The 57470-nt window shown below is 33.7% G+C and overlaps 7 protein-coding genes across 9 annotated transcripts; 4 read left to right on the top strand and 3 right to left on the bottom strand.

The window, feature by feature from the left end:
- Nucleotides 1–1365: 1365 nt before the first annotated feature.
- Nucleotides 1366–5915, top strand: LOC140047406 (protein LSM12 homolog A-like). Its single transcript, XM_072092426.1, has 5 exons — nt 1366–1502; nt 2177–2307; nt 2761–2870; nt 3529–3661; nt 4478–5915. Exons 1-5 carry the CDS (start codon nt 1367–1369, stop codon nt 4520–4522), a joined length of 555 nt encoding a protein of 184 aa, XP_071948527.1. The 5' UTR covers nt 1366; the 3' UTR covers nt 4523–5915.
- A 2976-nt stretch (nt 5916–8891) lies between these two features.
- On the bottom strand, nt 8892–12254 carry LOC140047415 (fibrinogen C domain-containing protein 1-like). The gene is made up of 4 exons (XM_072092436.1): nt 12068–12254; nt 10649–10797; nt 9612–9873; nt 8892–9511 (listed from the first exon to the last, which is right to left on the bottom strand). Exons 1-4 carry the CDS (start codon nt 12198–12200, stop codon nt 9264–9266), a joined length of 792 nt encoding a protein of 263 aa, XP_071948537.1. The 5' UTR covers nt 12201–12254; the 3' UTR covers nt 8892–9263.
- A 1342-nt stretch (nt 12255–13596) lies between these two features.
- LOC140047423 (microfibril-associated glycoprotein 4-like) lies at nt 13597–15827 on the bottom strand. The gene is made up of 4 exons (XM_072092449.1): nt 15607–15827; nt 15022–15170; nt 14483–14747; nt 13597–14220 (listed from the first exon to the last, which is right to left on the bottom strand). The coding sequence occupies exons 1-4, from the start codon at nt 15722–15724 to the stop codon at nt 13973–13975; spliced, it is 780 nt and encodes a 259-aa protein (XP_071948550.1). The 5' UTR covers nt 15725–15827; the 3' UTR covers nt 13597–13972.
- A 999-nt stretch (nt 15828–16826) lies between these two features.
- Nucleotides 16827–20036, top strand: LOC140047430 (microfibril-associated glycoprotein 4-like). Its single transcript, XM_072092461.1, has 5 exons — nt 16827–17026; nt 17855–18003; nt 18573–18706; nt 19071–19201; nt 19387–20036. The coding sequence occupies exons 1-5, from the start codon at nt 16930–16932 to the stop codon at nt 19635–19637; spliced, it is 762 nt and encodes a 253-aa protein (XP_071948562.1). The 5' UTR covers nt 16827–16929; the 3' UTR covers nt 19638–20036.
- A 1976-nt stretch (nt 20037–22012) lies between these two features.
- LOC140059989 (uncharacterized) lies at nt 22013–25698 on the bottom strand. Its single transcript, XM_072106007.1, has 3 exons — nt 25599–25698; nt 24793–25165; nt 22013–24427 (listed from the first exon to the last, which is right to left on the bottom strand). Exons 2-3 carry the CDS (start codon nt 25159–25161, stop codon nt 24107–24109), a joined length of 690 nt encoding a protein of 229 aa, XP_071962108.1. The 5' UTR covers nt 25162–25165; nt 25599–25698; the 3' UTR covers nt 22013–24106.
- Nucleotides 25699–26796: 1098 nt separating this feature from the next.
- LOC140059997 (putative calcium-activated potassium channel subunit beta) lies at nt 26797–43843 on the top strand. The gene is made up of 2 exons (XM_072106018.1): nt 26797–27398; nt 42428–43843. Exons 1-2 carry the CDS (start codon nt 27012–27014, stop codon nt 42707–42709), a joined length of 669 nt encoding a protein of 222 aa, XP_071962119.1. The 5' UTR covers nt 26797–27011; the 3' UTR covers nt 42710–43843.
- Nucleotides 43844–53337: 9494 nt separating this feature from the next.
- LOC140047437 (uncharacterized) lies at nt 53338–56626 on the top strand. Of its 3 annotated transcripts, none has more exons than XM_072092474.1 (4): nt 53338–53402; nt 54205–54480; nt 54816–55121; nt 56027–56626. In XM_072092474.1, exons 1-4 carry the CDS (start codon nt 53345–53347, stop codon nt 56155–56157), a joined length of 771 nt encoding a protein of 256 aa, XP_071948575.1. In that variant the 5' UTR covers nt 53338–53344; the 3' UTR covers nt 56158–56626. The 3 variants fall into 3 exon arrangements, 2 of the variants coding, with proteins under 2 accessions (XP_071948575.1, XP_071948582.1); XR_011844954.1 differs by lacking the exon at nt 53338–53402 and adding an exon at nt 53513–53739; XM_072092481.1 differs by lacking the exon at nt 53338–53402 and adding an exon at nt 53514–53735.
- Nucleotides 56627–57470: the final 844 nt, after the last annotated feature.

Here is a 57470-nt window from a genome sequence, read left to right on the forward strand (position 1 = left end):
AGTTTTAATTACAATTGTCGAAACCTAGCATTCTCAGCATGAGAACACGGTAATTGCTACAGTAAATAGGCACGGGTAGCAGTAGGCATTGGTCTGACCGGCTCACTTTCATGTCGGCTTGCGGCGACCGGTTACTCCCGTCACTCGATAGGCATCAATAACTAGCCCCGCTGATTGTGTCAATATAGAGGTGAGTGGCACAAGGCCTTGGTTTGCAGGTGTATAACAATTACGGTTTCATGTTTAGGCCTCGGTTACTCCAGCTGGAAATTGGCACAATCATGACCTGGCGAGTTTCTTCCAGCACAGGCAAAACTAATCTCTCATCAGATACAAGAATCCCCTGTTGTTACAATCGCAGGGGAAAATTAAGAAACCGTAGCAATACTAATTCTAAAAATAAATTTTTAGTGAGCCGTAATGAAGTCGACAAACTTACACGGCAACAAGGGACTGCCCCGATAGAGGTCGCATCTTGCAAGTCATTCGACTCAAAAATATATTTTGCTTGTCGCTTGGCAGTTTCCTACATTCATTTCGACAGCAGTTGATTCACGGAGGTATCCTCAGTGGTTTAGTGGCAAAGAAACACACATCTTTAATTAGAATCTTGTTTTTCCTTCAAGTTTGCGTCAGAATGGTGTGACTGATGCGTTCAGAATCGCAGACTAGACAAGTGGATAAAATAATACAAGATTAGAATGGTTTACACCAAACCGTAGTTTTAGTAGAGATATATTTTATATATGAGCAATGTTAGTTCTTTGATACATTAGTTTCAGTCTAATATACGTATTTATAGTAATCATAATTTTACCTTCCATAAATTGTAAGCGTTTCCAACAAATGCGCACTATCATAATTATTATTAAAGTTTGTACAAAATAGAACTATAGATGGCGCAGTTTATGTTGCTACAAACTGCGCCCCGTAGCAGCTTAACTAATACTTCTAGAGTTATAATTTGGTTCAATTTTATCAAGAACCAGTAAGCTAAAGATTCTAATTTTAACAATTTAAATATAAATAAAAAGATACCATTAATTTAAGTGTCAAATTAAGAGAGGCGAGGCGTATGATGTTGGCTGGTACCGTGCAGGTGCGACACATAAAATAAAATAAAGCAGAACAGTTTAATGTATCGATCATTTAAAAACAAAAGTAATTGACAGTGTGGCTGTATGAAATACTGTACCTATATAACCATAATATTTGAGAGGAGTTACAGAACACGGACCTCATACCCATATCATCATTGGTGGTGCTCTCAGCAGAAGGATGGAATTATGTCACTTCTGTTTTAAAAGCCATTTTCATGTACTAACGTAACCTGTACGCGCATGCGCTCTTTGTCCTCAATGAAAAGATGGCGGTGTCAGGCGGAGACGCTGGTGAATCAAGGTACAAAATAGGCTCAATTGTCGGTTGTGTAACTTCCTTTGGGGACCATTTTGACGGAGAAGTGATGGCATACGATTCACAAAGTAACCTGATTGTTTTGAGTATCCTTTTGTGTATAGATTTTTAGTTAAGTCTGATTGAAATCTACCGTGTTTAATGTTTTAGCCGGTTGCGTATTTCGTTCATCAACAGCCGACTCGAGTGCGTTTGATCCCTTTTGACAAGGCAGTCGAGGGAGGTCTAATTAACATACTTTTTACTTTAGAATGGCTATGTATTATAAGTATTGTGTATTTTAATGTGCCTTATACATTCTGACTTTATTCACCATTTATTTGTGTTGATATTTATTAAATAAAATGGTAAAATCAAACGGACCGATTTCTGACTGAATTCGTTTTTAATCACACAACAAATTAAAATAAAAACAAAGAGAAGGGCAGTGAGAATAATTAATAATAATCGTAAATTAAATTACCAATTGTTCCTAAAACTACACATATTTTTACCTCCATCCCCTTGCTGACTATGAATATATTGATTGATGTTTTTGTTTTGTAACTTAAAATATTTCTGTTCTGACTGTACTTGAACTTGATAATAAGACTATTACCCTACTTTATTTCTCACTACGAAGTCTAGACTGCTGTATGCTTTGAGTTAATATTGGCACAGAGTGGCACACTGCTGGTATAGTTCTATTATTAACCTATTATTTTGTTGCTTAATTAAAATAAATATTGTGTGGCTTCTTCTTTAATTCTTCTTCCCCAAGAAACCAAATCAAACATGGATAAACCAACTTTCAATATTCAATTTTTAAATGTAAAAAACCTAAAATCCATTGAGGTTCTTAAAGAAGCAACGGAGGTGCCGCCAGCCTTACCAGCTCTCAATCAAAATAAGGTGAGTAATTTATTCATTGATACTTTCATAAATAATACATGAATATTCATCTAATACATGAACTGACTAACGCATTAATATTTAATGTATTCAGTATTAATTCCTCCAAGGTACCTTCGCACTAGGTCTGTTTTGGGAAATGATATACTGTACCTTGTAAAGAATTAAATGGTGTATATTCAAGAAGTGTAAATATAACTTCAAATTGTATGCCTCGTCTATAAAAAAACATTTTCTAAGCTCATTTTAATATTGTATTTAATCATGGCTAGAGACGTAACAAAACATGTCTACAGAAACGATTTTTTTATTTTGATCTGATGTCTGGTCTGTGAGTGGGAGAAAACGAACAGGAAACATAAGAAAGTTGAACTAGACCTACATAATTTTGCAAAATTGTAAAATATTGGGAGTTTATCCAAAAAACAAATTAAAATTTTCTTTATTTCACAGTTGATAAAAAGAGCAGAAGAAAGTATATTTGAGAAGCAAGAAGCAATTAAATGTCAAGAATTAGGTGTTCCTTCACATGCAATAAAGCTTTATCATACAATTAAAAAAACGTAAGTAATTCGCATATATAACTGGAGTATAATTGTGTCATACAGAAGGTAATTTACTTTATTATCATCAGTTGTCTTTCATTAAATCACTTATTTCACATTTGGTTGTGAACAATGTGTGTATGGTTGTAATAACTAGGTTAATAAACCTAGTAATCCATGTTTACTGTGTAAATAACCCTACTAAACCATGTTTATTAATATTAACCAGTGGCATAACGGCTATGAATGCTCACTGACTAAACAAAGGGGCCTCCAAGCTTGTAGGGCGGGGAGGGAAAATGGGCTTTAAAATATGTCCAAAAAAAGCTAAAAACACCAGAGGCCTTTGGAGGGCCACTTAGTGTTCCTAAACCAGGGGTTACACCACTGTTTTTTACCCTAGTAATATACATGGTTTACTGCGGATACAGTGATATACTGCTGTATTTTTGCTTTACCGCCTTGTCCTTCGGTTGGAATACGTTTACCATATTATAAATTTATACTGTACAGTGGTTAATGGGTTGCTTAAATCTTTCCTTAAGTTATTTACATTGCATTTAACACCTTGCCTGTGAATAATATGCAACATTGTAGGTTTTGAGTTACCCTGTAAAATTCCAAGCAACAGGCTCATATAAATCAACCTACTATTAACCATTGTTCTTTGCACCAGGTTACATTGTCGTTGGCAACACAGAGATATGATTGTACTTGATTCAGTTATTGTAGCGCCACCGTACACATTAGAAAGCTGTAGCAGTCAGGACGGGAAAGAGGGCAAAGATTTAGCACAAGTTAAAAAAATTGTAAGTATAGTTAGTGACAGTTTTTAATTTTTATCATTAGGCATCTTACATTATGTTATATCGTATTAGAATTACATCATTACTGTATACCGTATTTATTCGAATAAATGAGGAGGCATTTATTTTTTGGCTGTAATATGGTAACATGTATAATCAAATAAATACCCCCTAGATATGAACAAATACAACACAATTGATAGTGATAAAATACAGTCAAAATGCTTGATAAATTGTAGATCATGTCAACCAATGTATTGTACTACAAATAGAAGAGTGTTGTATTAGAATATTGTGTATACAGTATATGCATGTGACAGGGGCGTTATTCTAGGAAATAAATAAAGGCACTTGGCATTTATTGGAGTGGAGGGTGTTTATTCAAATTGAAGTTCTATTGTGGGGGTGCGTTTATTCAAAGCGGGGCGTTTATTATAATGAATACGGTATTATGTTTTATTTAAAGTATTAAAAGGCAATATGAGTACAGTACTGTATATTGCAACTATTGCTTATACACAATATTTCATTTTGTATCTATTTTGCTTTGGAATAATTTAATCCTTTTCAGTGAGTCCGTGAAAAACAAATATACTAATTGGAAAGTAAATTCTGATTCATGATTCTCACAAGTAACAGGAACAGAAATGTGTTCAGATCCACCCACATTCAAAGTCTTCCATCTTGCTTTCAGTAATACTAGTTGTTTTAAAGCCTTTTACCCAAACTAATTTCAACATAGCATCTGCCCTCTGACCCACCCAGGCACAGTTTGCTTCACTTCCTGAAAACAAAAACTGTTACTTGCTTTCTTTACAGATTGAAAAACACATGCGAGATCAACAGACTAAGAGTGGTACTTAAACAAACCAGTAAACTCAGGTGAATAAGAAAACAAACAAAAAACAACAAAAAAAGGTATCTTCCAAAGACAATGGCACGATTACTGTGCCATATCTGGATTGTATTGCTAAATATCAGAATCTGTTGAAGCTGGTGTTTTGAGGGAAGTGTTTGCATGGTGCTATAATCGGGCCTATTTCACGATTGTTTAACTGAATGGTGTGCAATAGGCCTGGCCAGTTTACGCTTCACCCCTGAAATGCGTTCTATCCTCGGATATGCAAGACGGACCAAGAGGCTTTTGGTAATACAATGGTCGGAACTTGCTGATGTTATCGGCCTATGAAAACCATTGCTGTAGGAGATCCTATGTACATCTAAAATCTTTTCAATAGATAAGGGTTGCTCTACTTTGTTCTTACGCCTTCAAACAAAAATTTGGTCAACCTGTACAGCTTGAAACGACGTTGTTTCAGAGCTAGCTTTGTGTTTTTGTTCCGCAATGGTTGATCCGTACTTGAAAAATCAATGAATGAACATAAAGCTACATTGTGGAGAAAGATGGTTCTAAAAATCATTAATTAAAAATTGATAAACTTATGAATATTCATGAATGCTATTACAATAATTATGAATATTTATAAATGGAATGTCATATGTCATTGATAAAAAAATTAGCTATCTTACTGACACATGGATATTCATAGTACAAAATATTGAAATAAACTCATGAATATTTACAACTTTGAATAATTAATTTATGAATATTCATGAGTTACTACTAGTGGCATGTACCTGTACAATGTGTAAAGCTGATTTTCCACTAGGCGAATTAATTCACGCAAATCAAAAGCATCGGCTTATATGCATGCATATTCATGTTTCCATCTTCCAAATCCTGCGACGAATTCTAAATTTTTTAGTTCAAATTGTTTCTACTTTTTGCGAAGCGATAATTTGCGCAAACAATCAAAGCTCGAGAAATCGATCAAGACCAATCATGCGAATCGAAAAGCTCAGCAGACGAATATCTTCGTCTAGTAGAAAACCGGCTTAATGCATGTATATTGATATGTACAAGCAAGGTGTGTAAGGTATAGCCTCACTATTTATTGAGGTATGGAGCGCAAAGAAGGTCACAATATGGAAGATACAACCTGGTAAAGGATTAAACTCAATGATTCCAGCTGCTGTCAGCGCTGTGGCCGAGTTTTCCAGGTTATTATTTATTAAGTTTCATTTTTTTTTCATTCCCGGTTTAAATGGATTGGTTTGTTAATTTACCAACATCTTTAAAATAGTCTTTGAAGGAAACATTCAAATGAAATGAATTTGAAAATAAAAACATTAAAATATACAAAAGGGTTATGAGATAAAACATCTCAGATCAAAATAAAAGTGACATTTATATAGACACATTTGTCAAACATGTTTTATTGGTATCATGTTCCATTTCGATATTTCTGATGCATTACCGTCGTTTTTCATGTGAACCTGCTTTTGTTGTTTTCCATATACTTTTTCCCCTGTGTGCGTTATTTTATTGTTTACTTGTGCGTTCTTTATTGTTTTCATAGTGTGCTTTTGTTGTTTCCCAAATACGTTATTTTTTCCTATTGCGTTATTTTATTGTTCTCGATGCGTTCTTTTATTGTTATACCTGTTATTGTTATTACTGTATTTCCTTTTTGGAAACGCATCGTGAACCGCAAGCCTTACGCTCTGTTATTGTTATAAACAAGAGACAAACACAGTTTCGGATGCCATGGTGTAGATGTGTATTTCACAGAAACAAGCGATACTTGTATCAAGTTAGTATGACGTCATCACATCTACGTAAATGTGAGGTCATTATTTGTTTGTTTGTTTTATCTTTATACTGGGTGACTTCTTCAGTCAAAGACTGATCTCCCAGAGGGCCCAGTTGGTGATCAGTGGCTGTGATGTACTAATACACCAGGGTAACCCCCTACTCGTCTCGAAAGATGTACTAGGTTCTTTAAAGTGCACACGAGCAAGTTGTGTACACTGGACCTACGGTTTATAGTCTTTATCCGAGAAGACTCGTTCTACCACCAGAACCATGGAGTGAGTGAGCCTCGAACCCCTGCCGATGTTATGGCTACGTGATTACGGTTCCACTGTCTTAACCGCTCGGCCACTCACTCAGATATCAGATATTGATGACATAATAATAATAAGATTTTTATAGCGCACATACCACTCCAGAGTGCTCAAGCCATGTTGATGTGATGTCATTATATCTTTGTAGTTGTAAAACCATTTTATGATTTTAATGCATCATTTATGTTCCATATGAATCCGGTTCGCTGGTCGTAGGAACTCCGTAATGATTTTATATACTTGCACGATTTTCTATCCGGAATCCGGGCCCATTGTGAAGACGTAGATTTAATGGTTACAGGCCTAACGTAATAATCGTTCCTTTCGATAGGTAACCACGACATAACTATATTTTGGTTTTTAATTGAAAATTGTGACCATCTGATGTAATATTATGTCGCGACTTGTAATAATTAAGCGAAGTACATCCGTGGTCACACTAAGCCCGTCGCAGACGCGGCCTAATTACTTATCCGCGGGGCAGCCGCATTAATTGACGTTTCTGAGCTGGATATGGCGAATTATAATTACTGTAGTCTGTATAGGCCTTTTTGTCTTTATTCGTATTGCTGTACAGTATTATACAACAGCAATGATCAGTATTGTAGTGGGGAAGTTTGAAACTTGAAAACAGGACGCTGAGCTCCAGAGACCAAAGAGGGGTGTATCTGCGCTGCGGCTGCTGCGATACGATCACGCCCCCGCGCAGAATATGTACATATTAAAGTACTGTTGACATAAGATCAAAGGAATACGAGTCCCTATATTGGCAAGGCGAGTTCAGTGGTTTGTATAACGCCACTACGTATTCGCGTGAGTGGTCAAATTACCTGCGTTGCACGCGTAGGTCGTCCTCTAGCATTGCTTCCTAGTGGGAGTGACCATATAAATGACCACGTTTAGTCCGTGTGTTTCAATAATAAATTTGCCGTCTTGTCAGTCATTGCAATATTATTATGCTGAAAAAAGCTTACTCCTTTTACAGCGCAATCTTTTCCTGGTATTATATGTAGTTTTCCGAATCGGTAATCTTCGTTCATGTACAATCTTGAATAAGGCACGTCGGTATAATCTTTTAAGATTTCGTACTGACCATTCTGTTTTAGTCGATCGTAAACACAGACATATTCAATGCAGGGAGATGTAAAATACATCTCCTTGATCAATGGAGTCCGATTTAGTCATTATACAATAGATTGTTATTTAAGCTAGATTTAATCGTAAGGAACCGACTACATGTGTGGCCGCCCTTCCTAACCCTTCGTAGAATTTTATATTTATAGCACTAACTTTTAAAATAGCGTTGTTAAATGGTGATACTAGGGCGTTTGAGCGAAGTCTAATCTTATTGGACCAATAATTTATTGTACGATAATTCGGTCAAACCTTGCATACGGATTAAAATCAATAAAATAGTCATCAATAGAATAAAAGTATGACCATGGGGGATTATTAGAAACCTCCATGGTAGGGCACGATTCCCAAAGACCTATAACTGGTCAGTATGGTTTATCCTGTCAGATTAAGTAGGTTTTTAACGAACTATAACGTCTCTATGGTCAAGATTACAGGTGGATTATTTATTAATTTTAGTTCAACGGATTTAATTAGGTGAAGTTAGAGGAACACTATTTTTAGAAAACTATAGTAATAGTCCTGAACAGGGAGATGAGCGACCCTGCCCACCGATGAGTTTCGGGATCCCTTTGACCCGGAGGGAGAGTACCCGTCAGTGTCCCTACCAAGGGTTACAGGTCGCAGGTTTTTAGTTGTTTTAAAATTAATTAGTGTTCTTCTCATCAAAATTAATGTCTCATTGTTGTTAGCTATGCAAACAAGTAACAAGTAAGTAAGTAGGCCTAATTGGCGTTTTAGTTTCAAGTTGGATATTGAATGTGTTAGTTATAAGAATACAATTCGATATTTGATAATGATTAGATTAATTTTCGATTGTATAGGTCGAATAACTTGATTTCAGTATTTATTGATCATCTGTGTTTATGGAAGTTTCCAATATTTAATCATTACTTTTTACTACACAGTATAGATCATTTTAATGTGTATTTTGTATTTATTTCTACCGAATTAACCTATTTCTGATCAATGTCGCCCCCTATCACCTTAAAATATATTTTTCAACAGGGGGCGCTATATATTTATCACGTTTGTATTTGATCATAGTCTGATTTGATTAACATGTCAAATCCTTGCGTCGTACAGTCTCAGTAACTAAATTCTGTTCAAAATAAATCATCCGAAACTAGGCTAAAATAGGCAGAGTTTAATTTATTGTAAACAACTTAAAATAACCCTAGAATAAAACAGTTGAACGTTGTGTAACGCCCTCTGTAGTTTGATCTTCTCAGAACTTTTCTTTGAAATTGTTCAGTATTTTTTAAGTGTGAACTAAAAAATCAATATTTATACAAGTGAATATGCATTTCCTTTAACTGTCTTATGAAGTAATAACACCTGGTAATATTCTTTTTTTTCACGTCGAGTTACTCTAGCTTATTTCTACAATACGATTGAGAGTAATGCTTGATGCAAACTCGTCACGTGTGATGTTCTTATCCTCAATATATCATTGAAGTATTTCAATTCTTTATATTAAATTATTGGTCTACTAAAACTTAAATTATATTTTCTTTATCATCATTGATGCTTCTTTTAACGAGTAATTATATCCCATGAATTGTTGCCAGACTATGCCTTTTGCGTACTGCGTTGTTCTCCCGCGTAAATATTGACCGTTCAAGTTACTGTTATGACAACTTGTATACCACCATGCACCTGTGTAGTCACGGGCACAGTTTCCGGTCCATCTATCATTGTCCCGGTCAAAGGTTGAAAACTGCATCCCGCTGTGCGTACTCAATCCATCACCTGTAATTAAAAGTACTGTAATTTGCATCATTCGTTTTAACATTTTAATTATTATATGTAATATATGCAAATATTTGTAGTGCATATAATTAAAAAGTACCTGCATCTCCATGATAACGGCCAACAGTGAGAGTGTAGTTTGTCGCCTCAGACCCAACAAAAACTACGTCATAGAAAGCATAGGCATGGGTACCTGCCCAGTTCATCAATTCCACCCTAAGCCTGTAACGCTCCTGTTGTATGATGTTGTGAAGGTTTTCTAGGCCTAACCAATGTTCTGCTCCGGTGATACCAAATCCCTCTTTGTATGACTGCCAGTCGCGGACGAAGTTGATACCTCCATCAATTCGTCGCTGAAACACCTTATTTGGAAATAAAAGAGTGGAGATATAAAATACGTGTTTATTATGATAATCATATGATGACGAATAGTGAGAGAAAATATTTAATTGTCAGATGGGCTAAGTCCTCTTCCGCCCCTTTTAAAGGTGAGAATGAGGAGAAAGGAATTTGTAGGAAATGTTTCCAAAACTTGTTTAAAAAATGAGATTAAGATGTTTTACAAAATGTTGATGGCGTTGGAGCTGCATTAAATAAAAATACACCGGTAAATAATGCTTTCCGAGTTGTGTTACTCACTCATGTACAAGGTCATTGTCATTTATTTAATCCCTGTATACATATTACAAAAAAACCTTGTCATATGAGTTAATGTTGAGATTGGGCATGTATCTGAAATGGTCTAGGCCTATAAGTTGAGTCGATGTAATAGGATGTCTGCACTGAATGTCTGTATCGGTTAACCTCTAGCCAACTAGCTCCATAAAGCCTGGTTGCGAATTCCCATAAACCAATACTTTTTATTTGTACAAATAAAATCTTCCGGTGGAAGGGTTTAAGCAAGTTGATCATAATTCTAGTGAGTTGAGATTGTGGCAGTAGCTTGGTTCACACACAAGGACGTAAACGCAACGCAAGTAATTTGACCAATCACACAAGCAATGGATTATTCGCTATCGCTTGTCATTTGGTCAACTCGGCTAATTTGCGATTACGTGGTTGTTGTGTTACGTTCTAGTGGGAACCAAGCTTTAGTGGAAGAATTATTAAATAGGTTGAGTAATAATTGATACTAACAGTCCATCCACCACCGTCTTGCTGCTGTTCGCAGTACACTCTCGTTGGTTTGCACTCATTTACTGAACATGGATATACTGTGTAAACTCCGTTTACTCCTCCACCTGTATCCCGGATGTCTTCACAGTCACGTGGTAGTGGAAACATTGCTATGGAAAAGTAGAATGTGCAGTTATGAATTAATTTGTTTACATATTCAATATGGATTCTAGAACTTGTTAGGAAAACGTTTTATATTGAAAACAGAATTATTATACTATAAGTAATAGGTGACATTGCAAATAGCTAGTTCCTTCACATGAAAAACGATTCCAGAAATATAACAACGAAACTATAACAAGAAAGTTTCGTTCTTGTCTATTGACGTCAGTGTTGAATATTATTACAACTGTTGTTTCATTTGTGGAGATTATGAATTTAGACTTGGATAAACTAGAAAGGTCAAACGCTACTGTGGACGTCTGCCGGCATTATATGGCAGTCATGCGCAGTAGTTATATACGATTATACGATTTTTTAAGTTTTTGCAGAATTGATATGCAAATTTGACAAAATGAGCAAGTACTGTGCTTACTGAAGCTTGGTTTCCCACTAGGACGCAACGCAAGAACAAAAGCGCAACGCAAGAACAAAAGCGCAACGCAAGTAAATTGACTAATCAAGTGGTGGATTATTCTAATTACGTCTTAGTTACGTTACGTCCTAATGGGAACCAATGCATATTACGTACTAGTTCTAGTTCTACATTAATGTGTTGTGTTTATTTTCGGTATTTGTTCTGTTACGGTCGGTTCTTTCCACTTTTCTTATTATTTTATTGAAAGGATGGTTCAATATGTAGGTCATGTCCTTCTTTATGTGATTCTAATTACAGACCAAATTATAACAAACAATATTTAAACAATCTCTTGATTGGAGACTAAACAGTGCTGCAAACATCGCAGATTGATTTCACACAGACAGTTCTTCTTACATACATTATGACAATACTGTAACGTACAGTGAAAGTCAATGAATGAATGATTCAGATACGGTTGTTTATCACTGTTTAATACCAACGTCATTGGGTGTGGTGTGCCATTGCAATTAAATTATAATAATTGATAATATATTATAATAATTAAATTCATTAACTACAAATCCGTGGGTCAACGAATTAGTGTCGTTACGTAAGCGGTATGTGTCCACAAGCATAATAGTCTGAGAAATACGTAAATTAATTCAGATTTGTTCAAAGTGTTGAGTTAACTACTTTGATTCCTTATTTTAATTTAAAGTAGTTTTAGTGATTGTATTTATATTTTTACTGTTATCACTGTACGTTTAAATCGAAGATGACCTACCGTAACTGCAGCTGACATGACACGAAATGTCAAATATGATATAAAAATGATATATTGAATCTTGCAAGTTACTTACCACCTAAAGGACCCCATACTCTTGGGCAGCACTCCCATGTCCTCCAATATGGCGTCGTTGTATTTTGGTGACATGCTACCAGGTTAAAGACAGCAAACAAGAGGAGAACAGCTACCATCACGTTCGCGGCCATGATTGCTAGTTGAAATCGTTTTACGTACAAGCCGGCTCTTCAAGACACCGCTTCAATTGGACGCCACCCAAACTCGCGTAGGAAGACCGTAACATACATTTCCGCTGTGACAAATACTCTATCCAATCAAGGCAATTTCTTTTTCCTGTCCGCGCTTAGTCACTTTTGTGACTTTTGTTAAAGTAGTCCCTTGAATTTACAATCTTCATCCGACTTTTCCACAAGATTTAATTTAGAGTGGTAATTTGATTATAAAACACTACCGCAACGTTTATATTTTTGGATAATGTTTTCCATTGTGTTAACAAAGAAAGTAACCATTCTAACTGTCTTTAATAAATTCCTGCCGACGTAAATGTGACTTCAATCTCATATTTACAAACGATAATTTTAGTGAAAATGTAGAATATAATGGTTATGATAAATTTAATTAATGAAAATATTTAAATCCTTGTAAATATCATACTGTTTCAATTTTGTCATTTATAGAAAATCAAGAATATTTGTTATTCTAAAAACGTAATTCAAGTCATACACTTTCAATTATAAACTTGGATTACTTTCACTTTTTACTTAATTATTAAATTGATAAAATTATTTTCTTTTTATGACAAAATCATTCATATAAATGTTTATTTATTTCCATTTATTATATCATTTGTATATAATACATAGAAAAGGTGTTTTTCTTTTAGATAATTTGTAGGTCTACAAAAACATTCTTTCTCATTCTGACCAACTTTACTCGACAAAAACTTAACCACACTTTTTTATAAGGATATTAGCACTTTACTTTTAATTGACGTCAAAATATACTCCTTGTACTTCCTTAAAAAGCTAAATTTAACTTGGTGTTGTAGGTTACTCACTTACGTTTAGTCATTTTTAAACTACTGAATTCTATTTAATTACAATAATGTATCTTCATCTGTAGTGAGTGTATGAAGATATTTGATCATGTTTTTATGTCAATTTAAATGCCAATTATATGAGTATTCCCATACTTACGTCATTTGTTGATGAAACAATGTGTGATGATGTTCCATTTTAGATTATTATAACTTGTTGCTAAAATTGTACAATCCTTGAAATCATAATTTAGCAATTTAAATTGCCATTTTTTCCATCGTTATCGAATAGTGTTGTCGTGTTCTTATTGTGCCGCCACGTTTCATCATCACGTTGTGTCCTTTTTTAGTACAATTGTCAATGTCATCAATAATCATCAGATTTATCATTGTCTCTTTTAGTGTTATTATTAGTATTCATCATCATCATGATCATCATCAGATTCATCAACATCATCATCATCATTTTCATCACCATCATATCATTATCAATATCATCATCATCATCATCATTAACTACCAAAGAAAGCTAGAAGTCAGAACAAATATAGTTTAACACAATGGTTTACATTTATTTCTTGGAAATAAAATTTACAAAACGTTTCTTCTGACCTCCATCCGGGTGACTTGAAACACACTAAACTTTGTTTCACCCCGTCCATCACCATAGATACGTATTTATATAATTTCTAACTGGCTTTATTTCAACTCGGAACTTTTTTAGTCAATGAAAATTAAAAATTGAAGTAAGTCCAGGAATTTCTCCTCTATATTCATTGACGGTCGAACTTTATTTGACGTGCTATATATTTAGATTGTGGGATATCCCGTCTCCTCAATTGTCAATAATGGTCCAATTCTGTTACTCAATAGTTGTGTTAATGTATACTGTAAATACTAGTAAAGTTATTATTGGTAAATAGATTACATTGGTCTTATTTTCATTTGTGCAAATTTCAGAGAGTAGTTGAACCCTCTCCATTGTACCCAGATGATTCCCTTTCCATACTGGTTGTTTCTTCCTCTCAGATAAAGGCCATTGAGATTGGCGTGGTGACATGTTCGGTACCACCAAGCTCCAGAATACTGCTCTGCGCAATTTCCGGTCCATGCGTCGTTATCACGGTCAAAGGTCGAGAAAGGTTGACCTCTGTGTAAAGCCATAGCATCCCCTAAAAATATGAAAAAAAATAATAATATATTTCTTAAAAAGATGGTGACCTTTTGCAGATACATTATAATATTTCCATTTCTTTATCTATCTTTCTTTAATGTGATGTTGGCCTGCACTGGTATCACATGTGGAAACAAGTAAAAAGTTCAAACAAAACTACCAAGTTTCGAGCAGAATTTTGTTTAAGAAACTGATTGATATTGTGATTTAGAAAAAAGAATTGATAATTTTTTCCTTTCTATTTTAAAATAAAAAGTTACCTGCATTTCCGCCGTGGTAACGCCCTAGACTCATAGTATAATTGGTTTCTTCACTTCCAACTCTGAAGAAAGTATACATAGCCTCTCGTCGCTCGCCCCTAAAATCTTCCAACTCGACCCAGAGCTCATATCGCCCTTGATGTGTAATCTTGTGGATATTTTCAAGGCCTAACCAGAAGTCTCCGCGTAGTGTTCCAAATCCGTACTTGTACTCTTCCCAGCCTCGGATGAAATTTACGTTCCCGAACCTACGACTTTGGATAACCTACGGACACAATGTATCGTACAGTATTGTAATTGTGTCATTCAATTATTATATAAAGTACAATGCTAAGATGAAAGCAAGATGAAAGATAACACGTACATTTGTCAATTTCATTTGTTTATCGTAAGAACAATTTAGTTTATTTAGTTTGAGTTCATACGAACATTTTTGTAAATAATTCTAGTCTAAAAAGTCTATAAAGCATACTAGATTTAATTTACTTTGTGACTTAGATTCTAAAATGTTAATAGTACTGTATAGTTATAAAGCTTACCGTCCAACCGCCGCCATTATTGTCATGCTGGCAGTATACTTGAACCGGGTCACATGAATTGACGTCCTGGGTATAGATGGTAAATGGTCCATTGATACCCCCTCCCTGTAAACGAATGTCATCACAGTCCCTTGGTAATGGAAATAGAGCTGAAAAATGTAAATATAGAACATTACTTGTACATTGTTAGTACGTTAGAAAAATTGCAAAATATACCTACGTTCTCGGTTTCTCTCCACGCCACAAGATACTTTCTTCGCTTTGTATACGCGCGCATGTATTTACTTACTATGATGAGTTATCTTTAAAACATAATAAAAGTTATGGCCACCTCGTAAAATCAATTATGACAAATTCGTTTCACTACTAGATAATTTGAAAGGGGAAATAGAGAATTTCACCCTTCTGCGCTATATTCGAGGACTGCGCAACTAAGACATTTCGCCAGTTACGAGAGATACTAGCACTTTACGTAATTTAAAAAAACCCGTACATCTTCATCCATGTGGACGCGTGCGTCTCTTTGTGTGCGCTTCCGATACCGATTGTAAAGTTATAAATAATACAAAACAAACTTATACGCACATCCTAATCTGGTCCAAGATTGCGGACAGCAATGTAACGTATCCACATTTGGATTCGTAATTTGACCCGCACATAATCCAAAGAGAAGGACCGAAATCAGAGCTACAACCGGCGCCATGTTCTTTCACAAGGAGTAGTCCTTCTTTGCTGCAAGTTTTACCAACCGGCGTTTCTAGGCGAGTAAAATTTCATTCAGTACGGTCGTGCTGACGGTGAACATTTAATTGGTAAATTGGCAGAATCCGAAAGAGTACAGTCACATCCTGCCGGTGACCTATGCGTCTCATGAAGCGAGTAAGAATACAGAAGTACTTTGCTGGATTGTAATCGTATAATAAATAGGTCTGTAGCCTTATTAGCAATGAAACACATGCGTATACAATATTATAAGTAATTGATTATTATCAACACTTTATATAATATAGGTTAATTTACCGCGATTATATAGTAAGCCAAATTAACCTATTTGGTTTTTAAAACATGATTAAGAAGTTATACAATACAACTACTTATAATATCTTATGAACTAACTTACTGTACTGCCATTTTTGTGTTTAAAAAAGCAATTTTCGATTTGTGTTTAGAATTGAAATGTAAAAAAACTAAATAAACTTTATACTGAATTGTACAGCCCATTATGTGTAGGATATATATTTGAAACTTTTTAAGGACATTCCATTTTCTTTGAGGTTAAAACGCTTTTGGTCTAAGAGGATGTGTACACTGCTCAACAATTGTGAAATAGGATTTTTTTAAACTGTTTTTTTATTCTATGTGCTTAAATGATTCTCCCATTTTCTGTCTAGTCCAGTTTTCCATTGTGAAAGCTTAGCGACATAGGCCTACTCCAAGGCTAATCCTAGGAAACAGGTGCAACTATCTTCGTCATGTATAAATAAGGGGAAAGATTGTGGATATGGATGTGAATATATGGATCAGCAATGTGTGGCATTAAGCTTCGTTCCCACTTAGACACAACGCAATGACGTAAGCGCATCGCAAGAAATGTTACCAATCACGACGCGATGGATCGTCTGAACTGTTGCTTGTGATTGGTCAACTAATCCTACGTCCTAGTGGGAACCAAACTTTACATCACATCTCTGAAAGTAAACATTACTTTAGATGATAATATTTTAAATAGTTCTATAAAACTGTGTCTACAGGCTCTTTTAAATTTTTTACTTTCGCTCTTTTTTTTTCGGACGGCCGTTGGTGCAAATTAGAGATTTAAATCCCTTTTTGTAAAATGGACTAGTCTCTAACTTTTCCAAAATAAACTCTGTATGTTAGAGCTCCCCACTTGGTACAGCTGATGAAGTGATGAGGATGAAGTGTTTACTTGCTGTATTTTTGCTAGGCCTTGTTGGTGCATACACCCCACCCGAATGTTGTCCGGCAAGGTGGGGTGATATCGGTGGTAAGTAAACTATATTAAAACATATATAAAATAATGTAGCTTTATTCTTAACCTTAATTTTCAGTTGAATTTAAACCCTTTTTAATAAACATATCTTAATTATTAATTAAAGATCAAGTGTAAATATTTTTAAAGTTTAAAGTTTATGATATTATGTAAAGTTGTAAAGTAAATTATACAGTAGGTTTTGGGCATGTGACTTACTGATGCTTGCTCATTACAAACTGTAGACCATTATAATTTATCAACAGGTTAGGAAGTTAGGCCATTTATAAATAAATTCGTTTTTATTAGGCTTAATTTGTGGCGTATCGTAATTAATTGCCCTTTGTTAGGTTAAAGTAGTGTAGGCCTAAACAAACTATTTTGAGAGTTTTCTTATGTTGTAACGTGTACTGTATCTTGTAGAAAAGATAAGAATTTGTAACTTGTCATTTGTCATCAATGTAATTAGTTGGATGAGTCATTGGGCTCAAGATTATCGTCATACCATATTTGGAATATAAGTCCAAAATTCTATGAATAATATTTGAGATTAGTAAAAATTTACAAAACAACGACTTTTATATACATAAATATTAAATATGATCTTATGATGATGATGATGCTATAATATTTGACAAAAAAAAATTGACATGATGATAAAGGTCAAATGAAAAGGTCAAACAAACGGGGAAAAAGTCCATCTTAACCGCAATTGGCTAAAAACTTTGTAAAACGTCATTAAATTTTTCAGTAATAATTAATATCGCACCCACTTCTTTCCTGGATATATACTGTCGTCCCTGATTCACTAATTACTTAATGTTTTTTCTTAATTACATTTAGCATTGTTTCCTCTGCCGAGAGATTGTCTCGATATCCGCGACTGGGGAGGACAACGAACAGGGGTGTACGTGATTTACCCCCAGTCCATTGAAAACTGTCGACCCGTCCGTGTATGGTGTGACCAGTCACAGAACAACGGGGGTTGGACGGTAAGTTTAAAAAGTATTTACGGGGCGCCGTTAGAAACATTGTTTATTATTTTGACAAACAAACTCGCTCAGTGGATAAGAGTTTATGTCATTGTAATATTAATCAAAATCATAGTATCTTTATTTGTCCATTAAAAAGAAATTAGTTTTGAAAAACTGGCATGTCGTCATAATAATAGCACAGTAAAAATACACAGAGAATTGCATCAAGACAGAAAAGCACTATAACAACACAAAAACAACACAATTCAAATAATAATGTCGTTAAAAGATTAAAAATTACTTATTATAATTAAATTATAATTATTCAATATTGCACATTATGGTAATTGAAATAATAATAATTATATTTTTACAAGGGTACACTCAACTTAAAACATCAAACATATACTCTCCTATTTATCTTTTAACTCTAGAGTTATAAATGTCGTGTGATATTTTATTTGATTGAAGACTCTTATACCTTTCGCATAAATCGTTTTTTAAAAGAATTGATGCGCAAAAAAATATTTTAAAACTTTTTATGCTAATGAGTATAAACTCTTATTCGTTTTATTTCAAATTTTCAGGTTATTCAAAGACGTGTTGATGGTTCAGTAGATTTCCTTCGAAATTGGGATTCCTACCGAACAGGCTTTGGTAGCGTTGCTGGAGAACATTGGATAGGTCTTGAAAATATGCATCATCTTACCATCCAGGGCAGGTACACAACCGCCGATAATAATAATTATTATTTACGGGTTGTATGGGTGGGTTGAAATTGGGGAGGAGAAGATGATGAGGGCGGGAGGGGGGAAGAGGAAGGAGTGGGTCTGTTATTATTTGGGGCTCGAGAGGGAACAATGATCCCATCAAGATGCGCAAGAAGCAAGAAAGTTATGCCTTAATTATAAGTGTTTAGGTTTGAAAAGTGATATATGGTTCTTTAGTTATGGTTACATATTTCCCAATTGAACCTTGGCGGTAAACCATAAAAGGGGAAGAAAGAAAATGAACCTCCTCGTAACTCTCCAATTTCTAGGTTTATGAAGATGAGCAATTCTTGAGCATTTCTATTTTTTCCTCAGATATGAAATACGTATAGAAATTGAAGATTTCAATGGCCAAGGCAGGACGGCAGACTACAGACTTTTCCGTGTTGGAAATGAATTGAGCAACTATACCCTGCAGGTAACCGGCTTTCAGGGTGGGGGAGCAGGTAAGTTTACCCATTTTCCCGCATTCTACCGTTTATTACCGGCCTACGGTGATTGTGTCATTATTCCTGTATAATAACTCGTTATCTAGTCGTTTTCACACAGCTAATGGACTGAGTATTCTGCCGTTTATTGTAGGCCTAGTGATTTTGTCATATCTGTATAATAACCTGTCGTTTTCACACAGGTAATGGACTTAGTATTCACAATGGTATGCCATTTTCGACGATCGATCGAGACAACGATCCTTGGGCCAGAAATTGTGCTCAGGAGTACACCGGGGCCTGGTGGTATAAGGCGTGCTTCACCGCCAACCTGAATGGTCAGTATCTGAGAGGAAGTACCACGATGTATGGGAAGGGGATCGTGTGGAGCCCGTGGAGGGGGTATAACTACTCGTTCAGGAGGGTGGAGATGAAGATTCGTAGAAATAATTAAATTTAAATTAGTTTTATTTTTAAAACATAGGAGTAATATTTAATATTGATTATTATAATATTAACTGTATCAATGTATTTAATTCCGTTATTTCGTCACCGTCATGATGTCATAATCATTGTCATCATCGTGTTTGTTACATCATCATCAATCTATTTTTAGCAAAGGTTATATCCCAGATTATAATAATATACTATACGTGTGTCAAATATGAACTTTTCCCAAATAATAATTTGAGAATCGAACGTTTTTTGTTTTGTTACAACGTAACGTTAACGTTATTGTATTTGCATCATAACTAAAAAAACAGATATTCAGTACTGCAGATAGGCTATTGTGTGATGTATCTGCTAATTATCAATGTATTTGCTGCACTGTTATTAAACAATAGATGTGTAAAAGGAAAAAAGTTGTAGTGATCTCATTTATTCTTTGATCTAAAATCTTGTTTTGTTTCAGAAAAGTTTGTAAATGCAAACGTTTTTCGAATGTGACGAAGTTTCGCGTTAGGTCTACCGAAACACGTTGGCATTTCGCCGCGAAACGCGTTCGTGACAAATTTGTTATTATTTCGGATTCCATGATGATTCCTTGTTTTATTGTATGATTAAACAAATTAAAATAAAGCATATTTTGAAACAATATTGAAATACGTCACAAAGCAGTATATAGTTTTTAGTTAACTTTGTGTCACGTGAAGGTGGAATGTAACGCGTACAAGTGTCTCGCTGTATTATGATGCAAATTATTACTGTAGCATTATTATGCAAATCGTGGAGTTGTGGTTTGGTTTAGAAAGGACAATGAGAGGGAGTAGGGAGCTGGACGTAAAACTAAAGCCCCTTTCTCACAGAGCTGAAATATGGAATATACCATTACCATGCCGGTATGGTTTTCTGTGAGAACGGGTCGTCTTGGCATCATGCCGGCCGGCACCATGCCGGCATCGACATGACCTGCTTTAGACCTAGTAATTTTCTAGGGATATTCCCCGCATAATGCCAGACGGGCATTCTGTGAGAACGTAACGCCGTTATATTCCGGGGTTCCCTGTCGAGGCTTCAGACACCTTGCGCGGTCAAGTGTATCACTTTGGCGCCGATTCAATTCAATTGACAATAATAATGTCGAACTGGAGGGATAATGAGATAAGAGAGCTGCTTAAAATAAGGGGACAAGAAGAAATTTGTAGCATAATCTATAGCAGGCCTAGCCTAGCCTACTAGGCCATATAGCTCTTTGTTGGTGCCTAACTAGCCTGACCCTTCGTCGCCTTGTAAATTGTACAGCCTTCTAAGGTGTTTTACAGATTGCCGATTGACGGCTAATTAATTGCTGTACCTGTATAATATATGCACAATACTGTACATAGCATGTATTGCATAAATATGCTATAAAGGAAGATAATAATCTGTAACCTAACATTCGCCGCCATATATCCCTAGACAAAAATAATAACAATAAAGGACGCCCTCAATAATTATTTTGTCAGAGACTTTTTATTGGCCGAATATGCCCGACTCCTTTCTCACAGAAAGCCGGTATACCGGTTATATTTCCGGCACGATAGTCCGATGAGAATGGGTATATGCCGGTAACGATACCGGCACGACGCCAGCACTGTACCGGTATATTGCAGACACATCTGTGAGAAAGGGGCTTTAAGAGATAGCAGCCCAATGTTTTTCTCAGAGGAGGAAACAGATGAGGCTTAGGCGCAGGCAAATACTTTATACATATGCCAGGAGAGAAGGCAAGCTACTCTCAATGTGATTTTAGTAATTAAACGGCCAAGAACTCATTGTGATTGTGGCTGTAACTGAGTGGACATTGATAAACTAATTATAAACACATGGGAGAACGTTCCGTAATTATGAATCTTTATAAGCTTTGACTATATGTTGAATTAAAAACCACGAATGGCAATTATGCTTTGTGATATGTTTTAGAGTAGTCCTATATTATTATATTATAATTTAGTGTGACAGTTTGCAATTTTACACTAGAGTGCTGGCAGTGTGACAATTTTGGGCAACGATGAAGTTTTTGTAAACGTGTATGTCGCCCTCTATAGTCCCATATTGTAAACCATTGTTCTTTATAATATCCTTCAGTGGATTTCAAAAGGTTACATACAAATGTATTATGTAACGCTAGACCTGCTCCCAGTCTTTTGACAATAATATTTAGTGTCATCGTTTTTGTGGCATTTCCAGCTCAAAAAGTGTACATATGAAATGCCATGTTTGCAAAAATATTTATCTATTTACCAATAATAAGTCGAAATGGTGTCCAGAACCTAGACTAATGCAAAACCTCCCGTTTCATATTATTCTAACAGTCAACATGAGGCAATTAAAACAGGAACTTGGAGATATTAATTATTTACCTTTATTATATTGAGTCCAAAACCACACACTATTTTACGCTTGCAGAAAAATATTACATAACCAAAAACATTACAAAATCTATTCAATAATTTTTACCAATTAAAAAAATGTTTTAACCAAATATTTGAGGGCAAAAATCCTTTTGATTTTTAAGAAAAAAAAAGAAGAGATTAAAAAGTATGTTATCTGAAATATTAGTAGTATGAATCTGTATTCACTGATTAAAAATACCATCATTTTTATTTCAATTTTGGATTCTTAGGTTTGACAATGTTAGGCAGTTTTTTTTTATTGTGTATTCTGAATATGATACTGAACTGAAGCTGTACATGTTATTACATGTAACTTTCATCACAAATAGAATAGAAATAGTAATGTCCTTTAGATTAGATTTAAATTATAATTGATAATTTAAAAAGTTCTGAACCTTTTAATTGATGAATAGAACATACATTGTACATATCATATTAATTTGAAAAATAAGCACCCAAGAAAAATTAGCAATACTGTACCAGAAAAGAGATACAGGTACATTGATATTAAGCAATTAAAACTTGGTTCCCACTAAAACGCAACGTGTAACCGCAAGTAATTTGCCCAATCACAAGTGATGGATTATCCAAATTGTCACATTGTCATTGGTCAACTTGCTTGCGTTGTCGCTTACGTCAAAGTAGGACTAAGCTTAAGCAAGCAATCTAAGCAAAGCTCATTATATATTACTATAAATAATTATTAGAATAAAAATACTGTATATGTATATTGCTAGTCTACGACTAAATAGCATGACTTCTGCTAGTTGAGGTAATAAGAATTTACTGTTAACATGAACGGTAGTGATGATAGATTATATAACTTTTTGACAATTTAATTATCATATTATTATTATACAATATAACATTAACCACACACACTATCTTTTACCAATAATGTATAGAGAATCTGTAACCACAAGTATAAATTGATATCATATTCTACCACCTTATTAAATTATACACGTTGATATAAAGTTTACGGTACACCACGCATGTAGGAAAAGAATTGTTGAGTTTCTTGACATTCTAATCAATATATACAGTACTTGCATCATCCTCAGGAGTGAGGAGCGTGTATAATACTCTACACTCTCAATCCTGAGGACAAACAAAGCATATTGCAGGGCTATAGCCACCAGTACAGTTGGTAAGCTTTCAACCTGACCACAACCAGTTCCCTTTTATGGTGGCTACATCACTGAATTGATTGAAAGTCTGAGAAATTCAACTTTCCAGAACTACATACATGGTGTACCGCAAATATATATAATCAAACATATTGATTTTCAGCAAGCAAAACCTTTAAAAAATTATTTCTACATATTGTATGAGTTGTTTTATCATTTTTATAACATCAATAACGCAACATCAAGGTACTACACTTTTTAAGTATTCTGAGGTTTTCAAAGCACGAGACACTTTCAATCCAATATACCAATATGCATCAGTAGGCTGGCCCTTAGGGGCGATATATCCACCTTTTTATACTTTTATATTATCATAATTATCAAACGCAACATTAGACGAAACATAGTGGATAATGTACAGTATATTCCATTATACACAGTGCTTGTTTCTTTTATGATACTGTATTATATTATAAGAATTGTTTGGTGTTGTAACTTAACCCAATCTATCCAGATTTCAATTTCAACCCCATTCGAAGTCCACAATAACACCATCCAAGATGTTTCCCATCTCTTAATTCCCCATTCAGGTTTTCAAAATCTGTGGCAAGTTATAATACATTTATAACGTGTTTAAAGAACTTCATTTTGATACAAACAACATATTATTGTGACAGACTGGATCACATAAATCAACATGCAAATATTAATACAGTATATATAATATTTTATTACATAAACACTAACCTTAACCAAGAAGCATGAGCTTAAAATAGAATGACTTCAGTTTACCTTGTGGCCCTTATACCTACCCTATGGTTGGGTTATTATTTCAAGACCTGTATTAATTAACTTATGTGTGTAATTATGCAAATGAGGGATTTTATATCACCATAAGCCAATTTGCGAATACTATTTTAATAGAATCGGTTGAACTCAACACCGTTCCCCTTGTTGCTCATTTGACATTTTCGGAGAACGAAGACGGTGAGAACAATCGTAACGATCATGACAAGCAGAGGCCAGAACAGGATGTTGAATGCGTCCAACGTACTGTACTCTTTCTCGGTGATCGTCTTGTCGACGTGAGATGGGTCATAGTAGCATGTGTAAACCGAGCCAACATCGTGACTGCTGGCAAAACTCTGGACTTCTCCGTTTTTTTTTATTATTATGGTTGCTCCTGGGATGTCATATTCATTTGAGCGATCGTACGAATCGCATGCTGGGTAGGAACACTGGGGAAAAAAAAAATCAATACTGTAGAAATTACATGTCCGTGTCAAATCCAATTTAGTAGGTTAGAGAAGACACCTTATAGTTTAAAGTCTGTTATTATTCCTTACTATTCAATTCAGATCAACTTTTAGAAAATCGGTACTTAATATATTCAAATTATAATATTGTCATTGATCATCTAATTATTAATATTATGTAATTATAATATTGCTTATATAACTAGATTGTTACTAACTGAGCATACTGTTGTAAATTAACTTTTTTGTTTATATATTGATTGACTCAAGCACACATTCATTGTTGCTTACAAAAATTACTTAATTGATTTAATTATTCAGGTCAAGGATCAAAGGTCAGTACCCACCTTTGGGTCACTGTCCAAGCCAGAATAGGTGCGATAGACTTGAGCAGTATGCTTCATGTCTTTTTCATCAGTGTAAACTGCCTGTATGTTGAGACAGGGGAAATTCCCTTCTGTGCAAATCTCTTTGTCATCATACTCGGTATGACAGTTGCATTTTAGGTTCTCCAGGCCCCATGAGACGGATGTGGTGTTACATTTCGCTTCGTTGTATTGCTTCTCGTGGTTGTACGGGGCTACGATGGCAAATACACCAAAGATGAACACCACCATGGCAATGGTGAACACCATTGTTGATGTGAAGATACAGCAGACCTTTTTGCATGATGACCGTCTGGTCTGGTGCACTACTATTACTTGTTGTGTTCCCATCTTGCTGAAGGAATATGAATAAATTTATAAACAAATATCATTTTGACAATAAATTAATATCATTAGCGTATCATTAAGATTAAGTATGCTATGCATCCCCTATAATAAATATACCTCCATGCCATCATAGAGCCTGTAATGTACATCATTCAAAACATCACATACGGTGTTACCAGCGGCCTTCATCTCTCGGCAAAACACCGGTCGTCCGTGTCAGCTAGAAAACCTCTACACAACATACATAACACGCCTACCCTATGCCGCCTAGACGGATAGCCTAGCTAGCTACTCAACAACAACACTGGGACTGACAACTGCATTCGTACAACGCCACCCACAACTAGCCCTACACAGATTGTATATTTACTACATAGGCTATGCTAATAACTAATTAAGCCATAAATCATTAAAATGTTTCCAATTATGCAACTAAATACCCTTTATTTATGTATTTTTCTTCAATGCCAAACTCAATTTCTTCCGTGTTATTTCGTTGCGTTTTCGTCACACACAAATTTGCTAAGTTCGGTGTGAAGAAGATTGGTTGGTTGGCTCCATCATATGACCAACTACGTCATAATTTTAACTTCCGCTCTGTCTCTGCCTGATGTTGTATGTTGTGCAAGTTGTTGGTGAAGGTGGTGGCACATGGTACCACGGAGCTAATTTTAGCTCGCGGATTTCAATTTTGTGCTTTTTTTTCAATTGTACAAACATAAACAAGTGTTCGTCCCCAAAAATAAAAAATTCGACAAGATCTTTGGGTTCTTAAATTATAAGTATTTAGACTTTAGGGGATATAAATCATATTAATTGAGCATTTAAAGCAGTGTTGACGACTATACAGCGCAAATAACCCTTAAAAAAAAATTGCTAACAACTTTTCTATATAAAATTATAACGCGTCTATTCAGAGAGATGTGAGACCATCACTGACGCCTGTGGGGGAAGCAATTTCATATTTTGCACCAGAAACCTTTTCTCTCCAGAAACTATCAGCATGCAAACTATGAGACTACGTCACAGTACTTGACTTAGTTTGAGCATGGACTATTTATATTTAGTCTATGGTTTGAGAGTAAATGTCTCACTCACTCTCGCGTCCGTATCTGGTTCCCACAAAAGACGACATCTCTAGTGGGAACTTCTTTAAAAGTAGTCAAACATGTGTAAATTGTGTATTGAAGAAATACGATCATGCCGATCGCCACCGGCTTATATGTGCTGATGTACTAGGAGAATAATTAATAAAATGGATAGGATATGGGCGTCAGAATTAACCCGTTGCGGCTCTGGAACAGCATTTAAAACACTTTCACCTACATTTTCTTTATATGTAGAAAGCGAGAAGACGTACGTGCTGGTAGTTTAGGTAGGTGTTCTTTCTTTTGGGTGACTGCCACTCTACATGTGTGACTACCCAGTACCCGCACTTTTTTCCATGATTCAATTGCCTAATGTTCCTCATGTGGCGGACACACAGTCAGACTGCTGCCTAACGTCTGTACTTGACTGACAACGTTTCTCATTTTTGTAATATCGCCCTCTATTGGTGAAACTTTTTGTCGAAAAACAATATTGAACTCCAACGATAACGGAAGAACTTGTGTGATCATATTTCATCTGAACATTAAAAACATCAGACCAGGACAGGTTGGATAAGTAGTCAAGTCTACTGTTCTTTTGAAGCACAAATTTCTAGTTTATTTTATACTTTATGTACATCGAAACTGTTTATAATTGGAGTTAAGTACGATACTTAAGGAAATATTCTGTAATTTATCACAAGAAGTAGAAACTTACTTAGCCGACTAGCGGAAGCGGACCACCAGGACTAGTGGTGGGGCACAATGACTGGAGTACAGGCCGAAGTGAGGGTGGTTAGTGTGAGACTCCACAAGCCTGCCATTCGAAGGTACTTCCGTATGTTAATATGCTGTCAAACGTTATTGTTTATGTTAGCTATAGGCTGCATAATGTCTCTGTGCTTCTGTGGACTTTTCATTGTGAAGCCTTACATAAAAACACACGTTTTTGAGGAGACGACTTGTACTACAAAAAGTCTTCACTGGGTAGATAAATATGATAAATGCTGCACCAATAATGTCTGTGAAGAACCAGGTGATGGAGTAGATGGATTTCCTTGTCTTTTGCTCCGGGCAAGAGTTGTGGAACACGGTGCCAACCATTCGGCTATGGTTTTCAAAGATGATGATACTTGGAATATGACACCAAAAGTAAGTTACATTTCATACTTTGTAACTTTATTAATCTTTATTTAACCTTGGTTCCCAGTTGAAAGCAATATATTAATGATAAATTGACGAGACGATATCGATCATCTGGAAGGTAACGGGATGATTCGGCCCTGAGACAATTCGGCCCGGTACGTTTCGGCCCTGGGACGATTCAGCCCGAGACTATTCGGCCCTGAGACGATTCGGCACACTTAATGTCGTTTTTGACTTATACAACTCACTTGCGTTGTGCTGAGTCCAAGTTGGATTCCAACCTTAAGTTTAATGTATTTTTGATAAAGAAACAAAAATTAGATCAAAAAAATATAACTTGTATAACAGTTGATTTTTTTTATTACAGTATGCAATATATTATGTAACATCACCAATTTTTTTTTTTGTATTTAAATGATGCTACAGTATGTTTACAATTAGCTTACCTTCAGATCGCATTTTACTAACTCACTGCGCTATGCTATCTGTATCAACAAGATTTAAACATTTTTTTATAAACTATTACATAAAAAAAAAAAAAATCAGTGACTGACGCATCATTTGAGATTGGCCTAATTTAGAATGCTTTTTATCAAAATGCATCTTCCTGACTGGGCGTTGATAAAGAAGTCGGGAGGCACTAAAAGATCATTAATTAAAGAAGTTATCATGTTTTCTTCCACATCTTGAATCCATGGGGAATTGCTAACTCACTCAGAATATGTTTACCCAGGATGTATACTGACATATCCCGGAAGAAATTTACGGATATGGAAGTTGATAAAATCAGTTTGATTTGATAACAACATTTCTGTTAAATTACTTTTTCCTTATTTTACAATGAGAAGTTAAGATGAGCGAATGGTATTTACAATAAAACTTCAGCGAGCCTATTAGCCGGTTAGTGTAGGTCATCATTCCAACATGTAATTCATTTAATAAGAAATAGCCATCTTAAATCTTCAAACTGTTGTGTTTTAAATTTTGTCAACAAGTTTAATCACTCCAATTCTGTGCACCTTCCATTTACTTTCAACTACCCCCAGAGGCAGATCCAGGATTTAAACCGGGTAGCACCATATTAGTCTTTCAAAAATAGATATCTAAAAGTCCCTCTTACTAATTTTTAGCACTTTAACTGTCAAAAGAAGGAGTGAGCATACATAGCCCTACTCCCCCTGTCAATAAATTTTATATAGGGTTTTTAAGGAAATTAAATAAGTTTTATAAAATAAATTCAAAACTGTAGACTTCTCTGCAGTTAACAGAAGCTTCCTTTAAAAAAAAATCCCTATTGTGGTTTTGAAAGAAATTGTTTAAAATTTTATTTTTTTACTGGTAGGCTTATTGAGGCCATTGTATCCTGTTCAACTCTCACATAAAATGAAAATTTTTAAAATATAAAAATAAATAAAACTAGAATTTAATTCGTCACTTTGACGAATTATAGGTGATCATTTTTATCATTTTAATCAAATTAACATTTTTTAAACATGCATGTACGTTAACATACGATCGTTAAAAGTTGATGTACGCCATTCTATGACATGATGCATATACACTTATAGTGCTGAGTTCTACCTATTATGTGTCATACAATATGTACAGTATATACTGTATATCTATATACAATTCAATTCAATTCAATAATACATTTATTTAAGATGGTCACAATATATAACAAACAATATTACAATAAACAATCATAAACAATTAATATAAGACCATCTTAGGGATCAAAATTAGAAGTAGAACTTGTCTCACATTGACCCCTAAAATAATAATAATAATTCAAACAAAAATAAGAACGGTACCGTATAAATATACAAATACAACGCATACAATTAAATAAATTATACAGTGCGCAACATATTTAGTAGGTTTGGTAACAAGATAAATAAAGGATTTTTATATGCTTTCTAAATGAATTTACAGTATATAAATGATTGATGGCAGTTGAATCTAGATTATTCCAATACGTTGGTCCTAAATAAGTAATAAAAAACTGGCTTTTTCTAAGTTTAACAAATGGAACATACAATTTATGTGGATTTCTTATGTTATAGGTATGATCTAATAAACGATTTGAAAATAACATTGAAACAGACTTTGGTAGTAAACCAGTAACATATTCAAACATAAAAGAAGTAACTTGAAGTTTATGAAGGTCATATATTTTTAAAATTTTAAGTTTTTTAAACAAAGGTTCTGATGCAGATGTAGATTGTTCAAAGTTTAATAATCGAACAACACGTTTTTGTAAAATGAAAATTCTTTGTAAATTTGATGGATAATCAGCTGCCCATATAATATTGCAATAAAGTAAATGTGGTAATATAAGCGAATTATACAAAGAAAGTAAAATGTGTTGAGGAAAAAAATATTTTATCTGGTTTATAACACCAATGCATTTAGTCATTTTGATTGAAATATTTTTCTGATGACCGGTCCAATTTAAGTTTTCATTAATTAAAATTCCAAGAAATAAAGTTTCGCTTTTTCGGTCCAGATTTTTACCATTTAGAACAACCTGAATGTTTTTGTTACTTAATTTATGCCTGTTTCGATGGGAGTGAAATATAATGAAATTTGTTTTTGAAGTATTAATCAATAATTTATTAGAAGAGAACCAATTTTCAATCTTATTTAATTCTAAATTAAAGGTATTTACTAATAAATCAATATTTTTGTTTGAATAAAATAAAGTTGTATCATCGGCAAAGGAAACAATATTCAGTGTATCACTAACAAAGGTTATGTCATTTACGTAAATAAGAAATAATAAGGGTCCAAGGACCGACCCCTGTGGTACACCACATGGAACGTTCTTTGCCGATGATTTACAGTTACCAATCTGATACAGTGTAGCATAGGTGAAATTACGGGACTCATATCGTGTTCTAATTTTTTGGTATGATGGAATTTTCAAAATAAACTCGAAGATGACAATTTCGAAAGATAATGAATTGAGCAAATAAATATAAGGATTGGAAGAAAATTTGACACGTAGAAGCGCAATGCGCGGTCTTTGAAATTTGTATAACTTTGAATAAAGAAATTTAAAAACTACTTTTTAACTTCAACTGGCCATATGATAACATCACAACATCCGATAGGCTTAATTTTAATATGAATTCATATCTAAATTTCATCAGATTTCATAATAAGTTATAATCTTCAAGGTCACCTTTAATTCTGAAGAGCTATAAGATATTCAAATGTATGGTGTAGCTGAAATTACACGACCTAGGTTATTCAAGTTTTTACGCGTGATGACGTCATCAAAATAAAAATGTTGACAACTCATTAGAAGAATAATTAATTGAGCAAGCACATACTAAAAGTTGTGCGAAAATCGGGCTCAAATAACGGAGATGCGCTCTATTGAATGTGATAACCCACACAAAAAGATAAAAATTCCTAATTTTTTAATTCAAGTGGCCATTTGATGACGTCATACCATTTTGTACGTCTAATGTGTATATGCATTTGTATCTACAACTTATTGGCTTCCATAATAAGTTAAAAAAATTGGGGGTCATCTGCCATTCTGAAGAGTTATATTCATTTTAAAAAGTCCTTATTTTTTACCATTTTTAGCACTTTTGTACAATTAGTGTGCGCATTTTGTCATTTTTAACGTGCTCGTATAGCGTTATTTTAAGTCGGAATGGACTCAAAATTGGTGAATGTATTAAGGATTGTGAGTAGAATGTGATTTATACATCAAATTTTATTTTTTACGCATTTTAAGAATCGTGCGCACAAAAACGCATTTTTGCGCAGTAATTTTTTGAAACGCGCAAATGGCCTAATTCATGCTCTAAATTGATCAAAACCTAATTTTGCGCGTTTTAAATTTTTAACGCGCGATTTCACGTGCATGACCTTGAAACGCGCAACTTTTTATTTGCTAATATTTTTACCCTTGACCTGAAGTTTACCTGTAGTGAATTTCATTAATATGTTATAATGAATTATGGAGATATGATTGATAATGTGATTTCACAAAATGGCGTATAAATGACGTCACGGATGAGTGATCACGCTGGAAAGCTCATTAGGATTAAGTTATATTATTTGAAAGATATTCTGAAATTTTGGTAATCATTGACATTAAACTTTTTGAGATAATTGTTACACAAAATAGTGTACAGAAACAATAAAAAGAAAAATAAAGATTTGATACAATAACAATAGGTGATCATTTTATTCTAAATGATCACCTAATAAAATTACTCTAATCCTATTACCATGTTTGGAAATTGAAAATAAACTTAAGCTAAGCTAGACAAACAAAGTAAATATTATACACATAACCACATAGTTTCTCATTAAAATAAAAAAGTTTCATTATTTTTTGTTTTTGATTTAAAGAAATATATACTATTATGATAAAATGTATACAGTATGTTTAAAATAATAAGAAAGAATTATACCTAGTGATTCATAAACAGTTAAATTATTATTATTATTATTATTAAATATAAATTAATCTGCATAAAAACAACAAATTCACGTTTTATTATTTTAAATGGTTATAATATTTTCCATAATTAAAGTAAATTCACAAACTTCTTTAATATAATTATGTGACAAGTAATAATTAATTAATATTGATAACTAAGTATCTGTGAAAAGGAAATACTCAATTATTAAGTTGTACTTGTTGTTTCTATATTAAACAAAATTGATGATGAAAATATAAAGTCATTAGCCAATCACATACTGTATTAAATAACTGTCGGTTATTTTTAGCCTGATTATTGTTATATATTGTATTCTGTGCACCAATAAATATAAAGCAATTATGTTATTATTGTTTTAAATATATTGTATTCTGTTCATTTTGTATTCTATAAAGCAATATTATATTGAATTTTTATGGCGCATTTTAAATGTTTTATTATTAAAAATATAGACCCTAACAGACTGTAGGGTAATAAATATGTATAACAATCTTTTTCAAAGCAACTAAACAACAATAATGTACTGTATCCGTTTAAGGGGTTTTTTACAAACGTGTTTTGCAAGCCAAGCGCATTGATGATTCTTATGACTCATAAGTCTGATGTTGTGTTTTCTTTGTTCAATTCCTGTAATTGTGTAACAGATATCAAATCTTTGATTTTGTACGACGTATTGTATGTCCTTTGTGATAGTTAACAAGACAGGTTTAGCTAGATCTTTCAATTCAGGTATAACTTTAACTGACATAAACAAATGGTTGAGAACTTTGAGTTACCTTGTGAAATGTGAGTGTCATATAATTTGCGCCTTTTCAAAGAATTTGAAAGGATACTCCATGCTAATACATACAAGCAATAGAGAAAATATACAATAAATCTGCTTAAAAAGTTTGATAGGAAGATAGGATTGTATTGTATTGATTGTCTGTGCAATAAATAAAACAATACAGTTACAACAGGCCTGTGTCAATAGGAGGAAGTACAGTGAGTACAACTGTATTCTATTATTTTGTCCCAAAGTAAAGAATATATTACCTAAATGGGGAGACATTATCGATCGGTATCAGGCCAGTTTTGCTGAAACCCAGTTTGCCTAATCCCAGTTTGCCGAATCGCTATGTAAATCAGATTTGCCTCTAATTAGAGTAAATTGCACAACAATTTTCTTATCTTCAGTGTACTGTATATTCAGATAATATCAATTTGAAAGTGGTTTTAAATTGGAGGAATCTTAATTTTAGAATAGAAACGCTGATCCACAACAAAAAATGGAGATACATTGTACAGGCCTATAGTGTACTGTACAGTTAGCCAATTAGCAGTTAAATTAAGCGATTAATTACCAGCATACCACATAGCTCAGTCTATTAATGCATCGCTAGGTATGTTTAAAGTCTTAAGTTGGAGACCCAGTGGCGCCAATTCAGATTAATTAGTTAATTTTTGTTAGAATTGATTTTAAAAACTGACAGTTTAAATAGTTATTATCCATAATAACTAAATTAATATCACAAACGATTTCATAACATATATAAAATATGGTGCAAATTTAGAAATTATAAAGCAAGGGGTGCAAAGATACAGTAAAAATAATGATGTAATCAATGTTTTTAATTTGGCCTCCACTTGACTCTGATTCATAATATCCTCTCTTTGAAAATACCTGGTTCCACGTCAAAACATACGTATATTGCGTATTAATAGCAAATACAGGGCTTGGCGGATACTACCAATAACAGGCTGGCTCTCAACAAACCAGAAACTACTGTATTCAAAATCAAGACATTTTTGGAATGCTAAAAAAAGTCTCAAATAAATTCTTTCAATTAATTCAATCCTTTCTTCATTAAAAACACATTTAGAATAACAGAATTTTTGGAAAATAATATAAGGTACTGTGAGAGATATATATTTTAATACCTATAAAATACTGTACATTTATTACTAATGATTTGCGACTAATGCCAATGACTTGTAATGGCAAGGACCTTTCACATTAACTCATTTAATAGGTGAATAATCTTATAGGCTAGAGACCGAGAAAAATGTTTTCGTTGTATAAAAGTTATTACATGGTCAGTATTAAGTTACTTTCTTAATTATTATTTTAATTGATATTCATAAACTTGATCCTCTCTGAATGAAAGCTGATAGTTTGCTGGATTTCTAGGCATCCATTGTTCTTCCATCTCTCGTTCAGCTGGCAACATCTCTATTGTGCTTTATTTCAACCTCATTGCTTTCTATTAACACTAGTTGCGGCCTACCCATTGTTTAAGATGTTTACTTTATGCTAGACGTGCGTTTGTTTTCAATGAGCGCTTGAAGTTAAGCTTTCGGAATCTTGCCGTTTTGGCCGCAAGATAAGTTATTGTTTTGTCATTTGTTAGGCTTAACCTCATTAATTTAATAAATTACTGGAATATACAATTGAAATATGTTTCTTTCATTCTTTTTTTTATGAAATTATTTCTAAATATAGTAGTATAAATTGATAGGTTAAATCCGTCTTCCACAGTTTGTTCAAATGTATTAAACGTTGAAATTTATACAATCCCAGTAATAATAATAGAATAACAATAAAAGGAGAGAGCTACACATAAAGAATACACTCATTAACAGTTTAAGAGTGCTTGTCACCAAAAATCAGACATATTCGTAATTTAGTGGCAAGGGTCAAAATTTCGAATTGGCTCATATTTTGCACATTGGTAGACCTTGATGTAAGGAAACCTGATGTGTAGTTTGTTTGGTAAAATATCGCTTAGTTTTCGAGAAAATCGAAAAATAACAATTTTCGGCCAATTTTGTTAATTTTTGGTGTATAATTTACATTAAGTTTAACAGCCTCTGGAAGCCAAACGTAGCTACCTAACGTTTTAATATTTTACACTTAGGTTAACTAGCATCTTGAAAATATTTTAGTGAAGTTTCAAAAAATTTGATGAAATTCTAAGATTTTTAATAATTAATTACAAATTAGCATATATAAAACTCATAAAAACTAGGGTAAAAACAAACGCATTTTTTTTCATGTGCGACGAATTTTTTTTTAATAAAAAAATCATCAATCTAAAGTTTAGATACTAATATTTATGAATCAAGTAAAAAAAATTTGGGGAAACTATTTTGCGCTCCGCGCCAGAGCCACAAAGTTGTAAGAAATTCAAAGATTTTATCTGTCGGCAAGATCAATCAGATGTACCTATTGTTTTCTATTTACAGATTTAAGGTAAATTTTACTAAGAGAAACAAACTTTAAAGGTAAACTGAAAGGTCCTGAATAATTTGGAATCACGTTTTCATATAAACACAAACTAAAAATATATTTCTAGTAAAATTTAAACGACTAACCCATGATGAAATTAAGCATTTACTATCTGAGCTCAACATTATAACTCGCTTAGCTTCATCAAGCCTGTTATGTTTTCCACAAGGTGAATTTATTCGCGCGAATTGAACATTTTTTGCACTATACGCGCGCATGCGCAGTTTATTTTATCAACAAAGTGTTCCATTGGGCGTGCGCGTATACGCGAAAATGTTTGATTTGCGCGAATAATTTTGCCTAGTGGAAAACAGGCTTTACAACATAATGTTCTTATCTTCTCATATAGGGAGTTTTCGCACGAGCACGTTAACGCTATTTTCCAAGCTCCGCCCACTTTGTAAACAACTTGATCTGTGCGTGCGCAAGCATTACGAAAAACTTTAGTTACGTGCGTCGATAACCTTATTTCTGAAAAATAGCGTCAATGAAAAACGTTAACCAAAACATGATTAAACATGCCTGGCTAGGCTTAGTCTCTAAACCCAAGGTATTCCATGATTTATTTTAATACCTGTTGCGTATGTTGCATGCGCTACACATGTGTTGCGTTCTACACTTCCCGTCGAAGCGCAAAATCAAAACGAGCACGTACGTTAACGCAAATGTTCGCTGAACTCTGTTGTTATGCAAATGAGTAGAATGGTGACAACCGTTAACGTTCATGTGCTCGTGCGAAATTTTCTAATAATTTGTAGCCTAAACAATAAATTATTGTTTTACCATTGTTACACCCCTTCGCTTTATTACAAATTTACAGAACGCGACTTAAAATACTAACAATTTAGATAACAGAATCGTCCCACATATTAAATTGTTATTTTAAAGAATTCTCACAGACACAGTTCTACCTTCGTTGCTACCTTAATCAATCGAGCAACTGCACGTGGAAACCAGCTTTCCCAACAAATCATCAATGTATGGCTTCTTGCGCTTTATGGTTATATCTGTGGTATCAAGTTCAAGAGAAGTACACATTTCTTGCAACATTGACAAAGAGAATCTGGAGAGTTTTTCTTGAGCTTTCAGTTCACTTATATTATGCCTTTCAAACATTATTGGATGCTGCAAGCCTATTGTGTCCAGTACGGTTTGCGACAAAAGTTGAATTTCTCTTTCTTTTTCCGTTTTTGAATCGTCTCCATTTTCTTCGACTTCGTCACCATCTTCATTACTATCGTAATCATCATCTTCGTCATCATCATCATGAACGGCTGCATCTGTCCTCCTTTTTTTAGCTAAGCGTGAGAAAAAACTTGCAATCTGCTGTGCTGTTAAAAATTCACTCTTGCTAAATAGATGTGAACCATCGCTGTGCCTGGCCGATCTCATCTCTCGTGAGACATCACATGGATCAGCTTTCTGTCCTGTCTGCTCTCCAGCGTCAAAAACATCAATAAGGTAGGTTTTCTGTGGAACAGAAAATCGGGTTTTTTTTGCAGAGGACTTTAGCGCCCAGCCCATTTGCAGGTCGGGGCCAATGTCAAACCGTGGCAAATCGTTGGTTCTGGATTTTTAGAAGTACCCTCTTCTAGTTGTGTTGCGTATCATTTCATTGCCCTGTCATATAGTGTTTCAAGTTCTAGTGCGTTCTTGTGATTTTCATAATCTAAGTGTTTCTCTAGGGAAGAGTACATCGAAGGCTTTTCCACCATTGGCAGAGATATAATCAAGGCCCTGTAAGGATTTGCGTACAGAAGCAGAACAAACGCTGAGAACTCTACGCAATGTACTGCGGCTCATAGGTTGAAAATTCTTCTCTTGACAGTAACTCTCGTATTGAAGAATACATTGTTCTGGGATAAGATTACGCACAACATTTGGGATTTTTATAACTCTGTCTGTAGAAAGTTTCTCCAAATGGCAAGTCTTGTATAACTTGAGAACTTGTTATAAAGGTAACAAAGTGGTCAATTTTCCCTGGCTGTACGCATACTCTAGTGTTCTTTAGAGGTTGAATTACAGAACCTCTACCATGTAACAATAAATGGTGTTTGGCCACGTTAAAACGGTATCTAGTCAAGTTAGGTATCCATTTCTGCAGTTCCTTGAAGGTAACCTTAACAACCATGATCGATAAAATCTGACGTCTTGTACTCCAGTGGTTAGTATGAAGATAGCATTCTGATAGAGCATCTAATAGAGAAGAATCGGTTCTTTCGTCAGCTTCTGTGGTTTTATCACTTGATAAGCCTTCAAGTAGAGTAGTCGACTGACCAGGTGCGATTTCTTCCAGGCACATAGAGACAACTTGACGAGCCTTGCGCATGTGGAAACGTTTAGTACGGTCTGAAACTTGCTCCAGCGGTGCAGATAAAGGATATCTAATTGGACTGACGTCCCTTGAATTGAGAAATGCATTTAATTTTTCTCTTGGTGTAGATTGAATAGATTCATCTTCTGAGGTAGTTGAAGCAAAAGTTGGATCACAAAATTGATATAGGAAGGCTCATTTGAGTATCCATAACATCACACGCCGGTGCTTGACAAGTTGGAGTGGCTAATGGCATGTAGAACTCATCCTTATTACTTTCCTGAAAATAAGAATAATATTAATATTGGTAAAAAATTACTACTGACTTTGATTCAATTATTGACGCACTGATTCGTGATATATATAAAATGATGATGACAATGGCAGGGAATGCAGAAAATATTCCTCCTACCACCAACATACGAAATAAAATAAACAAAGTAACATGAAACACATTATTTACTTAATCTTTCCGCCAATAAATGCGTATTCATAAATGTCATACTGTACGGTATTTTTTAACTTACAGTTGTTAGTGCGCTCATCTGATCGACGAGACTAGGGTTATTTGTTTCAGTGTTCGAGGTTACAGGTAACAATGACTTCAGCATCTTACGGCAAGTTGAACCTGATAAAAAGCGTAAAAACATTTACTTACAGGTTTTTTGTTTTTTAACAGTTTAAATTACATTAAATATATAAAAATATAAAAATTAAATTATATTTACCTGAACCAACTTGCAGGAAAGTTCCTGTTTTCTTTAATATTAGTTGCGAATCTTCTTTGCTAATACCCCTATCGCACTTGGGTCCCTTTCCCTTGCTTTGGATGTGATTAGAGAGATCAGGCGGCACTCTACATCTGTTGTTATTTCCTCGAGACCAACCTAAGCCAAGTTCCGATCGATGCAAGGGACAAACAGTCCAACTATGTATATCAGCGGGCAAGATAAACATTGCTGCTCGACTAAGAATTAGGTCTACCTCACTATCGATGCCCGTAAACCTAAACATGGATCTGTGTGCAGCGATTTCCTTCTGGCATGCTTGTAAAGGTAGAACTTCAGTGCTCTGTTTGCGGTCTTTTCTATCGAATCCACAAGCTCCGCCAACAACCGATTTAAAAGAACATGAAATCTCCATCTTGTTTGAACTTAAAGCCATCAGACAATAATTATATATAAATATTATTTTCAACACGTCTTTACATTGTAAGACATAAACTAAAATGGATAACAAATCAGTTCCGTTGTCAACGCCAATGAAGATATAGTTGTATATCGAATATATGCAGTGTTTTGTCTACTGTGGTTAATGTTTTGAAACATTCTCGTTGAATAAGTTCGACCAGGTTCGACAAACAGGAAAACGATAACAAGTTAAAACAAATGTGTTTTTCACTTTTATCCTATATAAACTATGAGAGGATGGAATAATTTATAATAATATGGTTTGACAAAGCATAAGCGAGTGATTTTTAGTTAATTGCTTAATTTCGTATATTGGTTAGTAATTGAAATTTTACCAGAAACGTATATTTAGTTTGTGATTAAATTGCAACTTAACTCAAAATTATTCCAGGAACTTTCAGTTTATCTTTCAAGTTTGTTTCGCGTAATAAAAGTTTTGCTCAAAGCGACTTAGATTGCTAAATAGATAACAATAGGTACATCTGATTGATCATGCCGACAGATAAAATCTTTGAATTTCTTACAACTTTGCTGCTCTGGCGTGGAGCGCAAAATAGTTTCCCCAAATTTTTTTTACTTGATTCATAAATATTAATATCTAAACTTTAGATTGATGATTTTTTTATTTAAAAAAAATTCGTCGCACATGAAAAAAAACGCGTTTGTTTTTAACCTACTTTTTAAGAGTTTTATATATGCTAATTACTAATTAATTAGTAACAATCTTGAAATTTCATCAAATTTTTGGAAACTTTACTAAATTATTGTCAAGATGCTAGTTAACATAAGTGTAAAATATTAAAACGCTAGGTAGCTACGTTTGGCTTCCAGAGGCTGTTAAACTTAATGTAAATTATACACCAAAAATTAACAAAATTGGCCGAAAATTGTTATTTTTCGATTTTCACGAAAACTAAGCGATATTTTACCAAACAAACTACACATCAGGTTTACTTACATCAAGGTCTACCAATGTGCAAAATATGAGCCAATTCGAAATTTTGACCCTTGCCACCTAATGTTTGATTTTTAGTGACTGGCTCTCTTAACTATTTGATATAAATTTACATACAGTATTTAAATAGTATAGTATTTATTAGGATGGTTCAATATTTAATTCAAAATATTTGTTATATACTGTACAGGGCCTTTAAAAGAATATAATGGTGATCTTAAAAATAAAGAGTACATCAACATTTTATACCAATATCTAATACAATTTATACTTAATAATAATTCTAATTATTACTAACAAAATACTGTATAATACTGTAGGAAGTAATTATACCTAAGTATATAAATATTCCTGTACTTTATATTAATTAAGTAGCTTCCTAACTTATGATATTAATATTTTAAATATGTTCAATATTCAAAGTTCAAAGTCTAATAACTGAAATTAAATAATACAAATAAATTAATAAACTGATGAAGGGTCAACATTATTACTGCAGTAACTACTGTACATTTATTTTACTGGATTTTAGTTTGTAATGTATACAGCTAGTCACTGCAATAAACAGTATGTATGATTACTCATCAAAAAGCTTGCTAAATAATTGTATAAAGCAGGTTTTAGAAAGTAAACACAATTATGTACTGCAGTAAACTGCAGTAGAATAGGATCCCTTTAGTAGGACTGTTGATATAAACATTTTAGAATCTCCATGGTATGGGAATTAAACAAAGTAGTAAAACGTACTTGCTACTTAGATTCACCTTCTACGGTTTACTGAGATAGATTGCAAATTGTAGTTGATGCAATAATCGTGTGTTTGTGCACAACGCAAATTTCCAAAATGAGAATCTATAAAATTTATTGATTTAAGTTCCGACAATAGTTAGTACCATTTCATTTGAACGTTTGATAAACATGCAATTGTTTATTTAAGTGAACACGGAGAGTATTCAAACACTGTATGTACTTTAATTGCTGGTAGTAGCTTATTTTAAAATATACAACTGCGCAATAATCCTGGGGGATTAGAGGGGGAACACTTTTGTTTGTTTAATGATAGTTTTACACAAATCTAGATCCCCACAGTACTGTATATAAATAAATGTATTATTGCAAGTTTTAATAATAACAGTCATCTTCCAAAAATATTCTGACCGGATACATAATACCATGCTATATATAATTCCCACCCATATTAAATCCTTGTAAATTTAAACAAAAGACTTCTTAATCCGAATATAATTCCATCCCTGGTGGGCCTACTATACTTGATCTTAAACTTAGTATCAGTAATAAAAATTTAAAGGCAGCAAAATTTGAAGAGATATTGAAAGAGTGTTATAAAGACAATTATATTATTAGGATCAAATTTAATGATATGACTATAATATTTTCATAATAAAGACAATCTGTAGGATTCAATTTATCTTTTTAGGCTCTAGAAAAATTATTATAAAGTAGTTGCAAAGAAAATATTATAAAGAGGTAGTAGTACATGGGTCACATCATAACACCCTGTCCCCTTAAAAATGTTTTGTCCCCGAAAAACATGAAAAATGAAGATTAATTAAATCAGACTTTGAATAGGTTATTTTGTAGTTTTGATTTAAGTCAATCACATCTGTAGAAAAAACAAAACAAAATGTTTGACTTATAAATAAAAAAATGAATAGTTAAATTCAACAAAAGTTTTTTTTTAAATTACAGGTTACAAGTAAATCCTTTTTTTTTCAATCCAGTTTTTGGTCAAATTTGGATAACTATTATGTGACATTATAATGGCGTACCAAGAAAAAAAATTGTAACAAATATTTTTTTGAGGGTGAACAATACATCTTTAATAACAAATGTTAAAAATACAAAGTGTATTAGTTTGTGTATTGTTACCATGGGGACACTTTGTGCCTTCCCTGGAACCTGTTTATGCTAATTTATGCAACAAATTGTTTTCATGATAGTCTTTGTTGTCGACACCCACCACTAGCTAATTAACTGTAAACGTTGAAGTCTGTTATTAGTACACAAGATATTATTATCTAGAGCTCCATAACAATTAACCATTCCATTAGGTGATGCCAAATTGATCGGTTGAGTGAGCTCTAGCCTAGATGCTTAGCAATACTAGTATTTGTAGGTACTCAAGTATTAAACATTGATTGCGCAAATGATCAATGGGATAACGTTTTGGTCTACGTGCTTAGCAATACCAGCATTTTTAGATAGGCCTACTCAGCTATTAGACAAACATTGCCAACTTAAAAGTTGGCAATGTTTGTCGATTTAAAAATTGAAGTGCATGTAATATGGTAAACTATTAGCCGTTTTGCAACACATTAAGTAACACTTTAATTAACTTCATTTTAATTTTAAATTTCAAATTTTATTTAAAATAATTAAGCCTATGTTAAAATGTTTTTATGATAATACTATAAGGAATTGAAATAACAATACAGAAAAAAAAACATTTAAATGTTAATACCTGTATATTACTACAGTAAGTGGGCCATGAGAGAGCTCACTTTTTGTTCACCTTTTGGGCATGGCATTCACGGATATAATTGTGCTGGGTGGAGCAAGGTGGGAACATGTACTTATAAAATCTTCTGCCCAGCAAAAAGCTTATTTTAAGGTCTCCTGCCCAACCTAATTTCAATATAGCCAACCCACACAAGAAAAATGTGGGTACCTGAAATTACTGTATTATTTTAAACCTCTGGACATTTACAACATGTAAGGTACTATTGCACAGATATTATAACATTAGCATCTTAAAAATAATAAATTCAGTTCATAATTGAATACAATTACTAATTTATTATCTTTTTTCTCATTGCAGTGTTCCTATCCACTATGTTCGTCATACAAATACTACGGTGATGAGCCTAATCACGAGGCCTCCGCATTTGCAGATAAGTACGAAGTTGGAGCAACATACAGCTGCTATCACAGCCCAAGTTCAAATGAGGTCATTTTAGACCTTACTGCAAATCGTCAGCAGGTTATCCACAGTATGCTGTGGCCATCGTTAGGACTTATACTCACCGTCATTGCCATCTATGCCTTAAGAAGACATGCCATTGCACATGAAAAAACAGAAGTACCTTTTACAAGGTTTTAGCTTACAAAATGTGATTTAATATTATTTAAAAATTCAAATTTGTTAATAACTAATTTAGTGCCTAGCCTACTTTTATAACTACTAATTAGTCTCCAATCAAAATAATTTGTTGATAAAAAACTAAAACATATTCTTATTGGAGTACTAATTTTCTGTTTGGGTTGTTCCATTTTAGCAGCAGGGACTTTTTCTCTATCCAGCTGAGGGTGAGAGCTGTTATCAGTTTATCCAGATAAGTAGTCAACCAAACTAACTTTTTTATAAATTGACTAAAAAACAAATTATTTTTTTAATGGTTATTGATAACTTTTTAAACTCAAGTAGGCATATCAATTAAAGTAGGCTATAGAATATTCCAACAAGATGGTTTTCAAGACTAACAGAGCGAAACTTGTAATCCTTACAAGTGGTAGATTACTCTAAAAGTCTGCATTAATCCTGATAGGTCATTGGACAACCATGGAGTACACATGGTATTGTTGTTTAGTACATTAGCAAAAGATCCATATTCACTGAAAACATCAGATCGAAAACTCAAATCCCTGAACACATGTGCAGCGCACACGTTTTATTGTTGGGATGATAGGTACCCAATTTAAACCTAATCTATATCAATTTATAGTGCTTGAACACATTGTGTAGAGCAGTTATTGTTGGGGTGAAATAAGTACCCAATTTATACACAAAATCCCAAGTTATATATATCAATTTATAGTGCCTGAACACATGTGGAGAACACGCATATATTGTTTAAATAGGCACCCTGTGGGGAGTGTACTGTACTTGCACAAAACACTTTCCTTTGTAAAAAAACCCTAAATTCAAACTTTGTGCCTTGTTTTCAATGGCCCGGGACCAGTGCCTCTTGACATTTTTCGAAAATTTTCCAGTGCCTTTTGATAGTACCAATTTTTTTAATAATAGCCTAATTTATTTTTATAACAGGTTATGGGGTCTTTCATTAAATTTTAAATTGAATTGATTAAATTAAAAGCATGATATATTGTGTGCGTAGCAAATTTGTTTCCCTTTGTGGTTTTTGACAGTTTATGGTTATTTTGTTAGTTAATCGCTTTGTAAATAATTCAATGCTTATAGCAATCACTAATGGACGTGAACAATACCTTGCCTTTTATTTTGTTGCTACAGTATAATCAGTATTGTAGTTATTTTTAAGGCTTTTAAGAATTTTATTATTACAGATCTGAAGGTCAGAGTTGAAGGGTTAAAACCTTTTTACCATGTAAAGCGTTTCTTTAGACAATTTATTGTTTAGGCCTATAGATATAAAAAATTAGATAGAAAATGGGGATTTTAAAAGGCAGTGGGTGTTTTAAATCATAAATCAACCTGTGCTAATTGATTTTAACAATTGTATTTTGGCATTGTTACCTGAAAAAAAATCAACACAAAACTGTTTATTTCTCAAAAATATATTGTACATTAGTTGTATTTGGATAATACAATAATAAGGATATGAATAAAAATGGCTACTGTATATAATAACATGATTTAAAATTTTAAAATGCAACTACTGTACTAAAATGAGGTGGTTTACTTTGCAACTCCCCAGAAAAATTGTCAGTGGCTTTCTTTGCAACTACCTCTGAAACTGAAAGTGGTTTGTTCTGCAACTACTTCATAGCAGTTGCGGTGATTTACATTGCAACTCTTTGCAACTACCTGAAAATTAAAGTGGTTTCCATTGTAACTCCCTGCAACTACTACTACTGAAAAACAGAGGTGTTGTTCGCTGTAACTCCCCCTGCTGTTCAGTAGTGTAAAAGGTTTGTTCTTTGCCATACCGCATCATTTTAACAAGCTCTGTAATGAACCATATTAATTAAACTTCCTCAAAGTTTCAACTCGGCTACGGAAGCTCTTTGTTTTTAATTAGGAAACATCCAATATGCATGAGTTTATGTAATGAAACGTGATTGCAATGTCCTTTAGGACGTTCTACCGCAAAATCTAAATTATAAGCAATAATATTCCTGCTCAGCTTGACTTTGATGTTTTAAGATAGTTTTACAAGGTACTATCATTTTAAGTATAAGGTGTAAATCAACAAATATTTTTTTTTATCAGAAATTGAAAATAATATGGTTACAACATTTAACATTAATAATCATAATTTAATGTCAGATGACCATTTTATAACACGAAGAAACCATCCTTATGATCTGTCTACACTGTCAAACTTTATGTGGCAAAAACATGTGATGTGCCCATATATGGACATGATGATGTCATATCACTACCATATTTAGGCATATCACTACCATATTTGGGCACATCACACAAACTAGTTTGATAGTGTAGACACAGCTTTATGCTCGTTCCATCCAATATTTATGTATCTTTATTTAGTTCTGAACTAATAGTTAGTTTGACAAAATTGTAGCAAAAAAAAAGACTTTTATTATTATCTCTTAAGAAGATAATAAATGTTTATTTTTAAGTTAATTTTAATTTACTCTGAGTATAGAAATGAATAATCAAATGGTACAGAAGTAGTACTACTAAAAAGAAATTAAAAATAATAATGATAAACTTTTGTAACTAAACAATGTATAATGTTCTATATTTTTATAAATAAAAACTTGGTATATTTTAATACATATACCTTGACATTTTAATGTTTTGTTTGGAATGCGCAATAAAGTAATATATTCTTTTCTCCTTTAGTAGGTGAAAGTATAAACATATTGTATTCATTTTCACTAGTGAGGTTATAATATAACAAAATTTAATATATAAATATTGATTTGATTTTATGAATAAGGTTTGTCTTTCAAAATACGTTTCAATTATATTATTTTTATTAGGACTATATAGTTTTATATTTCAGGAAAATTGTCTTGGTTTTTTTTTCAAATATTTAAATTTTAATAAGTTGACACATACCGTGTGTGTTTAAGGATAATAGTCTACTGCAGTAACTACATTTTTTTTACTTTTAAAATGTTAGCAATTATTTAGCAACCTTCTCTTGGGTAATCAACATACTGTTGATCACACAGTGGTTAACTGCAGTAACTGCAGTAAACTAATTTTTACATGATTGAAGATCTAAATAAAAGTGGTAGAAAAAGTAGCATACCATCGTAAATGGAGGAAAATGGTTTTTTTTTTCAAATATAAATTTTGAATTAAATTGCACGCTTTAATAAAAATGAATAATTCGTTGATTTGTGTGATAAATCATTGAATCTGTAAATACATGTTTTTATGCTGTAAAAATTGCTTGTTTTTATATCATGTAGTTTAAGCTATTTTGTAATTAATAACATAAGATCGTCATTGACTTGTTAAGTTCATCACGAATTAATTAATTAACTAATTAATTTTAATTGAAACCAGGAGACATATTCTAGTATTGCTATACAATAAATAAAGTGCCTATATTTTATACTTTACAAAATAAGTATGTTTCGGTTAATAATAATAATAATGTCATGATTAAATTCAATTTTTGGTGTAATTTGATTTTAAAAAAGGTTTGAATATTTTGAATGTAATAGAATACGTTTTTTTTTTTTATAAACCTGGTATACTTTCATCTGATCTACTTTTCGTGGTAAATGTATGTAACACCACCCCTTTTTTCTTAATCATTTTAACTCTTAATTTGAATGCACCAGGTTGTCTCATACCTTAGTGTAATGTTACATGTATCAGATGTAGTTAAGATTGTGGCCTATGATACAATATAATATGTAATGCATTTTTACGCTGTATTACAGAATTTGCCATGATACTAAACAAATTAAGCATGGTTTCCACTAGGAGGTAACGAAAGTAATTTGACCAATTATAATGCGATCAATAATCCAAACTGTCGTGATTGGTCTACTCAATTGCGTTGCGTTACGTAAAACAAGCGTTACCAAATACCGATAATCAGCTTGCTATATACTCCTTATTCACTTCTATTTTTACACTAAAGCTTGGTTCCCACTAGAACGTAACGCAAGGAGGTATACGCAACGCAAGCGTTTTAACCAATGACAAGCGAAGTTATAGACAGTTAGCAATCAAAAGTGAATAAGCCATCGCTTGTGATTGGTCAATTCACTTGCGTTGCGTTACGTCCTTGTGTTGCGTCGCTAGTAGGAACCACGCTTTAGAGATTAACTAAATTCTTTTTGTTTATCTCAACTATGGTAATAACCATAATGGTAGAAAATTTGTTAATTTAAAAAATAATTTTATTTTGTCTATTGAAAACTTGGTTAAAATGTGAGTGTATTGAACGTTTTTAGTCATAAAGCACTGACGTGTTGTTTAATGTTTTCTTTTAAAAAGTTGTTTTGTGTTAATATTTTTTATTTGTGTCCGTATTGTATTATATTTTTGGTGAAAAGTTGAAATGTCTTCCAGTGTTCACAGATGAAACAATTGAATAAACGAAGCTTTCAAATCTCTGCAAGACTCATATGTTTGTTTATTTACAAATGGCGTAATAATTGTTTAAGCTTATAAAGTACGGGTCAGACAGATTCCTTTTGTATATATTAAAATATTCCTTAATATTAGAATACAATATCAATTTGAATATAATAGTCTGTTACCTTCCATGTATGTGTTAATACGCGTATGGTATTGATAAATATCGATTGCTATTGACTAATGTGAAAGTTGTTTATAAACAATGAAAGTACCAGTGGCTGTATTCACCAATAACATTTAACGGCCACAGGCGCTGTTTATTCCGCATAAATTTTGAAAAATGTGAGTGCGCTATCATCCATGTGCGCAATTCATCTTAAGTTGTGAGATTAGCTAAATTAAGAAAGTGGGAACTTGGTTCCCACTAGGACAACATAGGGGCGTACGGTAAGCGCAGCGCAAGCTATTTGACCAATGACAAGCGACAATTTGAATAAAAAAAATCTTGTGATTGGTCCAGTTAAGCTTGGTTCCCACTACGACGCAACACAAGGACGTACGGTAAGCGCAACGCAAACGTGTTGACCAATGACAAGGGACAGTTCGAATAATTTATCGCTTGTGATTGGTCAAATCATTAAACGTTGCGTTACGTCCTTGCCTTGCGTTTCTAGTAGGAACCAAGAAGCATTACTTGTGTTGCGTCCTCTATTAATAGTGGGAACTATTTTTTTATGTTTAAAAGCAAATATAGATATTATACACAATCAGTAAAATGACCATCGTAGACCGTTTAGTGACCCCGTTCAATTTCGTCCACTTTCCGCCCTGAATAGATTGCACATGCAGCAACTACGTCGAGGTGTAATTTATCTTGATTAGGTCTGATATTCATCAATATTAGTCTAACAATAACCTCATTAGCATCCTCCTAATCAACCTGTCTTTGTGTCTCATTCAGGATACTTCGACTTTTTTTTTTAACAGAATCTCCAGATTATTATATTCTCAGCGTCACAGTCTTTTATTCAGATCGTTGTTCAATTAAGTTTCATTTAAAAAAATCAATTTAGGCCTATGGCTTAAACTACTGTACTGAAGTGTGTATACATCTGTAAAGTACCAGTTGTGATTGGTAATAAGGTAAAGGCTCAGTGTAAAATTGTTTTCCACATAAAAAATAAATCAACATATAATGATTCAGTTGTAACATGTACCGTTGTATCACGCAACTTTCCTAAATATTTGAACAAATTATCTACGCAAAGAGAATAAGTTCTAAAAAAGCACTACATTGCGCTTTGGTGTTTATTCCATTGGGATTCCATTTTAATTAATTACGTTGATTGGAGAGCCAATCTGTTTTTGCTGAAAAATTAAGTAGCAATACGTAACGGGCTACTACAGTTTTATTTAGGGTCAAAATGCAATACTTTTCTTGGGTCTTGAACGGGGTCTTGAAGGCATAATAGGCGTTTTACTGTTTGATATATAAATACAGTATAACGGTGTGGTATTATAAAAAGTATGCACTGAACTCTATAAATCGTAAAGGCGCTTTCATCATACTACATTGTAAACGGATAACAGGACACTTCCGATATTATAACAACACCTTCCATGACTCATCAGAACAAAGCCAATACGATCACCTGAATGTATCCTTAGTTTTCCTTATATAATCTTAGAGGTCAAGTCTCGAGATTAATCCAAAACATACGTGAAAGCAATAAAACTGACAGATAAATGTTGAACATTGGAAGAACCGTGAGAGAGTAAGCGAATAATGTATAGGGCCTAATTGGTTCCAGCGGGGAAGAGTAATTTTACCCTTTTTGGTTCACTACATGAGACAACAATGTTTCATTGTCTCATAACATAAAACATTATCTCTTATCATACAATGAAGTTTTTTTCCATGTATTGATTATTGTTATAAAAAAAAAAACCACACCCAATATATAAAAGAATATCAATACAGTAATAAGGCGTTTCCTTAATGCTGAATGACGCATCTGAGACGCACCAAAGCTTGGTTCTAAAAGGTAACGCAAGGACGTGCGCCTAGCGAATGTGACCAATGACATCGCTTGTGATTAGTAGCGCAACAGTACAGGTGTTAAATAATTTGACCAATCACAAGGCCAGCGATCATTCGAACTGAGATTTTCATTGGTCAACTCGCTTGTTTTATTTCAAGAGAAACAACAACAGCTATTATATATTTTTCTTTCAATAATTGTTTTTTTGTATATCACAAAGAAGAACAGTTTATGACAATTGAATAACTATAGGCCTACTATAAAATCCGAATACGGTAGTCCTCACAAAGAAAAATAGGAACCGCTTGCGCAAAATCATTATTTAAGTCAATAACGTTGTTAATCTTGAAGTACCATAGTCGCTTATAACATTGACTTTGCACATGGCCCTGTTCAGACCCATGGCGTTAGACCGTTTTAGCGTACGTTACTAGCAAGGTCACGTTACAAACCGCAGAGAAAAAAACGAGGTGTTCAGACCCATAGCGTACGATTATCGTTACAACGGAAGTACGTCATTCAGGTTGTTTCTAGTTGCATATTCATGTGCTCTTACCCACGTGTTTTCATCATTATTTCCACTGTATATAGGCCTAGATCTCAGCCCTAAAATTATGACAAAATTTGCCGTAAATAAAACATACCTCAGCATTTATTTAAGAAAAATATAGTAAAGCTAAATTTCTGTTTCTATTGTTTTTATTTTGTATTAAAAACATTTTCCCCAGGCTCTTGTGTTACGAAAATAAAGCAGGCCTCCTAATGATGAAGAAAAAATTGATTGTGATTAGTCTATCCAGTCCAGTCAAAGATATATATTCTTTGTTCCTGTCGGTTGAAAATAACCCTTAACTTGCTAATAAAAGGGACAGCTCCCCTTGTTTGTTTACTGAATTTGTTAGGAGTTAGGGGGTTCTCAGCATTAAACTTGTCCAGTCTAGTCTGCCTTGTATGAATGAGTGACTTGATGTCCCACGCTAGTTTTTAGCTTGAATGAAATGCGTGAATGGCTCTAGCTAGGCCTAAAAGCGGATGGGATCGTAGTCCCTATGTTTAAATACAAGGTGCATGTATTTATGTGAAGTAGGCCTACCATTAAGTAGCAGCCCTTGTTCCTCTGCCCTTTGATATCAATAAGACACCCATTCGCAAGTAATTTGACCAATCACGACGCGTGGCTCATCCAAACTGTCCCTTGTGATTGGCTAAATCATTTGCGGACCTACTTTGTTGATATCTTTAAACGTCTGACAGTCTCTATAATAAAACGACGAAGTGCTAATAGTCACGTTGTCTAAATAAAGCAATTTTGTTTTATGTCGGAAATGTTCTTAACAAAGTCAAGATATTTGTCTAGATTTCATGATTTTTTCTTTCGTTTTATCCAGGCATTTGTTGGGGGTTTTTTTTGCCCAGGGAGAGATTCATCCATAATCTAAAGCCTGCTACTACACAGATATTGCAAACTTCAAGTTTGCCACTGTTCTTAGAGAAGGTTTTTGCTAGCGGAAACTGTTCATTTGAGGACACTGATGCACAGTCTCCAGTATAGCACAACCAAACAACAGTGCTCCCCCACCCCCCCCCCCCCACCCCAAAATAAGCACTGAAAAAATAGCATAGCAATGACGTAATCACGCATATCAGACAACTTAGCAATGTATCTGATATTATTATAATCCGCGCGTTTAGTTTGTTCACACTAGGTCCCGCATTTCAATCAATAATCGTCGCCTCAAAATCCTGCATTATTCCAATATCGATACAGTATTTAAAATATTACGCAATACATTTTATTACACTCTGTCTATTTTGGGATCAATTATCTTAACTGATAAGATAAACTTTAATACGCCTATGAGTAACTGAGATATATATGTTGCAACAACTAACATAGCAAATGGAATGGTTCAATCAACAACAATCGGAGGAGGTTGAGTTGCAAAACGTTCCAGGGTTGTTTCCGGTTGTAGGCCTAGACTAGCATTACATTAATTTGAACCATTCTTCGTTACATGACAAATTTCATCCGTATTATTTTGATCCAAATCTTTTCCCTATTATTATTATTACGTTAAATGTTTTATTTAATGAATGTTTGAATAACATTTTTGACAACTATCATTTCTGTGTATCTTTATTAAGTATCCTACTAATAGCATTATACACAACATTGCTCTTAATAATTTCATTTAGATATTATACATTTAACGGAAAGTTTTTAAAGTTACTGTTTGATTCTAATCACAGGGGTTGTTTGGTTTATTTCCTCAGTATTCCCCGTACGCACAATACCGTCGCGTCGGATATCAAATTCAAAGCTAGATAATATAGAGGGCGGTATGTCAGAAATTCCATTATTATTTTTCATCGTGGTATAATAAATACGATAGTATAATTTTAATTTAAGACATAAAAACAGTTTTTTATCATCAGTATTATTTATTTTTTACTTTAAATTTGTATACTGTGTGTTTTGTACTGTATATTCGCGTTTAGTTTTTTCGGGAGGGTAGGGGAGGCATTTTATTCAAGGGAGGCGTTTATTTGTGTGTGTGTGTGTGTGTGTAATATGGTGTGTAAATCCATCTGCTCGAGTCGAAAAGCCAATTTAGTGACTGTTAGACTTAACAGAAAACGAAAGATTGCTGTTTTCTCGTCAAATCGATAATTAATAGGCCTCTTTCTTCATTTTGAGGCCTATTTTATAAAATCTTGAAATCCATGTATAATTCCTAAATCCTCATAAATCAGATATCTAAGGTTAATTTGATTGGACATTCAACTATCAAAGTAATTTAATTGGGTTATTTCCCCTCTAAATATTAATATATCGGGTTATTAACCACAGAATGAGGCCGCACTTAATTAATGTACAATCATTTAAATAATTATGTAATTTGAACTTTGACCTAACTTATGAAGCTCTGTTAGCAAAGCTTTATTGTGTGCTAAAATTAATTGTAAATCTAGGGCCTATGATTTACTGTAGATTCAAGTACAATATCGTGTGATTTTAAAACTGTGTTTATAAAAAATGAAATTTTCTCAAAATGGCACATTAATTATGCTGTACTTATTATACTTATTTTTAAGATTAATTTCCGATCCTTTTAATTCTTTAATTTTGAAAAGGATTATAATTCGTGGAAGTGAGGTCTCCTTGGGTGTAACTTAAAATTAGAATTTACGAAACACAGATTGTATGAATTAACGTGGAAAAACCATAAGGAAATTAGTTGAACAACAAACAAAAACAAGAAACACTAGTGCCACAGTGTATAGTGTAGCCGCAATGGAATCGCTCTGAAGCGGTAATGTAAAAACGTCCAGGGGAACGTGTGCAGGGGAAAATATTCAGTGAGGTGGGGGAGGCGGAGGGGGATAGTTCAATCATCCATTGCTTTCGACCTTTGGCATACTTTGAAGTCTGTCTTTTCAAACAACATATTAAATGTACTTTAACCTTTTTTTAAACAAACACATTCCGTTTGCATCAAACTTCAAATTACATTCATTAGAATAAACGTCACTTTTATAAGGATGGATCTTTTATCTCACCAAACTAAAGGATTGTGCGTATTGACAAACCGCAACAATACGGTTAATAGTGTACCACATTTAATTTTACAATAGCATTCCTCTTTACCTAATTATGGTATGAAGGTCCCATGCCACTGAGACGCAACACACAAGGACGTACGAAGGCAACGTAGGTGACTTGACCAATCACATTCAAGCGATTGATTATTCGAACGCTTTCATTGGTCAACTCGTTGCATTTCATCTACGTCCTACGTAAAATACACACATAAGATATAAGTTGAGGACTACAAACAATAGTAATACTATAGCCACTCGCATTGTATTTTTGCCGATCTTTGGCTTTTATTTGGCTGGTTTCCGCATTCCGGTGACATTGCTTATAATTTGTTTAATTAAAACATTAATAATCAAATAATGCTCTAAAAAGAATTGTTATATATTAATTAAATTTGTGCTTACTTGTATATTTTGTGGTAGATAACATAGTAATGATGAGATGTTAACTATGAACAATAGAATATTGTGTTTCGGCCTTGGTTTTTTTTTTGAGAATTTTACGCGCACTGTTTAGCTTTGGGGAAATCCGGTACAAGTTATTATTTGCTATAAATATTAACTTGAAGGTGACCAATATTTAAAATATTTGTGTGTGTTTATGGTGTGGATATGTGAGCAAAATAAAAGATATACGTCATTACAATCAGCAACAATAGGTAAGATACAACTTGACCATAATAGCATTCCTTACTCATTGTAAAGCATTATTCAAGTACAATGATGACAATGAACCTTTCTATCGCTATATTAAGCAAATACTTAAAGCAAACACAGGAGGACTTTGAACGATTGCAAACAGGCAAGAGGTACTGTATATATAGGCTACTTCCGTAACGGTCTGGTATTTGGTCTTTCGATATCGAATTTGTACTTTTATACCAGCAAGGAATAATCGAAATTCATTTTTTAAAATCCAGTATTGACAAGTGACGTAAGAATGTGGAAAATATTGTGTTTGATTGCTTTGATTTCGTTTTCTTCGGGAATCGGTAGGTATGACGTCGTTAAAACCGATGTCTGGTCCACGTATGGCCTTTCATAAGAAGTCATAGAAAATAGTGTAGTAGAGGCCCTACATGTACTACGTTAGAGTGTACGGTAATTTAGGCATACTGATAGACGTCAGCTCCGGGTTATTATATAAAACGTTGATATTGAACCCCACTTGTCGTTACAGTTGAAACACTGACATCATAAACCCTTTAAGTTAGCCTACAATATTTGTAAAAGTAAATTTGCTGTTAATTATTAATCATCAGTTGTCATTCTTACAATACAATAGCTGTCAGAACATGTTTGGGGAAGTTGTGCTGTCGAAGACACATTAATGTAGTCCTACTCATGTTCCGTCAGGAGCTGTGTTGTTTCATACGATTTACTTTCAGGGCTTCACAGAACCAGTGACGAAATCATCAATTTTGTTACTATTTTGTATTTTTTCTAATTTTGTTTCAATAGATGCATTGAGTATTACTTGTCCAACCAACCTTACTTCAAACAACGTCTTCAAAATAGAAGCTGGGCTCATACACGTTAGAAATGATGTTGGACAAAACTTTGCTACCGTAACCTGGGATGCTCCGACCGTTACCAACTCTAACGGTGAAGTTAATGTGACGTCATCGTCTTACAAATCCGGGGATCAATTGTCAATTGGACTGAAAATTATCACATTTACGGCTGTGGACTCTGGTAATACAGCAGCTACGTGCGATATCTCCATTAAAGTTTCAGGTAAATTAAAATTACAAAAAAAGTTATTGTGTATTTCATTGTGGGAAAATATGATATTCGTCCACTACCCAAGTGCAAAGGAGGGATCACACCAACCTCTCTGAAGGGTCTTTCACACCTATTCCGAGACGGTTCCGGTCCGGCGCCGGAAAATCCAATCAAACGTCAATGTTTCGTTTTCGCGTGGCTACGCGCATATCGACTGGCGCATAGCCGCGTGAAAACGAAACATTGATGTTCGGTTCGCCGAACCAGAACCGTGCCGGAACAGGTGTGGAAGACCATTAATACCGACAATGTACTTAAATGTGTGGGTTTTTTTTTTGCGCGTATAGATGTGGAAGCTCCAAATTGTTCCATTGCTCCAGTATCCGTCTCTGCACCAGACGGAGAGATCAACGTCACCATCACTTTCGTCATCACTGTAAGAGATAATGTTTTAGTAAGCAAGATCGAAACGGATCACGATGACGTCTACATTTCTGATAGTGGTAAAATGTACACAGTGGATAGTGCATTTGAAGAGATCACCAGCACGGGGACGTTTGCCATGGGAGAAACTTCTGTCCCGTTCACAGTTACTGACACTGCTACCCCGATTGGAAATCAAGCATCTTGTGCTTTTAACGTTACTGTTAATGGTAAGTAATTTGTGCATGCCAATCAAGAAAGAATAATATTCGGCAGACAGAACACAGTACAGGACTGTATTGAGCTCGAACAATGTGTACTGAAGAACAAAGAGAGCCGCCAATGCTGGCGATGACAGCGATATCTCGTCATGTGGTAATGATGACAATGGTGATGAATGATATTACTGTGTAACAACACTCGGTACAACATCGATGGAACGATAACTTAACATTAGATTTCGGCAATGCGGTAGAATGGTGACAATAATAATATTGATGATGATGGTGGTGATAGTGATGATAATTATGGTGATGATGGCGGTGATGATGATGATGGTGATTATAATAAAAGTTGGTGATGGTGGTGATGGATGGTGGTGGTGATGATGATGATGATGGTGATGGTGGTGGTGGTGATGATAGTGATGATAATAATGATAATGATAATGATGATAATGGTGATGATGATGATGATGGTAATGATGATGATAGTGGTGGTGATCATTGTGGTGATGATAGTGGTGATTCTGATGTTGTTGATGATGATGGTGATGGTGGTGGTGATGATAGTGATGATAATAATGATAATGATGATGATAATGATGATAATGGTGATGATGGTGGTGATGATGATAGTGATGATAATAATGATAATGATGATGATAATGATGATAATGGTGATGATGGTGGTGGTGGTGATAATGGTGATGGTGGTGGTGATGACGATGATGATGGTGATATGACTGATGATTGTTAACAACAATGGTACATAGGCCTATCATTGTATATTCTTCTGTTAATAACAACAATATTTACAGTACAACAATTAATCATGATGATTTATTAAGAAGATGATGCCGCCGATCACCGATATTATTTTATTTATCTAATAAATAATTATATTCTTCTTCCAGAGTTCACACCGACAACTCTTCCTCCAATTCATGACGTAGAAACCACAGCCCTCAATCATGGGAACAGAATAGTAGACTCATTACCTGTCGTCACTGTCCTCTTGTGTTTATATTCTTTCGTAACACTATAGTTATGTTATAATTAAATGCTTAGGATTATATTAAATATTTCCTAAATATTTTTCTTTAAAATTTCGGTAACGAATTCAAATTCTTTCTTTCGTCTATTATGTTATTTTTTGTTGTTTTATGCATTAATATTTCTGCTAATTTATTTTATCGTTTGATTAATTATCTTTTTTATCGACTGAGATAAAACATGCTTTTAAAAGTGTTTGACGTGCAATAAAAATAATTAATTTTGACCTGTAGGCGGGTCAGCAGCTAGATAGATGTTGAGAATATGAATAATCGCATCGAATAGTATTTTTTATATAAAATGTTAATCTTTATTTAATAAAAACAGTAGCGTAGGCATGAAATGAAATATTGATACCTTGTGTTATAATTAATATACCATCTAGACATTCTTTGTACCTAGGCCTATAATTGTAAATATTCTTTTTCCTGAAGATGAACAAATAAAGTTCGATAATCACAGTGGATTGCCTCATTTTATTCAGTACAGATATTGTTATAAGTAGTGGACCCTCTCAGCAGGGAGGTATAAAATAAATAATTATTTTTATATACCCGTCCTGTAGCACCACTATTTAAAAAATCTTGACACTCGTTTTGCTTCATCGCTGACAAAAATAAGGGGGGTCATCAATTTTGTTGCAAAAGGTATTTATTAAACAGCTCAGCTGAGAAATTTAAACTCGGAGCAAACACCTTTTATCATATCTTTAGAACAGAGCCATAATGGCTCTGCTTTGGAAAATATAAATGTGCCCTCTATTGTCAACAATTAAAAACTGTAGTTAGAGGGCAGCAGACGTGGATAATTATTAAACCGAATGTTTGGATTAGGCCAAGTTGAGCCGCCGACAAGTTGAGCCGCCGCCAGAAAAACGTTATTTTCTATGAAACGCCAAATGCTTACTTTCGCCGGTGCTCGTTTCTATTTAATAGAAGTTCTATTTATATTAATTATTAGATATAACGATGTATATTCCAAAGTTTATATATCACGGTTTTTAGTATATATTATTAAATATTATAATTAAAGAGAAATAATTATGAATATCTGACTTGTAGATTCCAAAATATAAGGCCTAAAACATGACCGAAAATGATCGTTTTTAGCCAAAAATGACGTAAACATGTTGCCCCCTTAGGCGGCAGTTGTATGAACTAGGCCTACTCCATTTTTCGGTAAAATAATTGCATAAAATCACCGTTTTTTAGTAAAATATTTTGTGTATTAACATTGTAAAATTCAATAAAATATGATATTATTATTAAAAGATAGTAGATAAAAAACAATAATTATTTAACCTCA

The sequence above is a fragment of the Antedon mediterranea genome, chromosome 1, assembly GCF_964355755.1.
Source record: "Antedon mediterranea chromosome 1, ecAntMedi1.1, whole genome shotgun sequence".
Classification (NCBI taxonomy): domain Eukaryota; kingdom Metazoa; phylum Echinodermata; class Crinoidea; order Comatulida; family Antedonidae; genus Antedon; species Antedon mediterranea.

Bases quoted from the DNA above. Each gene is read 5' to 3' on its own strand.
- LOC140047406 (XM_072092426.1), top strand. From the start codon at position 1,367: ATGGCGGTGTCAGGCGGAGACGCTGGTGAATCAAGGTACAAAATAGGC. The intron at 1,503-2,176 runs GTATCCTTTTGT...TTCTTCCCCAAG, and splicing joins AAGTAACCTGATTGTTTTGA to AAACCAAATCAAACATGGAT. The intron at 3,662-4,477 runs GTAAGTATAGTT...CTTTCTTTACAG, and splicing joins TAGCACAAGTTAAAAAAATT to ATTGAAAAACACATGCGAGA.
- LOC140047415 (XM_072092436.1), bottom strand. From the start codon at position 12,200: ATGGCCGCGAACGTGATGGTAGCTGTTCTCCTCTTGTTTGCTGTCTTT. The intron at 9,874-10,648 runs GTTAGTATCAAT...TTTCCAAATAAG, and splicing joins AAGACGGTGGTGGATGGACT to GTGTTTCAGCGACGAATTGA. The intron at 9,512-9,611 runs GTACTTTTTAAT...TTTTAATTACAG, and splicing joins CCGTTATCATGGAGATGCAG to GTGATGGATTGAGTACGCAC.
- LOC140047423 (XM_072092449.1), bottom strand. From the start codon at position 15,724: ATGGCGCCGGTTGTAGCTCTGATTTCGGTCCTTCTCTTTGGATTATGT. The intron at 14,748-15,021 runs GTAAGCTTTATA...TTGTGTCCGTAG, and splicing joins ATAATGGCGGCGGTTGGACG to GTTATCCAAAGTCGTAGGTT. The intron at 14,221-14,482 runs GTAACTTTTTAT...TCATATTTTTAG, and splicing joins TTACCACGGCGGAAATGCAG to GGGATGCTATGGCTTTACAC.
- LOC140047430 (XM_072092461.1), top strand. From the start codon at position 16,930: ATGAGGATGAAGTGTTTACTTGCTGTATTTTTGCTAGGCCTTGTTGGT. The intron at 18,004-18,572 runs GTAAGTTTAAAA...TCAAATTTTCAG, and splicing joins AGAACAACGGGGGTTGGACG to GTTATTCAAAGACGTGTTGA. The intron at 19,202-19,386 runs GTAAGTTTACCC...GTTTTCACACAG, and splicing joins CTTTCAGGGTGGGGGAGCAG to GTAATGGACTTAGTATTCAC.
- LOC140059989 (XM_072106007.1), bottom strand. From the start codon at position 25,161: ATGGGAACACAACAAGTAATAGTAGTGCACCAGACCAGACGGTCATCA. The intron at 24,428-24,792 runs GTGGGTACTGAC...TTTTTTCCCCAG, and splicing joins GCTTGGACAGTGACCCAAAG to TGTTCCTACCCAGCATGCGA.
- LOC140059997 (XM_072106018.1), top strand. From the start codon at position 27,012: ATGACTGGAGTACAGGCCGAAGTGAGGGTGGTTAGTGTGAGACTCCAC. The intron at 27,399-42,427 runs GTAAGTTACATT...TTCTCATTGCAG, and splicing joins CTTGGAATATGACACCAAAA to TGTTCCTATCCACTATGTTC.
- LOC140047437 (XM_072092474.1), top strand. From the start codon at position 53,345: ATGGTGTGGATATGTGAGCAAAATAAAAGATATACGTCATTACAATCA. The intron at 54,481-54,815 runs GTAAATTAAAAT...TTGCGCGTATAG, and splicing joins TATCTCCATTAAAGTTTCAG to ATGTGGAAGCTCCAAATTGT. The intron at 55,122-56,026 runs GTAAGTAATTTG...TTCTTCTTCCAG, and splicing joins TTTTAACGTTACTGTTAATG to AGTTCACACCGACAACTCTT.